This window comes from Chamaea fasciata, unplaced genomic scaffold, assembly GCF_029207755.1.
Source record: "Chamaea fasciata isolate MVZ Bird 193981 ecotype frontalis unplaced genomic scaffold, bChaFas1.0.hap1 SCAF_2, whole genome shotgun sequence".
Taxonomy (NCBI): Eukaryota; Metazoa; Chordata; class Aves; order Passeriformes; family Sylviidae; genus Chamaea; species Chamaea fasciata.
The window spans coordinates 79,869,819-79,930,766 of record NW_027094087.1 but is presented as its reverse complement, the minus strand read 5'-3'; the positions used below and the strand labels follow the sequence as shown (position 1 = coordinate 79,930,766).

General features: G+C 35.4%; 1 long non-coding RNA gene across 1 annotated transcript; it reads right to left on the bottom strand.

The window, feature by feature from the left end:
• Positions 1-1,220: 1,220 nt before the first annotated feature.
• LOC136286031 (uncharacterized) lies at positions 1,221-13,127 on the bottom strand. The gene is made up of 3 exons (XR_010719697.1): positions 13,030-13,127; positions 3,605-3,674; positions 1,221-1,866 (listed from the first exon to the last, which is right to left on the bottom strand). It is a non-coding gene; the product is annotated as an uncharacterized lncRNA (long non-coding RNA).
• Positions 13,128-60,948: the final 47,821 nt, after the last annotated feature.

Below are 60,948 nucleotides of genomic sequence, written 5' to 3'. Positions count from 1 at the left end.
TTATTGTCTAAAAATCCACACAAAGCCAGATAACTCAGTCATGCATAGTGAATATTATTCTTAAAGTGTTTTCCAGGAAGAAACAAATAAATGATAGGTTTTTAAAAACATACTGGTAATGGCTAAAGTAAAACATGAAAAATTAGTGACTCAGTATGGCAGGATAGCATAAAGCATCACGGCTGGCTTCAGTTCCTTTTGGACCTCTTTCTGTGCAGCAAAGCCAGTTATAATCTACTCACTGTTGCCAAAATTACCAGTCTTTTCTAAAGTAACAATAGCAACACAATAATAACTCTTATTGTAGAGATACAGAAAGGCATTAGAGAATAGATTAATTTTCAGCATCTGCCACTTGTAGTTTATTGCACATTTATAAGAGAAGATCCTTGAACTTCAATTAAAAGAATAATGTTAAACAAATCATATAGCAAAATGTGCTCTTCTGAGCTTTGTTTTCATTACTTATTTTGAACTTGTCTACTTGTATCACAGCCCCATTTTTGAAATAGACTCCTTTGATACTTAAGACCTACACCGCTGTGTTTGCACAGCACTTAGCAGAAGTACAACAATATGTGGGGTTTTTTTCTAATATTGTTTGTTTTAAGAAGCAAAAGAAGAAGACATGATAAGACATAGCTTTTATCCTGTGCCATAAAATCTCCCACAAAACTCTGAATTTTGTGATTTGGCCAATCATTCTATGTCAAAATGCTACTATTTTTTTTTATAATGATAATTCCAAGCAAGGGGTCAGTGGGGTCATTCACCCATTTGTCTCCCCAAGACCATGGTTCCAGTGACCATGTCTATTGGATTATCTTTGAATGCAGACAATAGAACTTCTGTGGTGCATTATTTGTTCTAATGCACAGACTGGTTGAAAAACGTGGGACATTCTACTGTTGACAATGGGATCCATCACCTACAGAAAGTTCTGATGTTTGATAGAGACTTCATAGTCAATAGAAAAGGCCCCCATGTTAGACAGAAACAATTTTCTTCTGTCAGTTTTTAAAAGCCACTTTCTACTTACTGTAGAACTTGATTTATTTAGGGGGAGCAGTGCACTAGGCACACGAAATCAGAAAAAAATTAAGATGGCTAGATGAAGTAGACTAGGCCCTAACTCTATCTTAAGAAAACAGTTCTGGAAAACACTTGATCCAAATAATGGATTAATATCTACATATATTTATTAATTCACCAAGGGAGTTTTGTTTTTCTATTTCTTAAGTAGCTTTTCAGAAGACAACAGTTCTATATTGCATATATACAGGTAGAATTCCCATATCACTACCATTTTAAGCAGTAAACTAACAATGCAAAATAAATATTGGTACAGTGAGAAGAACACCACAATAACAAAAGATTAATATATAGAAAATGCTTTTAAATTTATGCTTTGAAAACTGGGAACAACAAGTTTCATTGCATTTGCTGTCTATTGGGAGATCTGAATATAATTTTTCCAAATATTTCAGCTATTAGATTTTATTATTCAGACTACGATTTATTCTTTATTTGTCCTAAAGGGGCATATTCATAGAGCTTGCACAAATTAATCCAATATACATATACAAAAGGAAATAAACAAATACTTATTCTAAAGTTGTGACTGTCACTGTTGCTCTTCCAAAAGAGTTGAAAATACATGCTATTTGTGCTTTTTGTTTTGGTAATAGCTAATATTTGTGAGATTTACAGAACACTACCTAATTCCAGATATCATCTCAACAGTCTGATACTTGCAAGGTGCACTTTATGGTTTTGGCTGCTAAAGAAGTAATGGGCTAAAGATTTCTCTGCAAAGTCTTCAGATGTGTTTTCATCATGGTGTTGAGGTATTATCTCCAAGGAGTACTGTGAGCAACAGAAAGATTAAGGGTCAGAATAGGACAAGTATGGTCTACAAAATAAAATGGCTATTCCTCAACATCAGGTAACATGTCAACTTCTTTGATGTTTATTGTGTTTATTTATTATTTAAAGCATATTACCAAATGTTATGATTTTTTTAGGTAGAATGGCTTAAAAAGTGAGAGGAAACTTGAATATTTGTATTTTTCTGGCTGTTATAAATACATTTGCTGTAAGTTTCTGGATGGAGAGATGGATGGCATGTTCTCCATCACAGCACATGTCTATGATCCTTTGGTGAAGCATCAAGGCATGGGATGGGGAAGAAGCCTCAGGACACACAGTGACAGACTGCAGCTAAATTAGAGAACTGATTCTGGAAAACAGCAAGTTGCATGTAGACAGTCATCTTAAGTGAGAGAAATAAAGAAGCTCTCCTACAGATCGAGACAGAATTGGGCAGAGTCTGCTACAACTCTGGAAGGCATAAGAAATTCCAAGGGTGATAAATTTTCAGACCTTACTTTCGATCTTCCTCACATGGCTTACTCTGAACAGGTTTTTTCTTTTGGTCTAATAAAGTATGAAAGGTGGGTTTTGTTGTTTCTATTTTTTTGTTTGTTCCTTTGCTTTTTGTTGTTGTTGTTGTTTGTTGTTGTTGCTTTGTTTTATTTTTCTTTGCAGTGGTGGTTGGTTGGGAAGTTTTTGCTTTTGTTTTTGCATGTGTAAAAGTAAAAATAACTTAATTTTTAGCAAGATGGGATAACAGAAAAATGACAAAACTTAACAAAGCATGTTTTCAAGACAATGTTTCCTTATAAAGACGTTCATTGTTGCTCATAGAAATTTCTTCTGTGTTTTAGTTATTGTTTTTTTTTATATTGGGAAATGTCTCCATTTCATCCTGTACCACCCTGTATGCTCTTCTTCACTGACTTCTTCAGTCACTGACATCTACTTTCACACTGAGATCATTCAACATCTTCAGCATGCAAACGAAATATTCAAATGGTTTCCTCTTAATACGTGCATTTTCTCTTAAGTTTTAAGTGGAAGATATTGTTGTGCCTTAATTCAGACAAAACTAACATATGATATATGGAGGATTCCTTGTATTATATGTTCCTTATTATAGTTTTGGAATACTTCTGATGTCTTGACCTAGTTGTATAGTACAAATGCTGCAAGATGGGAGTTTGTTTTCAACAATTATCATAAAATTTTGGCCTGAAATTCAGACTTGTGTTCTGATTTTGGTTAGGCTTTCTTACCAATACATCTTATTTGTAGCTTATACAATTGTTTAGCAATCCTATATCAAAGGAAGCATTAACTACAGAAACATCTCAAGATCTCCAAATTTGACAGCTTACCACAACTTATCACTGAGCCAAATACGGTACATCATAAAATGCAAAAGATAAGGAGGTGTTTGGAATAATCACATAGCACATGCTATTGGGTCTAGATCAACTACTCTCTCATTAAGTCTTCTAAAGACCACAGAAAAACGTCATAATTCAAAACTGACTCTGCTCTAAGAAGAAAACTTAGATATTTTGATCATTCCAGGTGTTGAAGAAAGATATCTTGGATATGAGGAGACAAGAGCTGTTAACAGCAGGAATTTAGACTCTAGAAGCTATCTCTGAGGTCATGGAGTGGGGTGAAGGAAGGGGAGAGATTGAGAGGGGAAGATGGGTTAAGAATTTGAGTCTTTCCCAGTGTGCTAAATACCTACCTTTAGAGGCTTGTCCTTTTGCACTCATTGACTGGAGACAGAACCCAGACCTCTTCCTTAAACTTGAAGCCTAAAATTTAAACAGTTGGTTTTAGGTGAGCTACTAAAGAAATGCAGCTATTTCTACCAAAGTAGAATGGCTGATACACAAACAGTTCCGCTCTGCAGAGAGTAAACAAATATTTGTGAATGTCCTCAAATGTGATGTCAACAGTGAAACTGCTGCAGACCACAGGAATGTTGAAGGCATCTCTATCCCCCCTCCTTCTGAAACACTGAGAAACCTCATTACAGGTTATGTGATCTCTTCTTCAAAGCTTTGGGCCTCACTCCTTTTCTTCAAAATGGAAACAAAATACTTATTAAATAGTTAAGACAGATGAAAAATCTGAGTCTTTAAGTTCTACAACTTTTCTTTAACTATGTTAACAAATGGATAGCATTGTTGTGTGATGGAGGAAAAACCATTGAAAAAAACTGGATTTAAAAAAAAAGGGATCTTAAATAGAAGACATTTTAGTCTTGTTTAGTTATGTAGTTATTCCAGTTATATCAAAGAGAAAAAAGTGGTAGTTGAAAGAGACTAATTGCAAAATATGCAATTCATGTATGTCATTCCATTTACATAGATATAGATCATTAACATTTCTCTTCTTTGTTCAGCTTGCATTCAAAGTGTTTTGTATTCTAACTACTCAGGCAGCTAAGGGCCATAAATGCAATGTGTCTATTTTTTTGGTTTTTACTACTTTTTTATTATAAAAATGGCTACAAGGATATTTATTTCCTGAAAACTACAAATTTTAACACTGTCTCTTTGAAAATATTTCATATAGGAAGAATTTATCCATGTCTGATCCCAGCTCCATCTATCTTCTGTTATTTAGTAAAGAGAAATAATACAGAATTTTGACTTCAGCATCTTATAGTGATCAAATTGTGTGTTCTGATAAAGAGGAACTCTCTTGACAAAGATGTCAAGATTTCTACATAGAGTGGTGATTTCTGTCCCTTACAGAGTAAGATAAATTTTACCATGAGCAAAACTGAAGGCGTTCCACTGTTTTTCACTGAAGTATTTTTCCCAATATAATGAAAACAAACAAACAAACACAAAATCCCAAGCCCAGTCCTAAATACATTTGGACCATATATTTCCAAAGTAGCATAGTCTTGGTTTAGTTAAATAATTTCCAACATTTCAGACAGACAAATGGACCTGAGGCACTGATAGCAATTACATCGTAAGCCTCACCTGGATGCCCTTGCATTTCCAAGTCCAGTAACATTGGAAAAATTCTGCTGTGCAATCATTACAATTGATTGGTATATTCATAATGCAGGAACATAATCTAATGTGGTTTTTCCTTTATTATTAGGGAAGAAAATTTTGACCTTCTATAACAATCAGATTTTGTCTATGATTTTTTTTTAATAAATATCAATAACAATAATATAAAGACAGGTATAGAAAGGTGCAAATAATGTTGTAAAGAAAGATTTGTTTTAACAACAGATAGTAATTTCTTTTCTGTAGATTTATGCCCTGTTCACTCGAATAATATGTTTTCATGTACTGTTTGGATATTCATTGAACTTTACATCATGTAAGTGCACCTCTCTAGTGAACAGAGAGAAGCAGGTAATGCTGCAGACCTCCAGAGAAAGATGCTATCTATCAGAATTTAGATCTCTAAAACTGAATGGAATTCTTAATTGACCCACCTCAGACTGACTGACTTGGAACTCATATTATGAAGGCTGTTTCACCAAATAATGAAAAACTAGGTTCATTTAAATAATTTCACTTGACAATCATTTTCTCTCCTTAAAGGAAACAAAAGATAAGATAGCCTCGCATTAGAAATGTACCTCATAATTTTAATTTTTTTAGTTGAAAAAAATGTTACTAATTTTATTTTTAAATTAAGAGCAGAGAAATTAATTGATATACACATAATGCCACAAGAAATCCCACACTCCTGAGGTATTTTCAGGGCTGTAGCCTAGATGACACTATTACTTCAGTTAGGTAGTTCTACTTGTCTTACTGCTGTCTGAATTCAATTTGTGTCTTCTGCCTGTTTATTTTAGGACTAACTATGAATTTTCTTCTTACAAATGTTTATTTCAGTTGCAATCTATTTTAATGTTTATGCAAAAAAATATTTTAGGGCAGGCCACGCTAAGAAAGATATGAGGGGAAAAAATGAGAATGAAAAAAGATTTCAAATCAAGAGAAAAGAAAATAAAGTCATCACAGAATCTGAACTCAAAACATGTATACATGGAGTAAGTGTCAGAGAATAAAATGCATACCTCACTGCTTTGCCGTACCAATTTCTAATAAAATGCTTTCAGTCCAACTGCCACTCTGTAAGCAGGGGTGTTTTTTTGGTTGCTTTTTTTTTCATTGTAACTACTTGGTTTTTTCTTTTTTTAATTGAAGTTTTCGGTCTTTTATTCTTGTAACTAAAGAGGAAAACAAGAGCATATAATTGCTTTTAAACTGTTTGTTATTTTACACAACTCAGTCAGTCATCTGGTGTTCATCTCTTCTTTAAACTTAGTGGCCAACCTTTCAGCTGCTGTAAACTGCACAGTACTCACAAATTCAAAGGTATTACAGAGATTTTAATTGGCTGTTCATCTGGTTTCAGAGTTCTATTTAATATCACCTTACAGTAATATAATAAAATAACTCTGAAGTTTTTTCTTCTTTCCCTGAATTTCATACTTGCTTTACCTATATCAAAGAGAAGCTTCTCAGACACAATATTTTCAGTATTTTAATATATTAATTTTGCTTTACCACTTGCTTTCTTTTACTGAGAGCCAGGAGTACTCAACAGAGGTTTTCCCTGAGGTCTTCAAAATTATCCTTATTTGTCATTTTACTTTTTCTAGGATGGTTACAGTTAGAATCCACCAGTTTATTCAAGTTCAAATTGTTCCTTCAATTGTACATTAGCTTGCATTTCTCTACAATGATGTGAACTTGCTTTCGCTGCCCAGCTACCAGGCATTAACTCAACTTCTGAAGCTCCTCATAACTTTCTCAAAACTGAAAAAGGTATTGTCATCTGAATATTTAACTTACCTTATGATCTAGATTTCTGCTTAAAAATATATATGTATTATGTTAATATCAACCTCAGTACCAAAAGTAACTTTAAACTTTTGTAGGTCTACTTCTAACCTAAATTTACATTGTTTATTCTTTTTCTTTCAGTACTTTTTATTTCATTTGAACAGCTTCAGTTAAGTTCCAGGACTTATTATTCACCAATTCTGCTTTTTCCCCCTATCAATTATAGATCAGTAACTTAAAGGCTTTTATTGCAAATACACATCAGATATCTTGCAATTATTTTGTTGATCACTTTTGCTTCTAGCACTTTAAAGTGGAGTATATTATATGCCTTACATACTTTATTTTGGAAGTAATGAATTGTGAATCAGACTCATTTATTTGTGTAAATTAGATTCTTGATTGGATAATGACTCATGTGAAAGTCTCACATAAGTAGGCAAATATAAAAGTTAAAAGTAAAAAGTAAGTGCTTTACATAAATCCATCTTACAGATGCCATTTAAGTGTCTGTGAATTCCATTTTGAAAACCGTATGCCTAAAACAGGGGACAAGAAACACATAGTGATTTTGAATCATGTCACAGCTTTGTCTGTTTGTGAATTTGAACCCTGAATTTTCTATTTGTATGTTTCTCATCTGTAAAATGGAAAGATATAAATACATGCAGATTATAGTCTGTGAAAGTCCCAGGACCATGTTAACATGGTCCTGTAAAAGCAGACCAGAGGAGAGCAACTAGGATAGTAAGAATTGTCAAAAGAACAGTAAATTAAGAAAGAGTGTGAAAAGTTTTTATAGACTAATGCAAAAACATCCAATCCTGTTTCTGAATCACAGAATATTCTGAGTTGGAAGGAACCCACAAAGATCATTGAAATCCAACTCCTGGCCCTGCACAGGACAGCCCCATTTGTCACACCATGTGCCTGCGAGCAGTGTCCAAACACTTCTTGAACTCTGTCATGCTGGTGCTGTGATCATTTCCCTAGGGAGCCTGTTCCAGTGCCCAACCATCCTCTGGGTGAAAAACCTTTTCTGGATTTCCAACCTAAACCTCCCCTGGCACAACTTCAGGTCATTCCTTCAGGTGTAGTCAATGGGCACCACAGAGAAGAGATCAGTGTCTGCCCCTCTTCTTCTCCACACAAGGAAGTAGCATTTCTTGGCACTGAAACAGTGGTTAAACACTGGAACAGCTTCCTGAACAGGTGGTCAATGCCAAAGGCCATGTGTTTTTAAGAGGCATTTGGAAAATGACCTTAACAACATGTTTTAATTTTTGAGCATCTCTGAATTCATGGGGCAGTTGGACTAGATGATCATTTTAGGTTCCTTTCAACTGAAATACTCTATCCTATCCTATCCTATCCTATCCTATCCTATCCTATCCTATCCTATCCTATCCTACCCTATCCTATCCTATTGTATTCCTATTTCTATCTATTTCTACTTCCATTTCCATTTCCATTTCCATTTCCATTTCCATTTCTATTTCATTATAATCTTTCTCCAAATATTTTGATAGCCTTAAAAAAGTCCAAATCAATTCTTCTAAAGTCCTGTAAGATCATTTAAAATATACTATAAAATCAGCCAAATTACATACTATAGAAAATCACTGTCCACTTGGCAAATCTCAGTCATTTGGGATTGAATTTTTTTTTTTGATGCAATAATAGGAATATAATCTAGTTAATTGTCTGTATCCAGAGTTTTTGTTGATATTGATTTTTAATACAGTAGAACACACAAACCAAAAATGAAACAAACTGGCTATCCTTTCTGTATCTGTTGTAGGAATAACCCAGCCACAAGGTTAGATCGGTTTTTTTGTTTGTTTTCTTATCAACAGGGAGGCTACAGCCAGGCAAGATTCTGGAAAACAGAGCTACTTTTTGCCCTTTTCAACTTGAGTGTGTTACCTCTAAGGAAAAAAAAAAAAAAAAAAAAAAAAAAAAAAAAAAAAAAGAGAGAGAGGCAACAATCAAAAAAATTGCCTTGTACGGGGAGAAGGTATTGTGTTCAGCCTGACCTTGGCCTGCAACTCTTGACATCAGCTCTGGAAAATGTGTCAGTTTTTCTGCCTGGTTTGTTCGGGTGGTGAAGCCTTACTACTACTGTAAGGCATACTTTACATACACACACAAACACAAGTACGCTTATTTCTATGAAGTCAGAGGCAACAAAGCTGCCTTTGTATCTAGCAAATATAATTCTTTCCCCCTTGCATAATTGCTTAGATGTTTTTGTCTGAAATTCTATTCACATTGACACTTCATGTATGTGTGAAACTGGTTTGAATGATGTCTACATTCATTAGTTTTTCCACAATAACTATTTCCCTTACAAGGTACATGATCCCAGAGCAAAGAGAAGTTAACAATTTAAAACACTGAGGGTGTCTTTGTTGGGAACAGTATAATTTTTTAATTCACATTCCTTTCACTTAGTTTCTGTAATCCCTGAAGAGAACAGAGTCAAACTTTGTGTTTTAATTAGGATTTTCAGTATTTATGGCCTGCAGCAATGAAAGGAAAAAAGTAATTCTAGGGTTGTTGTGGGAAAAAAGATTGGGCCAAGTTTGCATTCTTGTGACTGTCATTCACATTTTCTAAGAACAGTTTAAAAACTGAAAATAGTTTTATTTTTCACATCTCAGAACTAAAAGTAACAAACAGAATTTTGCAAAAAATACTGGTAACAAATATCTATCAGAGGTAGTGAATTTAGAAAAGGAATGCTACTCTGCAAGGAAAAGACTGGAATTTTCGAAATTATGGTAATTAAGATATAATTAAGGTTCAGGTATGCAAAATTTCCAAAATTCTGCTGATTTTATAAACACAACAGTTAGAGGTATAGCACTGGTACCGAGGGCTACAGTGGCAAATGAGAAGATCTTGCGTCCGGCAAGAGAAACTTACAAGGATTTAAAATCTGGTATCGCTACAAATGTGCCCAAATTCACTACAGGACTGAAATATTGAAAATGTACATTTTTGCTCTTTTTGCTTTACAATAGAAGTTTATTTAAGTGACAGCTGTAGAGCGTTCCGAAATGCCAGATGAATGAAACACATTTTTTCTTGTTTTGCTTAGTTATACAGCTTCCTGCTCGGTTCTTGTGGGCACCTGATATGTTTGACTGTATATTGACAATTTCTTGACAGCCACTGTAGGCTAAACTGTGAAAGTGGATCAAGATAATCACTCAGTGAACATCATGCAAATCTGTTAAAGCTCTGTGATGGTTTAATGGAACTAGATAATTTCCAGCAAAAACACCATCATAAGTCTCTTTAGTGAAACTTTCCAAACTAAAAAGTTCACAAGGAAAAATAAACCCTTCCAATTTAATAAAAATGTAGTAGCAAAGAGTAAGTATTAAAAGAAGTGGAGCAAAAAATGTTTCTCATGAATGCTCCCAGAGTAAAATCTTTTTCTTTTCTATGGGAATGAGAGAAAATGAACACAACTGGTTTATTGGAGAAGTTGGTGCTGTTTTTAAGAAGTAAAGAGTTGAAAATATCTGAAATGATCCAGTAAAAATAAAAAACAAAAAAGGAGGATAAACATTCTGTGTCTGTTAGAGACTATTTGCTAGGTGCTTTAAAAGTTATGTAAGAATGTGGGAAGATTATTTTGAATAACACACATGAGAAAATAATCAAAATTTAGAGGTACCAGTGAAAGGTAGCAACCAAGGACATACCCACCTTTGTTTTTAGATGCTAATTAGGTGCTTAACTGTTAACCATGTATTTGAAAACCCATGCAATACTTTGATAAAAGAGACTAAATAAATACAATAAAACAAGCAAGTATAATTAACACTTGAAAAGGGAAGGAAAGATCAGCTATATGCATAGATTAGCAGTCCAGTATTATATGAAGAGTGTTTTCTTCCTTAAAAGAAAAGCTGGTGTCTCACTCAAGATAGTCAATTGTCTCTTGAAGCTGCTTTTTAATGTTATAATGGTTTAAAACTAGCAAAAAAATTAAGCTGAGAAAAGTGCAATCATGCCTGTTGTATTCTAATCCTTCTTCCTTTCTTGAAGTACATACAAAATTTTGCATTTTCCATGATCCATTCAGAAAAATGTCAGTTTAGCAAAACTGAACTCCAGCTTTTTAGAAAAAAATGAAAAGTGCAACCGCAAAAGCATCTATAGAGATACTAACAGATCCAAAACTCACAGATGCAAAACTGAAATAGAAACTTTCTCTGCCTCAGTTTTCATACAGTTATCTTAGTATTTGTAGGCTTCTCAGTACCCTTTATGAGCTCTCATAAATATTTTAAAACACTCAATATTTGCACATATTTGGAAAAAAAAGAAAAGAAACCCAAAGCCAAAAAAAACAATAACAGCCAGCCAAACAAATAAAAAAGACCCTACTTTCCACTGATAGGTTAACATTGCATACTAATTATTTCAGAATGGCAGTTTCCAAAAGTTTAATTAGACTTATTTATGACTTTTGATTCCCCTTTGTCCAGTAAACCATGCAAGTCTAAAATTAGTGTTCTCTTCCCATTGTTCACCATTAATTAAACCCAAGTGAGACTTGGAAATTTTTTTCAGCTCTTTCTTAAAATTTCTGGAAAAATTTTTTTGAAGACATCCTGTGAACCAGGAATTGAACTTGTAAGACTATAATAGGGAAAATAATTTCTTCCTAATTCATTTTTGCACCTGGGATGAATCAAATACAAGGGAAGGCAACAGTTTCTTTCAATATCTAACAGATAAATGAGAGATAATTGCTGACTCCTACTGAGAAAAAGATTCCTACAAAATTGTTGGAATACAATAGCACAAAGCATAAATCCTTCTAAAATCTTTCACTGCTTGTATAGATTCCCTTTTTTTTCCCATACAGACGTCTGTGTGCAACCATGAGCATGCTCATGAAGAAACATACACTGATAAGTTCCTCATTTTCTGAAAAATAACTGTCTTTAAATAGCATGACTATTTTTATCATTCACTAATGTGGACACATTTTTCAAAATAAAAAGGCAAAATACATCTTCTCTCTAATCATACTTATGAAAATTGAAGTAAAAAGGAGTCTATGAAAAAAAATCCATGTCAAAAAGTCGTGAAATTGATTTGTCGACTTTCGTGCTCTAATATTGCTCCATCTTCTCTCAAATTTTGATCAGATGACATACATTTAATAGAAACGTATTTTTCTTCCTGTGGAAATCAACATCAACTGTCTTCTCACTGACTGCTGGAAAAATAGTAACAAAAGTTCTTACTGTTTTCCTAATAATTTCAGTTCAATGCATGTCAGTGTAAAATAATGCAAATTATTTTTGAACATCAAATTACAATAAATGTCATAAAAATATTGAATTTTTATTGTGACAAGGAAATCTGAAATGGATAACTAAAGCACTTGATCTAGTTTTACAGTGATGAAAAGATGAAAATAGGCAACTATCTATCAGAAAAATGTTAGAAAAAAATGAGTTATGCTTTTTATTTTATGATTTTTTTCTGTGTGTATATATGTGTAAATCTGAATTTATATGAACAGTGTGCCTGAAATTAATGAGACATCTCACATTAGACATCAGAACATTTCAGGGTATCTATTTGGAATCATTAAACATAGACTTTAGCCACAAAGTTCAAATTAAAACTAGATTTGGTATAAGTCTTGATATCTAGATGTGCTGAGATTCATTATGGCAGTTTCACTAACCATAAAGAAGTAAATTTACTGATTTATTTAACTTCATATATTTGTCTAAGAGGCATGGAATATGACAAGTTCTTTTAGCAATATCTACTTTAGAATCACAGAATCACAAGCTGGTTTGCATTGGAAGAGACCTTTAAAGATCATCCAGTTTCAGATGACCACTAGACCAGGCCCCATCCAAAGCCCCATCCAAACTGACCTTGGACTTTTCCAATTATAAAGTGTCCACAGATTCTCTGGACAGTCTCTTACAGTGTGTCACCATGCTCATGGTAAAAAAAAAAAAAAAAAACAAACAGAAAAAAAAAAAAAAAAAAAAAAAAAAAAAAAACCAGAAAAAAAAAAGAAAAACCAAAAAAAAACCAAAAAACAAACAAACAAACAAAACCAAAAAAACACCAAAAAACAACTTCCTTATATTCCTAAAGAAACTACTTTCAGTTTAAAGCTCTTGCCGCTTGTCCTGTTACTAGAAGCCTTGGTAAAAAAAGTCTCCATCTGTTTTACAAGCTCCCTTTAAGTGCTAGAAACCCTCAGTATGTTTCCTCAGATCCTTCTCTTCTCCAGGATGAACAACCCCAACCCTTTCTTCATAGGAGAATTGTTCTATACCTCTGATTATTTTCACACTCCTCCTCTGGACATGCTCCAACAGGTCCATGTCTCTTCTGCACTGGGGACAGGAGTTTAGGTGAGATCTCATGAGAACAAGGTACAGAAACCAGTACATGGTAGGAAATTCAGGCTCATTCACAGAATATATTTCAGGACCCATCAAGCAGGTCTGTATCTTTCACCTGATGATAACTTGCTAATAGTCATGCTGATTTGATTGTCTGCCAGATCCCTGGGAGAATGCTTGCTTATTTCTGAAGCCTTGATTAGAATGCAGTTGTAAAATACCTGCTTAACTACCTTGCTGAACAAAGTTTGAGGGACTTGACACTCTCTCTAGATCAGATTTTTGTTTATCTTTTGACTTTTGATATTTAAACCTATTTTTGAAATAGCTTCTATATGAAATTTACTTTACTTTATAAATGGAGTAAAGGTAGTTACATAATTTATCAGAGAGTAATGAAAGAAAATGTAAAATTACTCCTTTTATGCACAGCGTATACAATATTTTTTTGTTTTATTAGGTAAAGCCCACAATGATATGGTATACTACAGGATGAAAATTACCAGTCTTTAAGAACACCAGTTGCATGATAAATAGATGGTCTGTATTATTTCGGTGGTAAATAATAGGAAAACAACATGCAAATGGCTTTTGTTGCTGTTGCTGCTCATTAGCAGGTCATCTGTAAAGCCAAATAAAAAAAAAAAAACTAGATGACATTATATTTTCTTGAGACTGAACAACTTTTATCAAAATTCACCTTGTGTTTCCATGTTGTATCATTTTACAGTTGTTTCTTTGGTAACTTCACTAATATTTAGCTATTTTTCGTGTGCAGATGTCACAAAGAAAAGATTTTCAGAACTTTTAGGCAAATGTCAGTGTACATTTTCCGAGGGTGCTAAGCTAAAAAATTGTAATAGATTGATTATATGGTTACCTTTCAATGCTGTTAATTCAATTACTTTCTTGCAACTCTGTTTCTCATTGAGTTGTCATTATAAAATATCATACTTCGCAAAAATGGACTAGAAGTGTCTTCAGTGTAGTGTTCAATATGGAAATCTATTCTTAACCATATGCAATTAAAAAAAACAAAACCCTCAGTGTGCACCAGCTGTGTTTCTTGAATATGTAAGTGAAGACATGGTTTTTAAAGTTCTCATGTATTATGCTGATCAAAATTTACATTTAAACACTTTGTAGATATGCAGTGTACTTACCTGTAGTAATGTTTTTTCTTACATGCTTGCACACAAGTACTCAGAAACTACAATAATGAATATGAGGAATTTCATACCTGGCTCATAGGCCAATACAAGTATATAGATACTTGTGAAAAAATTCTTTACACTATTAATAGATGTATAATTAATAATTTTGCCTGTGCTGTTGAGTTTTGTTTTAGATACTGCACAAAAATTTTTTAAAAATCATGTTTTAGAAACATAATACATCACAGACTGAAAAATAAAACAAATTATACAAAATTCTATTGTCAGAGGCATGAGTTTATTTAAGCATGCGAAATAATTGCTAGGTGAAAGATGGTGCTTTCAGACAACTGAATGAAGAAAGATTCCTAATTATATTGGTTGATAGCTTCACAAAGATGAGGACATAAATGGGTTCATCAACAAATCTCAGAATCACAGCTGCCCCATTCTTAGGCTTAGTAGGAAATGTAGCCAAGCTGTGGAAGCAATAATGGAAATGAGTAATGAATGGCAAATAAGAAGAGATTAAGATGAAGACAAAAATATTCAGTGTGCATTTGACACTGTCCCTTACAACATCCTAGTCTCTAAACTGGAAAGACATGGATTTGATGCATAGACCACTTGGTGAATAAAAATTCGTTTGGACGGTAACACCCAAAGAGTTGTAGTTAACCCCTCAATGTCCAAGTGGAAAATGGTGATGAGTGGTGCTCCTCGGGTTGGTATTGGGTCCAGCACTCTTAACATTTTTGTTGGTTACATGGACAGTAGAACAGCAAGTTTGCTGATGACACTAAGCTGTGTGGTGAGGTTGACAGGCTGGAGGGAAGGGGTGTCATCCAGAGGAATGTTAACAGGCTTGAGAGGCATCTGTGCAAACCTCACAGGGGTTCAACAAGGCAAAGTGCAAGTTCCAGCACCTGGGTCAGGGCAATTCCAACACCAGCACAAGCTGGGAGCAGAATGGATAGAGATGAGCTCTTAAGAGAAAGCCTTGCTGTTTTATAGACAGCTTAATATGATTCGGCAAATGTGCACTTGCAGCCCAGAAAGCCAATTATGTCCTGGGCTGCATCCAGAGAGCTATGACCAGCCGCTAAAGGGAGATGATTCTGCACCCCTATTCAGCTCTTGTGAGACCATGCCTGGAGTACTGTGTCCAAGTCTGGGACCCTCAACAAAAGAAAGTAATTGATCTGTTGGAATAAGTTCAGATGGGAGCCACTGATGTGGTTTATGTGGTTCCATAGGGTTGGAACACGTCTGCTATGAAGACAGGCAGAGAGAGCTGTCACTGTACAACCTGGAGATGAGACAGCTCTGTGGAAACCTCAGCAGCCCTCCAATACCTAAAAAGAGCTACAAGAGAGCTGGAGAGAGCTTTTCACTAAGGCATGTAGTGATAGGACTAGGAAAAATGGCCTTAAACTGGAGGAGTGTGGTTTTTAAATTAGATACTAGGGAGAAATCTTTTTTGAGGGTGGTGAGACACTGAAACAGTTCTCAAAGACGTTACGTAGTCCCCACACCTGGAGGTGTTCAAGACAAGCAGGGATGGGGCTCTGAGTAAAAGGTCCTACAAATGATTCCTTGCCTGTGGCAGGGGTGTTGGGCTGGACAAACTTTAGAGCCCTTTTCAACCTCAACCATTCCATGATTCTCTGATTAGTTCCCAGTACACAAGGTTTACAGGGGATTGCAAATTTCTGCAGGAGGTAAAAGATACAAATAACTAATTTTTCAGGAACTAAGTATAGCTTACTAGTTTTCTTTAGTGACACCTGGAGGTATCCAATTTATTAAGGTGGACATTAACAAAACGTGCATCTTTCTCTTCTTTCATGTGAAGAACTATTGGGAAACTCTGGTAATGAAAATGCTTTTGTGTATCACTACCGCTATATTGTGCTTTTTTTTTTTTTTTTTCTGTAGGCAGTTAGCTCAAACTATCTGAAAGTTAGTATGTTCTTGAACATTTCCTTTCTGTTTGTTTAAGCTATTACACTTATGAGAATCTTAGGAGTGAGGGAGAGAGGAACGGTTTTGTGTCTGGAAAAGGCAATGCCTACATATATTTAGATAGTGACCGCAGAACTACAAGAAGAGGAAACATGAATTAAGATTGCATATTAAAATATATCTTGGCATCACATGTGTTCTTCAATTTTTTAAGGTTTTGGCCAGAGTTAGATGAATTTCACTGTGTATTTCTGGTGCAGCAAAACTTGAGTTACATCTATATTTAATTATACTGCACTTGATGGAAATTTTCTCTCCAGTTTATGCAACATTTCACAATAATTTCATGCTCTGGGGAGAAGGAAAGGAAAAATGAGAAAAGAACCCTTCTCCTATTTTTGCATGGCTTTCAAACCAGGATGTAGATTAATGCACTTGACTTCAGTTTGAAATAAAATCAGCCTACAGAGATTTTACAAGTGTTGTACTTGCCAGTTCTTGTATTTTGAAGTGTTATGTATCTTGGTGATTCTGTAAGATGAGAAAAAGGAATTACCAAGCTCCATCATGTGAAAAGAAGTGGAGAAGGTAAAAATGCAGAGAAAAAGAAAAACATGGAGGAAGAGGGAATGAAGTAAGGGAGGATGGAAGGGAGGAATGAAATTGGCCTGTTGCTGCCTATACTGAAACAACTAAAGTTTAGATTTTAAAAACATGAAGACTTTCCAAATTTCTTCCTCTAAGCAATCTGGCCTTCTTGGCTAAAAATAAAGATCCTGCTTCCATAATAACATATTGCTCTCAATTAAAAATGTTCATTAAACGGAATTGAAATTCTTACTAGTGGCTAAAATTATTCTCTAAAAATAAAATATGGGTTTGGACTAATAGAAAAAATATACAGTCTAATAATAGTTTAGCCAGATAAAGGATTTAATTATTTCGGTGTATAAACACTTCTAATTTGGTAAAACCAGTGTCAGACTAACAATGTGAATTCAGACATGGAAGGAGATTTTCTAACCTGCTTATTTAAGAGCTCTGTCATAGATCAGTGTTTTGAATTTCCTTATTCCATCCTTTCTCTTTTCCTTCCATTGTCTTTATCCATCATTTCATTATTCATCATTGCAGAAGTCAGGCTTGAAGAGTGGAAGGAAATAACAGAACAGAAGAAATGCAACTATGTCCGTTTGGGAACAACTGAACCCTTCTAGCAGAGAATTCATTTATTACACAGTTACCACTACTTTATCCAGATTCATCCTTTTAAGTAAAATCCAAGAGAAGGTCAGACCCATTCTGATTCACTTCAGTTTGAAATAAAGTCCAAATGATCATCTGGGGTTGTGCAGAGAAACTTTATCTTCCTATGCTTCTGGAAATCTACAGGATGTAGGGTTAAATCCCTTCTCTCTTCCACAGATTGAGACAAGCTCTTTCAACTTGTTTTCTGTGACTAACCAGGAGGACCTTGGTTAAAATCACTCTTTTCCCATTCCTTTAATATTCACTGAAATAATGTCTTTCCTCCAATGATCAGTATTTTTTTTATCTTTCTAATATACTGTTTCTGCATAATCACATGCCATCATTTATCTTTGTCCCAGGCAGGGGGAACAGAAAAAATAATTATCTAGAAATGTTATAAATGTGCATTGTAAAGACCATATGCAGACAGTTACTTATTTTAGTCATCTATTGATTCTAAACATCACAAATGGACTGATTTCTTCTGGTCAAGTCTAACTCTGAGGCTGTTGTTAACATAGTCAATGTATGATGAATTGAATAAAATCTGTGATTAACAGTATGAATATCTATGAAACAAGACAGAAATGTCATCTCTCTTTACAGTAGACCGATCTATATTTTACCAAAAAATGGAGCATTTTTACATTCATAATGTTAGACTGGCTAGATTAATAAAGCAATGATTTAATCTAGCTAATCTTCTAACATTTATAATAAGCTCATAATTTAGGATTTTCCAGGCAGCTGACTAAAGCATTATTAATAAAAATGTAAAAGTTTATTAGCATAACCTTTTTATATAAAGTTTCCAGACTGAAGATGTATAAAAAATCAATATACGTAAACTTCAATAAGTGCTAAGCATCATCTATGTAAAATGTCGTTGGTCCTTTTTCTCATATGGCAAACAGAACAAAGTAATTAAAACTAAGAAGAAAAGCGTGTGTGCCAGAGTAGAATAATTTCAAAATATGCCTATGCTGAGGAGGACAGGAGGAAATAAAACACAGATGGCACTGATTTAACAAATACAGAACCTCATTCAGTGCTGTTCAGTAAGCAGAAAAATAAAGCACTTACCTGTACAAGCTCCAAACTGCTTTCACAGACAGGTACAGATGCATCTGAGCTCTTCTCATACAGCAATCAGATTTCAAACTTGGAATGGCCTTATTTTCTTGCTGCAAGACTGTCATGCCTGGCTGGGAGGTCCAGCACTCTTCCTTGGCTGTGTTACAGACCTTCAGAAAAGAGATCAGAAAGACACTTTCTTGTGAGCTTCAGTCTTATGTAAATAATGATACTGCAGGTACCTTCAGAAATACTTCCTTAAGTAATGCTATTTAAAATACTGAAATTGTGATGCAAAGTGCTGAAGGGGTAAAGGTATGATGCCGAAGACTAGTACATTTCTTAGAGTACATATAAAGCACTTTTAATATCTATAACTTGTGGCTACTGTTACAACACATATAACTGCAAAAATTATGATTAAAAGTGCTACTTGTTAGAAAATAGCCTTCTATTATTGGACACCTATTAATATAACATGTAAAATATCTATTTGTTACTCAAACAAAATGTCTGCAATGGAAAACACTGCTGCAGCATACTGGTCCCCAGCTGTTATATAAAGGATTGGGATAGACCCAACAGAAAACAGAAATTAAATCAGATACTCTAATTTATTCTGCTAGAGTACCTACTTCCTAAAGCTATTATTTTTATTTTCCTCTTCCCAAGGGTCCATTTTTGAGCTTTGGTCCTTGTGCATATAAACTTGTGAAGAATGTAGAGTGATATCACTTTGACTAACCAGAGAAAATAAAATGTGTCTCCTGAGTAGTACATACTCAGGAAATCCAAAAGATCTTGGATTCTGGGGAACAATAACCCTATGTGCCAATAAAGACTGAGGGCTGACCTCCTTGAAAGCAGCTTTGAGGAGAAGGACCAGGGGGTTCTGGTGCACAATTTTACATTCCTGTAAAATGTAAAACCTGTCCAGGAGCCAGCAGTGCCCTTGGGGCCCAGAGGGCCAACAGTATCCTGGGGTGCATTAGGAAGAGCATTGACAGAAGGCTGAGGGAGGTGATCCTGCCCCTCTGCTCAGCCCTGGTGAGGCCACATGTGGAGTGTCCAGTGCTGGGCTCCTCAGTACAAGACAGACTTGGAGCTCCTGGACCATGTGCAGCAGATAAGACAAAGATGATTAAGGGACTGGAGCATTTATCTTATGAGGAAAAGCTGAAGGAGCCTGTTCAGGGGACCCATTCGACCTGTAGAAGAGACAGCTGGGAGGCAACCCTATAAATATCTGTCAGTATCTGAAGGGACGGTGCCAAGAAGGTGGAGCCAGGCTCTGCTCCATGGTACTGAGCAATAGGACAAGAGGAAACAGGCAGAAACTGATGACCAGAAATTTCCACCTGAATATGAGGAGTAAATTTTTTACTTTGTAGGTGACTGAGAACTGGAACAGATTGCCCAGATAGGGTGTTGAGTCTCTCTCACTGGAGATGTTCAAGAACCGTCTGAGCACAATCCTGTGCCATGTGATTTGGACTGACCCTGCTGAGTAGGGAGGTTGGTTCAAATGACCTACTGTGGTCCCTTCCAGCCTTACTCATTCTGTGATTCTGTGAGGCAGATTCACTGTATGTACCCATGGATTGGCAAGTGACTTTTTGCGTCTGAAAACATCAACTTGATTTTGCACGGAAATTGACCTGTATTTGGACTAGCCTATGATGCCTAAGAACTGTGTCTGTAAATCTAAATTATTCACTCTACACCTTCTTTAGGACATCAGAAGTAACAGAACCTAGAAAGGGGATTCATCAGACAACTGGAAACATCCATTTTGGGTTGAATTTCTTTTTACAAATATTTAATACAACTTAGATAATCTAAATTTTAAGATGAAGAAAATAATTTTTAAGCAGATTAATTCTTGAATCATATGTCATAGAATAATTTAAATTGCAAAAGCAATCTAAGATATCAAGTCCAAACTACCAAGTCCACCACTAAACTATGTTTCTAAGAGTCCCCCTTACATGTATTTTAAATATCTTCAAGGCTGGAGACTCCTCCACTTCCATTAATAGCCTGTTGCAGTATTTGACAAAATTTAAGGGAATTGTTTTTCCTAATGTCCAATAATAGTGGTCACAATGTCTTATCATCTCTCTTGTTACTGGGGAGAAGAGACTGATCATCATTAATTTTGTTAATTTTGTTAGCTTTGTTTCTTCTTCCTGGTCTTCCTGGTAATCATGTATGCAAAGAAAAACATTTTTTCATGTTACTGAAAATGTAATAATTAATTGATGTGATATACGTATCATCTTTTACAGTACTAGATCTCTAACAGCAGTGTAAATTCTGGATTAAAATGAGAAACAATCTAAGCTTTCTCCCCTCCATTCACACACATAAATACTTAGAATGAGGAATTCATACATTAAAATCTCAAATTATTTATACAAAACTATATTTCCCCTTAATAATAATTTAATTACATGACTCATCATGCACAGAAAGAGTGATCAGGAGAAATGCTCATTTTATTTTAAACAGTGCCCATAAGTCTCAAAATGTAATGCAATGCATGAATATCAGCCTGCTATAAAACCTAGGAGAAGCTGTTGAGCAGAAATTAGCCTTTAAATAAAATTTAAAGGTCTATGGAGAACACTGGTTGTGAACAGAAAAGGTAGTTTTTGCTCCATAATTGGGACTCATAATGTTTTCCCTGTTATATCTTATTAACCTATATATGCAGCACACAACAATGCACAGAAAGTTTTAACCACTTTAGTCTTTGCAAAATCTTGCAATTGCAATCTCCAAAACATGTGAAGCTGTTTTATAATGTTAATTAAGAGTCATGGAATATTGTTTCCTACATGGTGTTACTAAGCTGGTGAACTGTAACAGTTTGCTGGAGTTTTAGTTAGCACTCTATTAACTATACCTAAGTGGCTTGCTTATCTTCTTTGTTTAGCAGGTCATTTGACACCCAATAATTTCATGTTATGAAACAAAATGCATAAAAATATGACAGTTTAGAATATAGCAGGTTTTTTTTTTTTGTTTTTTTTTTTTTTTTTTCCTCAGACTCTCTCTCTTTCTTTCCTTCCCTATCTGTTCATGAAAAAGGAGAAATAGAGTGCATTATTGTTGACAGGAAGATATTGGTAATAATAAACATTGCTCAAATAGCTGTGATGGTTGCTGTTATTATTTTAATAATTTACAGAAGTACTAGGGTTGTGTAGATCTTTAGAATATAAGGTGCTTTAAACATTTAATAGAGAAATTGTATGTTCTTTCATTTAATTTTTTTTTTTATTTTATTTTTTGGGATTTTTTGGTTTGTGTTACAAATCCTTGCAATGAAACAACTAGATAAATGGACAGGATGGAGGTCAGATATATCATAGTTCTTCATTCTGTGGCATCATTTTCAGAAAAGTGAAATAGTTATGAAATAGTAGCACATCAGAGTGGTATTTGGCTAGGACAACAGCTAATGCAGTCCTGGATTTCCAGTTTCCTACTTTTCCCTGTGAAGTTCACCAAATCCATTTGAGTACCCGATTAAGTCACTATTTAGCTGAAACACGGGGTTGTAAAGTTCTTATCAGTAAGTGTCAGACCTTTTCAAAAGTGTCCAAAAAAAAAAATTCAAATGGCATTAAGACAAGTTTTAGATCAATCTCTGCTTATTTCTAGGATATTTGTTAGGCAAGTAAACATCAGATGCAAACGCATGATGGCCTTCTACAGGACTTCCTCACACAACCTCAAAGCATGGTACTATTTGTGTACAAAAACTTGAAATTGATATTCTCTCCTGAGTCAGTTAATATTCTTATCTCACAAAGGTCAATAAAAAGTGCACAAATGACCCTTCATCTAGGTTGACACAGGTTTGCCTTTAGGCAGCTAATGTTTTATTTTTCCAGTAATATAGGTCTTGGTCTAGCAGATGTACAGGAAAATAATTTCTCTATCCTTTCCCATAAAAACCCAGAAACTGAACTGTTATTTTCTTGTGTTGAACATACCTGTTTTCTCTCTTCCTTGTTCTCTGTTCTTGTTCTCAAATATCCATATGAAGAAAAAGAAAAATGTACAGATAATCTCCCCCTTCCCAATTCTTTAATTTAAATATTCAAATTGTCATTTTCTGGTTGCATATCAGTTTTATACTTTAAATAAGCTATAAATACAATTCTTTATATTATGGGGACATTAAAATTAGACTGACAGAACCTTAAATATTTGGTCATCAACACCAAAGCCACAAAATTAGAATGTTGCTAAAAGTTATGTCCCTTCTTGAAACAATTAACAGTGGTGGGTCATACTTAAATCATACCAACAATAAATATCTACAGATCATTATTTTCCTCATTATAATTGGAAGAAGGAAATGACCGCCAAAATGAAAGGAGAGAAAAAGCAGTTATCCTGGTATCCAGCTAGATTAAAGCTCCAGCTACCTATTTTTTAATCCCTAGCATATAAATTATCTAAAGTAAGCAGTTAAGCTTCCCTTTCTAACATTTTTAAAAAAGGAAAGAGTCTATATTTTGTCAAACAAAACTGGTTGAAAATAAAAAAAAATTAGATTAATTAAAACTATGACTCAAAATCAAAATGGTCCCCAGTGCCGATCACTTGATGACTGAAATTTACATCTCCTCTTGCAAATCATATGCTCCACAGGTAAACACCTTTCTGAAGAGCTAATTGAAACACAGGTGGTCTAGACTATTACAACAATTAAAGAAAACAAATCAAGATGCACATTTTGTAACCCAGTCTCTATTTATTTACATTCAATGACTTTGACTGATTAATATTGCAGCATATTTTAGACATTTGAAAGGTAAGGTACTTTTTCTAGAGCTGGATAGTAAAGGAATCCTGTAGTAGTTGTCATCTGGGATATGAACAATGTACTTTAAAAGCTGTTACATTTTAGTGCGGTCAAGACAAAATACACTGCAAAAACTTTGACCAAAGGTATGAACCCTTACCTTTAATGTAAAACACATTCCTTACATCTAATTTTAGGTGTTTATCTGCTTTTTTAAATCAGAGGTTTCTCTGACATGGAATACACCTCTCTACAAGTCACCTATCACTTTTGTGTGTAGAGGAAATCTAAGAAGACTGAGCTCCTAATTTGAAGAACTCTTTATCCATACAACAGCCCAGAATCTCTAATGCAAATGTTTCCTTGTCAACACTCATACGGGAAGAATACTGGGAGGACTTGTAGTCCTCTGTATCTCTTTTATGAAGTTGCATATTTAAATTACATTTCTTTGATTAGGTGTTGATACTGGATATAAGGAAATTTTTTTTTCCTATTGGACATTATACTGACTGCAATTTTTTCCTTTTTCTGATCATTTGTAATGGTACTGCAATCTGCTGAAACATATGGATGTATTTTTCTTTGTAGGGTTTAGTCTTGAAGCATGGAAGCTGGCATAAATTTGTGTTTCAGAAAACATGGAATTTCAGAAGCAGACTGGAGATGTGTGTAGTGGGATGTTCCCACTACCCACCAATTAGATTACAAAAAAAACCCCAAAACAACCAAAACAGTGATAATTTAGTCTGTAACATTAACATCTGATCTATTGCAGTTCTAAAATAAATTAAAAAAAGACATTCATAAACTCAATACTAAATTAAAAAAAAAATGACAAAAACTGTAACTAGTGTACCTTGTTTGTTAGGAAGAGATACTTTATATGCCTGATTTTAGTAAAGAATGTGACTTGTGAAGCACTTTTCTCTTATATCATTGTGTCACTTGTAACAACCCTTCAAATGTTTTCAGCATTTCTTGTTTGTTTTGGGATGAAGAAGTGATATTGTATAATTCTTTTTCCTGCAAACTTCAGAATGATCTTACTGTTTTCAGTTCTAAACTTGACATCTGACTTATGACCTGATTTCATTCCAGTTTATGGCCAGCTTTAGGCATTTAGCTGAAGTTACTACGTGATGACCTAGCTCCTAAAAACATTTTGAAGATGATCGAGTTGCTAAAAACATTCTGCGAGGATACTCAAAACCTCTCACAAGAGTGACTTAGATCCTTACTGCTCTCAATTGCTTTTAGAGACTTCTCTAGGATTATAAGGCTTCCTAACTCTGTGTCAGTTTAGAGCCAGAAGTGAGATAATGTGAGTCCAAACCATTGCTCTTTCTACTTATGTGTTGTAACTAGAAAAAAAAAGATAAAGTATGACAAATTTGGGAGTGGAAAAAGAGGGGGGAGGAGAGGAGAAAAGGTTTATCTTTGTTTGTTCTAGATTTGAACATAAAAAACAAACTGAGAAAAAGGTGTCAGTAGACAATGGTTTGAGAACAGAATATTGTCAACATCACATGCTTTTACACTGTAACCAAAAACATCCAGTGTTTGTAATGATACAGAAAAGATAAAACCTTATCCTGTATATAGAAAATAAAAAAAAATCAATATTTGTCTTCACAATGTAGTAATTTATTCTTGAAGTGACACAAGCCTTCAGACTTGTGTAGCAATGTATCTCTATAACAGGCCATTCTGATGCACCAGCCAAACTGGTTGTGAGTAATATTATCAAACCACCTGCAGTTTTGTTGTTAAAGCTCTCAAAAATTCATCAAGGTTACTGAGAAAACAACAGGATCAAAAATAAGAAAAAAGCCTGAAAAAATATCTACAAAAAATGTAAACCCTAGACTAGAGAAGCACAATGTGAAAATAGACGCTTGACCAATTAAATGTCCTGAAGGATGCGTGCCTGCCTCATGAAGAAGCACCTTAATCAACGCAGAGATGCATGCCCATGTAGACAGTAGACCTAGAATCTATATCTGGCATGTAATGTAAACAATAAAGAGCTTCTGTTAGAATCATATTGATTTGGTTATTCAGTGGCCCATTTCCCCCCTGCAGACTTGAACACGCTGTTATTTTGTTCATAGAGTTGAGCACTGGCCCAGTCCTGAGCTGTTGCTAGTACTTTCTGAACACCGTTATATTTTAGTAACATGAGGCAGACGGCAAAATGAAAATTGTGTTTAGATGTCTTGTCATTCCTTTATTATTATTTTTTTTTAATCTTGACATGTATATGATGCTTTCCATGTTCATTGTTATATTCCTCATTTGTTTGGAATATTGCAAGCATGTTTACGCTTGCAGTTTCAAAGTATTACTTATTTGTCACACACACCTCTGTGGCAGTGCTTCACAACTGCATAAAGAAATCAATCACAAAGGTCAAAATCTCTTCTAGAAAAAGTCATCAGATAAGATAAACTGATTTGCTTGCAGAAAAATTCTTTATTAAAAGCAATACACCTAAATAATTTTCACATATCTGAAACAATTATCTGTCCATACATGGTATCATAACTTGTTCTCTAAGCAATTCTGCTCTGAGGCTTTTTTTCTATAAGCAAAGATGTATTAAAAGGTGTTCAGATCTCTACAGTAGGTCCAAGTACTTTTGGAGCTTTGTAAATCAAATGGATACAATCAAAACAATAAAGCAGAAAAGGAATGAAAAGGTTTCAATGTTTGGCTTAAAGCCAAACTTACCATTAAAGTTGTAAATATCACCACTAAATAGATAACAACATAAAAATATAGGTAAATCAATAGAAGTGTCTATATAAACATATTTTTGAAAACCTATTTTCAGCAACTTGCAGCACTATGAACTCAGTTGTACTGCGCTTTTCTTTTTGAAAAGTATTGGCACAAGAGACTACACTTTATAGAAACAGGCATACATAAATGTTTTCAGATGCAGGAATACTAATATTCAGAGAAAATACTAAAATACTACTATTTTTGTTTAGTGGACTTTATACACATTACAAATGGCTTATATCTATTATATCTCTTACTCAGGGGAAATTATCCATCAATCCTTGAATTAAAGCTTCTCCTTCTAATGACATAATTTTAATGATCCTAGTGTAGTTTTTCAGAAATAAAATACATGGCATGTAATCAGACTTCATTTTCTTCACTTGAATAACCCTTATGTTGCCAAGGAAATATTACAGCACCACATTGCCATTCCCGGTATGTGACAATTTGAGCCCAAGTGACAAGTATTTTTCAAATATATATTCATTTAACTGAATACTGATGAGTTGTATCAAACGTGCCACATAGATGAAATTTCAATTATAGCAACTTAACTAGTAAAAATTTTTATAAAAGGCAATTTTGTAGGAGTATTTATTTATTTCATACATTAAATTTATTGAAATTTCAAATTAAATATTGTCTTAACAAGAAATCTGTTAATATTTTTAAAAGAACCCTAACTATTGCCTCTTACAATTACTAAGACACACAAAATCCTCAGCCTGCAAATCTAGAACAGTCTCATTGTTGCAGAGGCAGTTTTTATTACTCTGATACAATATTGTATTCTTTTATAAACTGACTCGTTTTGTTTTTTCAAATTGTAGTCATTTTGTTCCTCAAAAGGATGAATGAATTAAAAGGTTGAGATCTGCTTAATAATACTCTTGGATTTTGTTTCTGCTTGTGATATTTTTACTTCCTTTTTCTTCTGAAAAAAAAGCATATGGAAAATACTTAGTACATGGCAACCAACTATAAATAAATATTTATTTTTTTTAAAAAGAACCCAGAAGAATATATGAGTTGCAGAAGAAGAGTAGATGTAGTTCCATAAAAGAGACTTTGGTCAGATAGAATTTGTGCTGTGAGTGAGGTTTAGAATGTTGGATTAATTTTGACTTTTGTTCCCCTCTTGTGTTTGGTAGTGTTCATTTTTATTGTGCTGCAACTATGCTTTTAATTGAACATAATATACACAGCAAATTAGACAACTACCCAGTGAGGAAGAAATAGGTGGTCCTGAACATGATTTTTGTTCCATGTGTAATGTACATCAAAGAGAAACATAATTCAGCAATGTAATTTCCCTGATGTGTTACAGCCACAGTTGTGAAACTGCATAGAACTATTTCTTTCATAATTTGATTAAGAAAATGGGAAGGGTGAAAATGGTGGATAGGAGATGACAGCTCTGCATTATTCACAAGAGAAGAATGTAGAGAAACAACACATCCCACACAAAGCAGGATTCACCTCTCACTGAGTTCTGGTTTCTTTTAAGAGGAAAAATGATATGGTGATTCTCTAACACAAGTTGTTGTAGGACATACAAAACATGACCTAAAGAAGAAAGAAAAAAATGGGAATTTATCAGAATCATAGAAAAGATTTACACAAAGAGTTATTTTTTTAAAAAATGCTTGAAAACATAGCAACATTCCACTTGATGAAATTAGCTTTTTAGCAGAAGGAAAAGGAATGTTCCTAAAGTTGCATTTAGCCATGAGAAGCCATAGTATTAATTAAATATATTTTGAAACAGGAAAAAGATGAAAAACAATATTAAAGCTTAAAAGGATACAGCATATATTTGCTACTAGCTAAAATTTAAATCTAACTATAAAATGCAAAATACTAATTTAAATAAAGATTGAAACATATTTTTTAGATTTTATTTTATCTATGGTAATTGTCAAATTTCAAAATGTAACATCATTTTTAGGTAAAATTAAGAAATGCAAAATATGCTGAAATAAATACTTCAATTTTTTAATTTCCAACACAGCACTTATGCGAATAAAACAAAAGCATTGCTCCTTTTTAAATATTCATGCAGTTCTTACTGGTCACATATTCAATTTCCATTGAAAGACTACCATCTTTCTAAAAGATTATAAAATATTAGTATTTTCTCAGCAGCCTTCAATTATTTTGCTATGGATCATAAAATTACTTCCTTAGACAATAAATTTCCTAGATCAATTTATTTTTCAATTATTCATTCAGAAATTAAAAATTTGGATTTTACATCGTGATCACAGGAATCTCTCCTACCTAAATCATGGAGAGAAGTGGCACACATTTTCAGGAGTCAAAGCATATCACTCAGAAGTGATATGTTCATGAATAGTAATTGCTATCATTTAATAAATCACATCCTAGAATCCCTTTAATGAGTTTATCAATACTATTTTTTAATTTATTTTATGCAATTTTCACACAATAGATATTTACACACCTGAAGGAAAATAGCTCTCAAAACATGGAAATTTTTCCACAAAATATATACTTTTCTTCAACAGATTTGTTCACTGTCTTGATAGCTACTGTGTCATGTTTTGCCAGAATGCATGAAATACTGGAAAAAATCATAAATGTGTCAAGATGATTTTTTTTTTTTACAGAGCACAACAATAACAAAAGGATTCTTCCTTCTTAGGCATTCCAAATGCAAATTGTTTTTTCCAACTAAATATAAATTTAATTTTCCACAATACACTGATACAGATTTTATGTTTTCATAAACATAGCAATTTCAGAAATCTGCATTTGTTTTGCTTTTTTTTTTAATAATTTCACAAGTTCAAGCAATGTCTGCTTAGAAAGAATAGATAACCATGTCTAAAGTCTCACAGGATATCTACAATGACAGTTAAACATATGCCTATGCCCATATCTCGGCTTACATTAGCTGTATATTTTTAAACATTGTCTATCCATCTCTAAGAGCACAGCAAAAGCCGGTCAAAGGCCAGTTCTGGACCTCTGCTCAATTTTTACTGTTCCTAAAACTTCCTAGTTTGTAGTTCTTTCCTACAGACTGTCTTTCCATGAGGTGGATTTTATCATCCTCTAATTTTGCTCTGCTTCACTTAAATTATTTTCTGCCTTTATTTCTTTTCAGACTGCTCCAAAATTCTTGTAGCATCCCTCCTGCCCTGAATTGCAATTTTTTCCAGGGCCTTTAGAAGAACGTGGTCAGAAAATCATGGTTTGATATCAATTTGATATCTACTGGGAAGAACCATAATTTTATAACACAGCCAGATCACATTTGAAGCTTAATTTAGATCATATTACAGTCCCGGAAGGACAGCTAGGACAAAGAAATTTCTTTAAAAGAGGAAACTCTCTGATCTAATGGTATGTACTTTTTTTCTTTTCACAAGAAGCATAAAGGAAAACATGCCAATGGTCCAAGTGCCTTGTTTTCATACAACTCTCTCTCATAGGACAAAGATTTTTTTTTTAGCATTTTACAGAGAAAATAAAATGAGAGAGATAATTTTGTGTCATCTCATGCCATGACTTTTCTTAAAATACCTGATACCACAGTGGTTCTATAGGCAGTCAAGCCAGAACATCCCTTCTTCCTTATCGAGCCTGGATGGACTCTTTATTAAAAGAGCCTCTGGCACTGCTGCAAAGTGATGTTGCCTGTTCTAGTGTCCACTATTAGGTCAATTGTCTTCTAAAAAGGGCCAACTGCATCTAGCTTGTATTTTGGGATGAGCCCCGGTCATGGGTTAACACAGCTTGGTTTTTAGTTGAAGAGGAAATAGCTCCCTGTAAGGACCTTGGAGTTTCCTTTGGAGAAGGACAGGGACCTATCAGAGGCCAATTTTTAGATATATTGTGTGACCACTGAGGAAGTTGGTTGCATCTTTGTGAATACACACATATATATAGTGAGTGGAGCCAGGAAGTTTCTCTCTTCCTTCTGGCTTGCCAGCAGGCAACACCGGCCATGCGGCAGCCGGGCAGGCCAGGCCAGGCCCTGCTGCTCTGCTGGGCTGGTGGGGCCAGGCCTGGCCGGGCTCTGGTAACAGCTGCCAGCAGGGGAGGGAAAAGCTACGTTTACTAATATCTCGGCAACTTCAAAGCTTTCCCTGCTGCTGGCCGGCCTGAGGGAGAGGTCTACAAGGCCCCTGATAGCATCTCTGGGGTGGGCTGGGCCCACCCCAGCTGTCACTGAGGGGCGGGCAGGAGGCATCCACCAGCCAGGCCCCTCCGACCTCTCTGTGTGAGTTCTCCCCCCACACCCATCAGCATGGCTCTGAAATCTAACACCCTGAGCCACAGACCAAGAGAGAGAGAGAGAGAGAGAGAGAGGCCTGGAGAGATGGTAACTCCTTCCTTGCACAGATGAAACTTTCCAAACATTGAATCCTCTCTGAGTGAGAGAAAAGGCCAGACTGGGAACATGTAAAGGGACAACATGAGGATATCAAAGTCCGTGAAGGAAGAGTTACCCCTTAGATGAAAGAGGTGAGAAGGTGCCTTTGTTTTAGGCTGAAAGTCTTTTGTGAGCCATGGTAACAGACTGTAATATGCTAGAATATCCCTTTAAATTGTGGAAAATATGAATTAGTAGCTGGGATCCTGTGAACCTACTGAGAAGTTTGAACAGAGAGAGAGATGAGATTAGAAGCCATCTGTCCCAGTGAAGAAGTGAAGAGAGATCTCTGTTCCATAAGATGAAGAAAATCCTTTGCCTTTGAACTGTTCATTTTTAAAATGACACCCCAGTATGCATGAGTCCATGGCCCACATGTAGACACAGGAAAGGCTGTGTGATATGGGAGGTTCACAACTGCAGAAGTTCCTCAGGTGGCTGCTTTTGTGAGATTTAAGAGCCACAAGTGAATTGTTCTTTGTTGTGGAAAGTTACCAAAACAGACCAGAAGAGGCTTCTCTCTCTAAATGGACTGATGAAAGACTATTTTATAAGTGGCACTCACCTAGAGTTCCAAGTTTTGTCTCTTTATGTTGTTAGTGGGAAAGTGAACACTTTGTGGGGAGGGAGAAGTGTTTAGAAAGTTTTCATTTTGATTCTCATTCTCTTTTATTAGTGTTTGTTAATAAATCTATCTTTATACCTTTTAAGATTTGGGCCTGCTTTGCTTTCCTCCTAATCCTATCTCACAGCAGGATTCTGGTAAGCACTCAAACCACTACAGTCCCTGAATTTAGATAAATCTCAGATTCTGTGTAGAAATTGCCTGGCCGAAGTCCAGACAGCCTGATAGGTATCAAAGATGAGTGGTTCAAGCTGCAGATCTTGAACCCATGATTAGGATGGTACAATAGCAGTCTTGGAGAATCTCTTTATCAGAAAATTCTTGAATCTTCTCATACAGTATCTGTTAGACAACGTCTTTGTTATGTGTTTCGCGTAAAGAAAAAAAGGTAGGTAATACATTGTAAGAGATTTTGCTTTCATTGGATTTGATCAGTGGTCATTTAGTGTAGGAATTATGCAGGGATAGTGTGATAATGCTCAGTGATTACTTCTCATCTTCGTTTGTAAATATGTCACTGAAGCAGATGGAAAAATAAGCAAAACCAAGAAGCATGAGGTTAAAAAAAAGTGCCACACTAACCAAAATATACTAGGACTGTCTCAATAGCTATAGTATATCACACTGTCATGCAGGCATTACTCCAAAATCCTTTATATATAAACATTCATGCATGTCAGCGACAAATTAAAGTCTAGATAAGAATTTCAAAGGCCATTGAGGTACTTTAACTCTTGATTCATTGAAAGTGTGAGCAGCCCTTGCTAATTCATCTTGGCAGGAGGGAGATCATCTCCATTTTTGGCTGGATATTTAGGAACAAAATATGTTAAGGTTAAGAGAGGTATGTCCAAGTTATCTATTCCTTTCCTCTCACTCTGAATCTGTGAATGCTGAAACTGGGGCAACTGACAATGCTTTGCTGCTGACAATGCTGCAGCAAAGAGAAGCCAGCTTCCAAGCATAGCTGGTGTAACAGGCAGAACAAGGGTATAGGAGGAGCACCCAGTGACTTGCTGGAGAAAGGTGATATTTGTAAATTATTTCTGTGCTTATTTTTTACACCACTGATAAGCTAAAATAGTCTGTAGAATCACATGAGCATGACCTTATCTTGTTTTAGGTGCCAGTTCAAGTGCGGTCCCCAAATTCATCATTCTAGAACTCCAGCGTTATTCTGTAGAGGAAGCTCTGAATAAGTGGAAGGATGAGAAAACCTTTTTCACTCTTATTTGGTCTTGTATCACACTGGGGTATAGAGGTGAAAAAGGAAAAGAATGAGAAGGGAAAGCAGAAAAACAGGCAAAAAATACTTTAATTATTCCTTTGTGTTTTTACCTCTGTAGTGTTTATACTTTTCTCTCCCTTCTGGTTAGATTAATTTTTACATATTTGGTTATCGTGCACTGTTCTTCATAAGCCCAATTTATCTTTTAGTTTTATAAAGCTCTCTGTTGGAGTTGTTACTCCTACTGGCCTAATTACGGTAAAAGTCTTTCCAGAAAGAATACACTGAAATTCAATAACAGATGAAACCGTTTATATAGACCATTAAATTGGCACTATATTATTCTCAAACAGCAAATACAGGAAGGCTTATTTAAATCAATACATTTTTCGACAGACATATCACTGCTTTTTTCTCTTCACATATCCAATCCATAAATTTCAGAAAGGCAAACTGCCATGAGAGAACTTCATGCAAGCACTCCAGAAAAGTACTTCAACAAGAAAGTTAAGCCCTGCTTTTTTGCACACCGGTATGTTGTCAGATGATTGGTTATTAGTCACATCACTTTTATTTTGAGCATCTCTGGCAGAATTGTGTTCCTTCAGTGGATGATTTTTTTTTTTTTATTTACTAAAAACAATTTGAATATGAATAATGCATTCAGACAATGTGTGTCTGCATATATGCAAATACTTTAGAATTTCAGGGAAATTTGCCTGTACACACAGAGACACAGTGAGGCATCCCAAGATAAACTGCTTTCATCCAGTCTGGTAAGTTTCTATCCACAATATTCTGGCCCTGTTAATACTGAAATTCTTATTCCACATGTTCCCATCCTATCTATATCTGGCTTCATAAATCAATGCTGATGAGGTTTAGCAATGTCCTGGCCACAACATCAAAAGGAAATGAAATCTAATACTACCCAAACACCAAAGCATTAGCAGTTTTCTCTGTGTTCACCTCCTGTACTTCCCCTTGACCAAATAAGATTCTAGTACTGCATTTAGCTAATTTACATTACATTTCTATAATGTAAACTATGGGCGTATAGTTTCCTTAGCACTTCTAGCATCGACTGAAACTTCCATTCCAAAATCAGGTCTGATTTCAGGTGTGTTTGTAATTTCAGTGGTTTTCAAGTGGAGCAATTCTCTAATATCTAAAAGCACTAGCTGTCCAAGAGTTGTTAGATTAGTATTACCACCAAAACAATTTATTCTGGAAATATGATGAACTACCTCCACTGTGTTAGGGGGCATCAAAAGCTTCAGAAAGCTACTGGCACTGATTGTCACCACTTTGTAGAACTTTGGAAGCCATGACAGATTGGTTCAAAGTGGCAGAATAACCTAATTTCACTAGCTGACTAAATTGACTAGTGTATGTCAATTCTCCTCTAAGAGTGCTACTGTACTCAGGACACCAGAATGGCTCAAGAGTGTTTCAGAAAAGTATGTTGGCTACCTCTGCTGCATGTGCTTCTGGATGGTTCACTGTTTCCTATGCCCTTTGAACTTAAAAATTCCCTCTGAAGGCATGTGTTCTGTCTTTATGTATCTGTCCCAGGGTAAAATAATTTGTATTGCAGTTATGAGGAGATTCTGGCCCCTCTTCAAGTTTGTTTGCTGCAAATTCAAGTAGTCTTATCAAATATCATTATGTTGTTCAAGGCTGCAAGCACTGAGGATCACAAATTCTTCCCTTTAAGGCCAAGTTGTCAAGGCAAAAGTTTCAGAAGACCTCCTATTTACTAACATAATTTACTAACATAGGTGGTGCTCCATAAAACACCACCTGCCAGAGAGGTTCACTTGGTTAATGTTTCAATAAAAAACAGTAAAGGTGAGCCACAGAGGAAGGGTCTGTGCTACATTTGGTGTCACAAATTGTGACCTGTCATTACAGATGTCACCATCACATTGATATCTCTATAGAATGTGATGAAATGTTAGCTACTTGGAATGCTCAATCTCTTGTCAACCTATCTGCTTCATGGAGCTTCCATATTTTCTCAGGGACTCCTGGTCAACACAAAACATGTGTAAGGTCTCAGTCAACAGTGTAGCAATATTTTTGACGCTGAGAAAATGTGAATTAACACTTTCTTTTAAAGAATAACTGGATGCTACTTATTGACAAGTGGATGCACATTCATTATGTGATGCCTCTATAAAAGTAAATGATTACTCCAATACATTTGTAGAAAGAAAAGGATGAGGAGATTAGAAAATATATAATCTAAAGAATCATGAGAATAAGGCAGATCAGACTTGACATTGTGCTTTACAAGATCCTTCACTGCGACAATAATCCCAACTTCTGATAACCCTGTTTTATCAAATCTGATTCTTCAGAAATGATATCATGAAGAAGCAGGAAGGCCTGTATGATAGTAGATATTAGCATCAGTATATTAGGAAGAGATATTTAGGAGTGTTAGTGGATCAGATACAAAGTGATGGGAGCTACATTTTTATTTAGAGCTTGCTAAATCTAAAGCTACATTATGAATAAGAGCATGTCTCCTTCCTTCGAAACAGGATCTAATTCCAAACATGAATAACAGCATGATATCTTCATTTCAGCTGTTGGCTGCTGTGGCTGTTGGGACTGAAGGTCTGATTAAATCGGCATTATAAGAAATTCTCTCCCATTTTCTTTCATGTGCTCCACAGCCCTGGATCACTTATTTTGTCTGTTCTCACTGTTTCATATTTTCAGACACATTCATTTATCACAAAGCAAGGCACTTTCCTGTTTGTGTTTCCACTTTATTCTAAAGGACACACAGAGAAACATTATAGGAATGCAGGGTTGCAGCAAATAAATTGTCTGCACTTAGTCTGCAATATGTCTCTGCAGCCATTCAGCCTTGTATTATTTCTTGTTGCAGAGATAGAGTTAAAAGGCTTCTTGTAAACAACCATTTAATACAGCATTTTCTGATGACGTGACTCTTTGATCTGTTTTTCTGCTGAGAACTGTAATATATACTACAGAAATTTTATGTTCTTTGTAATGAAATGTCTTAAAGTCTCACTTAATAATACAGTTGTCTGTATATCTCAAAGATATATGGCGTACACTAATTTAAATGGAATCAGATTGCTATGCAGCTCCCACAAATCTGAAAGTTTCATACCAAAGAAATTAAAAAATCAACAGTTTCCAGAAGGATTAAAGGAAGTGTCACAACTTGGGGTGTTGATGAGCTACACTAGACAAAGTGATAGTCATCACTACATTTACATTACATGTTTGCTACTGGAACAAAACCATGATAGGACAGAATCTCCTCAGTAGCATTCCTATTCCTATACACATATATAGTGCATTTCCTTCTCTCAAGAAAAAAGTTAGATACATACTGTTCAAACTAAAAAAAACCCACCCCAAACTAATAAGGATTTCTACAGTACTATAGATCAATCTTTAATTATTATATGAAGTGAATGTCTTTCACAGCAGAAATAGTCTCTTAATAGAAAGCAAAAAAACTCAATTCCTTACTACTTACTTCTTATTTATGACATTGCAACCTGCAGGCATGCTTTCTAAACTAAATAAATGATTTGTGATTTGCATGGAATGAACAGGTTCAGTATGATATATATAGACACCTAGTGCTTTTTACTTCCACTTTTTTTTTTTTAATCTTAACATATTCTACAATCTTTTTACAGTTTAGATGAAATTCAACTTTGAAAATATAAGATTGCATTGAAATATAAATATTTGGAAAACTACTTGTTGAAGAGTTATCAGAAAACAGCAGAGTCTCTGGTCTAACATAACTAAAACATGCCTTTCAAAGTAATTTTGGAAATTAGTATTTTCCCTCTTAAAGTCTCTTAGACTGTTGTTGTTTACTTTTTATTGTTTGCTTAAACTACATGTGTTCAAAACCCAAACACTATGTGTATGGAGTTTTTTTCATAATGATTCTACTGTAGACTAGAATTAAAAATTAACAGTGCAGAAAAAATTCAGGTGTCTTTAAGCTCCACAGTCTCAACAAATTGCAGTATTCTTGTGCCTATTTTTTATTTCATTCTTCTGCTGAGAAAGAAAGATGTCACTGTAATTGTCTATTTTTCTATGGATGGCCTCATTCACAAGACACTAAAGTTTCTGTTTTTCAGGTTGGTTTTTATTTGTTTCTATAATGCGCACAATTGAAACAGCAATGGCTTGAAAATGAAAATATTTGACATGAAGCAAGCATGAAGGTAAGTCAGTATTTTTGTATTGTAATAATATTTATATTGAAGTTATTTTTGTATAGTGTGGTTTTGGGTTTATACACACACACACACACACACACACACATATATATATATATATATATATTTACAGTTTGTCTTCAGAAATTATCATATCTGATGAGAAAATTTCTTAAGGAGTTGGCAGGGGAAGGCATCCCATCATGCTTCAAAGGGGTTTAAAATACTTTTTTTTCTTTTTCTTCTTTGAATATCCAAGGTAACATTCAGACCACCTAAGTTAGAAAAAACAGCATTTAAGTATTGAAGTTCCCTAATCATCAGTGCAAATACACCATATTAAGTCAATGTGGTTTTTGTTCAGTTAACAAGAGAGGCAGAGACTTCTGAAAAATGGCTAATAAATTCTCTACACTATCAAGAAAACTGTTTGGAGTTCCCTGTATGGAAGTCAATAGATTATGGGTCCCATTCAACTCAGATTAGGTAAAATTCTGAGCCCACAGATTTGGGACATCAGTATTCTGAAATTCAGATGGGAATCCATGCAGAACTTCACTGAGCTCCTGAAATGTCAGTGTTTAGGTCAGGAGCTCTAAGACAAGGTATCTACTGAGGAATTGATTGCCCTAGACCAAGGGAATATAATACAACAATTCCCACATCCCAAGAAGAAGGTCTCAATCACATCTCCTGATAAGGAACATTATCTTATCTATCTGTGTAAAGAAAAAAAAAAAAAAAAAAAGAAAAAAAAAAAAGGAAAAAAAAACTTGTGCTTGCAAGCACCAAAGATAGAATATGGCTAAAAAGGAGAGTAGGCAACAAGATTAGGGCACTTAGTGTCAGGGAGAAGGACCTTGAGTGGATTAGATTGGTGAAAATAAAAAAATAAATTGCTATGGTGGTTTTGTCCCTGAGCCTGTTTACTATAATGTCAGTAATCATCTTCAATTGCCTTGCTTGCCCTCAGTAAATGTAAGACCTGCTCATGCCTTGCAGGGCAATGTCTTAGTTGTTTAACTAGAAATGAATTAAGGGTTCCACTCCATAGACATCTTCAGTGTTTTTTGAGTCAAGGCTTAAACTAAAACCATGAACTCTCCATACTAAGCCTTCTTTTTTCTTTTGCATTCTTTTATTCTTTCATTTTTTAGTTTTGATACTCAAAAATCAATGTAACATTGAAGAATATTGACATCAGGTTTTTGAGAGTTAATAATTTAAATACATGTAGGTATTTCTCTTGTTCATTTGGAGAAGGAAGGATGAAGATGAAGTGAGACTCAAATGAGTTCAAAACCTGGGTTTTGTGCCTCTGGAAAATGAATATAGAGGTGGGGAAATAGAAAAACAAATTAAGAATCCCCAAGGATTATGGGAAATTGCTGTTGTGAGGGCTAACCATAAGTTCTGCTTCCAGGGGTTTGAATGGAAGTGTACTTCACAACCAGATGCACAGTATTTTCTGATGAAGACTGAACAACAGAATGTTATTCTCAACTCTTCATCACTGCATTCCCCAGGGTATTTTATTCTTCTGTAGTTAAAAGCAGAATCAAAATATTGCCAAATTCTGACATTGTGTGAAATTCATCTCTTTCTGCACAAATAATTGAGCTGTGGAGTTGGAATGGCACTTCTTTAGCACATTTTATTTAGAAATAGAAGAAAGGGAAGCAATTCAAAATCATACCAAAGTAGTGAGATATGATGAATGTAAGTGAAATGAAAAAGCTGACTAGTAAGTTGATTTCTGACATTTCTAAAATTATACTTGTAAAAGTCAAGAGAATGGATTGAAAAATCCTTTTTAAGATTTAAACTATTCATATAGAGAGAGTCAACATCACTATATAACATAAAGATGTCTTCTAAAACACTTTTTTTTTCTTTCTTTCTTTTTTTTTGCCTTTTTTTTTTTTTTTTTTTTTTTTTTTTTTTTTTTTTTTTTTTTTTCTTTTCTAGTGACTAAAATAGAAGCAGCAGAAAGTTTCTGGAGTATGTGGAAGAGAACTCCCTGACACACCTGGTAAGGGAGCCAGCTAGGGAAGGCACCCCACTGGAGCTGTAGCTTGTGCACAGAGAAAGACTGGTGTGTCTTGTGATAATTGAAGAATGTTATGGGCACAAAATGATTGGCTTCCAATTCTCAGAGAACTTCAACTTCCAGAGAGCACGTTGGTCTCTTTAGGGGACTGTTTGAGAGAGTCCCTTGGGGTGCAGTTCTGAAGGGCAAAAGAGTCTCAGAAGGTTGGACATTCTTCAAGATGGAGATCCTAAAGGCACAGGAGCAGGCCATCTTTATATGCCAAAAGACGAGTCAGAGGGGTGGGAGATCAACCTGGCTGAACAGAGAGGTAGCTTTCTTTTGAACTCAAGATAAAAAAGGGAGAATTTATAACCTTTGGGAAAAGAGGGAGGAAACTCAGGAGGACTACAAAGTTTTCATAAGGTTATGCAGAGAGAAAATTAGAAGAACTACAGCAAACTTAAACTTACATTGGCAACTGCTGTAAAAGATGATAGAAGATCTTTCTATAAATGCATTGGCAACAAAAGAAAGCCTAAGGAGAATCTCCATCCTTTATTGGCTGTGAGGGAACATAGCAACAAAGAACAAGGAAAAGGCTGAAATACTTAATGCCTTCTTTGCCTCAGTCTGCAACAGTAAGAACAATTGTTCTCAGGGTATCTAGTCCACTGAGCTGGATGGAATTCAGGGACAGGGAGCAGAATGAAGCCTCCATAATCCAGGCGAAAGTGTTAAGTGCTGATGTGCTGGGGTGTATCCAGGGAAGGCCAACAGAGATGGTGAAGGGTCTGGAGCACAAGTGCTATAAGGAGCAGCTGAGGGAACTTGTGTTGTTCATCCTGAAGCACAGGAGATTTAAGGGGAGCCTATCATTCCCTGAAAATACCTGAAAGGAGGTTTTAGTCAGGTGGGAATTGGTCTATTCCCAAGTAATAAACCATGAGAGGAAATAGTCTCAGGTTGCTGCAGGGAAGGTTTAGATTGAATTGTAGAAAATTTTCTTCCCTGCATAGTTTGTCAAGCCCTGGAACGGCCTTCCCAGAGAAGTGGAGGAATCCTCATCATTAGAGGCATTTAAAAGGTGTATAGATATGGTTTAGTGGTGAACTTGGCCATACTGGGTTAAAGGCTGGGACAGATGATCTCAAATACCTATTCCAACTTAAATTATTTGATGTTTCTAACCCCCTTGATTCCCACTTTTCCAGCCAAGAGAATGAGATGTCATGTGATCCTTAAAACTTTTATATTTTTATCATAAATTTATAGCATCCTAAAATGCCATGCTACAAAGATCTGATTTTTATTGATGTTTTATGCCTCACTATGTATTGCTTGCTAACGTGGTATTCCTCCCTCCTTACCTTTTGATTGAAGTATTTGGCATGTTTCAAGTCCATCATGGTGTAGGCATCGAGCTTCAATTTTGACTGAGAGAATAATGCATATGAAAATCTATTGACTTGTGATTTGAGAGCTCTCAGACCTGAATATGATTCAAATACTCGGGAAATTACAAGTGCTGTTTCTGCCATTAGAGAGAAGTAAGACTGTAAACTTTAGCAGACTGATTTTGTCCCTTTGAATTTTCTTTCAGACAATTTTTCTGAGGTAGAAATTAATGCATAAACTTATGTATATATAAAAATTATGTATAAACATAATTTTTGAAGATTATGTAAGAAGGATCCAACCTGGATTTATTGATTAAATAGAAGGAAGCCTTTAGACTCTCTTGGGAATCCAGTGTTGCCCGTGGTATTGGAGTGAGGGCAGGATGAAAACAGCTGGTTAGCCTTAGTAAACTTTTGACCTGCCATTTCTGTATGTGGGAATGAAGCTTGAAGAATGTTATTTGCATGTCATTGCTCCTGAGTACACACCAAAGTGTTAAATTTATTTCCTTGATAATCAGATTGCTAATTTTACCTTTTTTTGTATGCTGTAATTGTTCGATAAAAATAGAAGATACAACAAATAGTTTATCTGTACATTTCTCCTTGTGCTCGGTGGTTGCAGCAAGAAATGAAACACTATTAAACCATGACTTTGGTGGAATATGGCCTATTTCCTGTGAATAATTGACAGAAATATAGCAAAATGTTAGTGGTAAATTTGAAGTGGCATGCACAGTATGTGTTTAGAATGTTTATACAGTCTCCAATTGATTCTGAGGGAGCTCAGACTAATTGGAAATCAGGTTTATGTGCAGCGAAGCAGTGAACCAGTGATATGGTGATACTGCAGAAGTGATTCCCGCCTCTGGCAATATTTTTATACGTATCTGCAAAGCTCAGGAAGCTTTATAATTCTGAATTACTTAAATAATAGAAATACATAATTTAGTAAGTGTATCTAGGTTTACAGTATTTCAAATACGCAGGTCTCCTATAAGAGAGAGAAGGAAGGATTAGCACTTTGCCCTTTCTCCCTTCAGCACTGTAAGAAGGAACTGTAAAACTTGTTTTCGCAAGCAGAGCTAATGATAGGTGGGATTTGAATGCAGGGATATTGAATGCTGGTTATTCAGCCCCTTCTTTGTCAGGGATAAGGAGTGATCAACAGATACCTGCACATTTTGCAGGGGTAAACATGTTCAAAACTATTCAAACTAATAACCTCGAGTTGTTATTCAACAGCTTTCAAACAGTGAAACTGTCCTGACTTGTAAATTGAACTTAGTAGAATAAACTGTGGCTGTGACGGCCAGAACTTGGGACACTAAGACCTTTGTTGGGGATGTGCACTGATTAATCCAAGCTGGCAACCAAGCACCACAGAGCGCTCTGCTCACTCCCTGTTTACCTGATAGGCTGTGGGAGAGAACTGAAAGGTAAAAGTAAGAAGACTTACTTTCGTTGAGATGGCCATAACTTAATGACTAAAACATAGTATTATTATTACTATTATTATTATTAATAATAATAATGGAAGTTACAAAAGGAAAGAGAAGTAAAACACAGGAGAAACAATTGATGCAAATGAAACAATTGCTCATCACCATCAGACTGATGCCCAGGCAGTTCCCAAGCACTGGCCCCAAGGCCAGCTTTCTGCCTAGTTCATATGCTGTGCATAGTGCATAAAGCATTGGATATCTTTTTGGTCAGTTGGGGTTGGTTGTTCTGTCTCTTTCCCCTCCTAGCTTCTTCTGCAACCCGAGCCTGCTTGCTGGCAGGGCATGAGAAGCTGAAAAGTCCTTGACCTAGCATAAGCGCTGCTCAGCAACAACTGAAACATCAGTGTGTTAACAACATTATTCTCATCCTCAATCCAAGACACACCACTGTACCGACTATTAGGAAGAACATTAACTCTGTATCAGCCAAAACCAGGAGAGTATATTGGGGCCAGAGATGTTAGTACTGGTAGGAAACCTGTACCCTAATTACAGGAATTACTTCAGGATTGAAATATTAAGGGTAGAGCTATAAAAGGCATCTGGAATAATTTGTTTTAAAGAAGAAAGTCCTGAAAAGGCTGCATTTTTTCGTGTTAATTTTCATTTTTAGAACTCCTCTTCCTCTTCTCTTCCTGTTCTCTTCCTGTTCTCTTCCTCTTCTCTTTTCTAACTTTTCCTATGGATATGTAGTTTTTCCTCACACCATGCACTCATTTTACATCCTTGACTGCTCACTCTAATGCATGCACTATGGCTTCACTTTTTTTTCATCCCTCCCATTTATTACTGCTTTTTCTCTCTTTTCCAGGAAGAAATTGCTTTTCCTGTGTTACTGAAATTAAAGCTGATTATTTTTTCCAGTACATGGGGGTGGGTACACAGGCAGATATCTAGGTCTGTTTTGCTTTCTCACTCATATCCACAGAAGGTACGCTGGTGTTTCTAAGACAGTTGTCAACTGTACCTGAAAGAATGGTACAATTTTCTTTTCCACGGCTAAGAGGAACAATGAAAAAAGAGGCAATTTTTTTTTCTGCCTTCAGAAGTTTACTTACCGAGACTAGGAATCATTTTTACTCTCCTCTTCATTTTCTCTATTTCTTGCAAAGATAGAAATAAGAAGCCAGACTTTCATAATTTCAGATGGAGAAGACTAGAAGACAATATTGTAATGAGGCATCTAGTTCCATGAGTTCTATTTAGCTAAGTATCCCTTCACTGCATTGGAGAGGGAATAACACAAGGAAATGAGAAGAGGAAAAGAAACATGAAAGATCAGGAAGCTGGTCTAAGCTGTTGAAAAGAAAAGATCAAGAAGCTGGCATAAGCTGTTGAAAAGAAGAACATTTAAAACTTGTTTCTATTTTTTTAATGCTGAAAATAAACATAGATATTCCAACATTAAGTTCTCCAAAGATTTAAATAAACACTTTGACAAATGGGGTAACCTCTCTTCAAGTGTCTTGTGTTTTGATATTATTTGTTGCTTAGGTGAGAAGGTAGCAGTGACATGATGATTTTAAGCAGCATGACAGATCATAAATTCACAGAACAGTTTAGGTTGGAGGGAACCTTAATGATCATCTAGTTCCAACCCCCCTGCTGTTGAAAGGGATACCTTCCACTAGATCAGGTTGCTCAGAACTCCATCCAACCTGGCCTTGAATGCTGTTGCACAAAAATAAACCCAAACAAAACCCCAAAATCAACAAAACAAAACAAAACAAAAAAAACAAAATCAAACAAACAAACAAAACCCAAAAAAAAACAAAAAAACAAAACACCACACACCCAAAAAACAAAAAAAAACCTCAAACCAAAAATGCCCTAAAAAGTTAAAAAAGGGAAAAAAAAGAAAAAATAAACCCAAACAAAAAACAACCCTAAAAAAGCACAGAAGTTATAATCTGATTTTAAACCTATGTATCCATATTTTTGACATTTTTTTAATAAAGCAATTGATGTTTAGTGCAGAGATGAAAAAAAATCAACTCCCGTTACACTGATCTGTTCTTCTCAAGTGTTTTTAGTTCTAATAAAATTTTAAGCTATCTTAACTGGGCTCTGTATTTTGTATCTTGATACAAATTAAGCTTTTGGTCCCTGTTCTGGGTTTATGATTCAGATATGAAATCAAAATATGAAATCAATTTCTGAATTAAGGCAATTGGGGCAAGGATTTTATAATATATATCCTTTTGTGGGAAAAAATATGGAAAAAAAGAACTCTTAAAAAGAATTTGATGGTCCTGGTCCTTTTTTTGTGTTTTCAAACACAGCTTTCAGAGGAAAGGCATAGAAATTAATTTTATATGACAGAAACAGAAATTTTTTCTTTCCCTTGATGCATATAGAGCTCTTACAGTAAATGAAAGGCTTCCACTTTCATGTCTAACTACCAAAATTCAAAATGAACTTTTTTTTTTACTTTAAAGTTATTGATTTAATCAGAAATACAAATTTGAATGAAAGTATTAGTTTTGCTGAATGTGGAGAATTGTTCTAAGCAGCAAATGCTCACTTCTTGACTAAAAATGTGTTAATAAATTAAGAGAAATATTTCTCTCATTTAGAAATAAAATTGTGCAGGACAGCTGGCCTTCAACTGAAAAACAGTTAGTCTTACAATACTAATTGTAAGACGGTGCTTTAACTACCACCATCAACAAAAATATGGAGTGTTTTTGCTCTCTGGAGGTACCTATTTCTCTTTATGCTCTACAGGGAGAATCTAGGTGATTTGGGAATGACATCTAACCCCTTAGATGGCTCAGAGGGACAGGATGAATGCCTGTTCGGCTGTCTAGGCTGTTGCTGAGAATGTATTGGATCTGTTTCTTTAAATATTCATTAGTTCTCAAAATGGTTTCCTCTGGGAGACATTAATTTGCTTTTTTTCTGGACATATACAATTAATTTAGAATAACCTTTGGTAAAAGGTTGTTTCTGGGGTATATTCTGACCAAAAGCAGAAAAGTAAATTTATTTGTCTACAGTCCTGAGTATAAAAAGGGAAAGAAGACAGATTGTGTACAAGCTTCCCAAGAATCTAAATTATTAACTGGCTCACCAGCATCTGCCTGTGCTGACTGCTATGCAATGAGTCTTGCTGTTTAACTGCTGTTTCTCAGGTTCCCAAAGAAAGCTGGCACTGGCCATGGACCACACCAAGACAAGCCAAGTAGAAAATTGTGAAAAGACAGATGCAGTTAAAATCAGGCTTGCAAAAAGTAAAAGCTAAGTAGCCTAAACTAGGTATGCCAGTAGGTCTTCAACTGATACATGTGTATGGATATAGTAGATGAACTCTCAGACAGACAGACAGACAGATGGGTAATTTCCTTATCCATCATGCAAATATAATAAAGTGATCAGCCTTCTTTCAAAATCCATACAGGATGATGTGATCCGTGAAAGCGCATTGGGCTTTACCAAGAAAACTAATGATTGAGGGTGGTTATAGTAAAAAAAGGAAGATCAGCAGCACATTTCTGAGGAATTTGAGATAGTTCTTGAGAGGATTTTTCAGTTGTGAAATGCAAAGGAAAATAAGAAAAAAAGTTGCAGTCTATTTCCGTAAGGTTCTTGACAGAATTACTTCCTTTTTATGTACGCAATGACCTGAGACAAGTAGTCATGCTTTCTGCTCACTAGTGATTATAGCTGCACAGTGTAAATATCTGATCATAAATAGTGTGTTATTTCATACTAATGCTTTATAGATTGTCTCATGTGATTAGTACTCAGAAAGCTCGTTACCTGCTTGATATCTTTTTCTGCAGCCATTCTATAATCAAATCCGTAGTGAACTGTAAACGGAGTAACAGTAGTGATTTTGCTTTTTTACTCAAGTTGTGTATTTTTCTCATTCCTGATTCCTCAGCTGGCAAAAGGATTGAATTCTGCTACAATGTAGAGGTAATTTTATCACATAATTGACTGCCAACTTCTCTATTAACCTGATAAAGACACTGCTATGCTGAAATGCAGTTCAAATGAACCTTTGCAGATTTGATTTTTCTATGAGACACCCACATTTTCTACAGGTTCTCCTATATCAAACTATTTGTTAAAATTACAAGAATCTTAACCCTGGATAACAGTCAGCTGCTATCAAATTAAATAAAAGCGATTTCAAAGTTTTGAGGAAGAGGAGGAGAAGTCCTGACTTCAAATCCTGGTAAATTCCAAAATTAGGATAATTACAGGATGAATTATTGTAAATGTACTATTCCAATTATTTCCTCCACTGTTCCTTTTTCTTTTGTTTTGGTTTTGGTTTCTCTTTTCTCCGTTGGCAGACTTAAAACATATCCTTGAGTATATATCAGTGCAGCTCCAGGTGAAAGATGCAAGTTGAAAATATTTATTTAGAAGCATCTCTACAGAAGTGTAGTTTTTTTAGTAACTTGTGCAAATACCCAGGTGAGACAGCCTCCATATCCTTCAATAGTCATGATATAATCTGCTAATCATCTTGGAATAGATTTCGGGAAGTGAAATTTCAGGAATGAGAGAAATTTCATTAAGGGAATGAAGACACTATTTCTCAATATTTAAGGCTCTGTTTCTGTGGCTAAATGCCAAGATTAAAATATTAATTCTAGACTTAATTAAATGACTTTGCCCTCATGGTACCTATGAGAAGGGAGTATCTCTTTTTTTCTGGAGACACTTAAAATGTGTGTTCACTATACAAAGACATACATGCTAGTCACCATGTTTTCAGGCTCTTGTCTATAGAAACAGGCTAAAAGGGAGACCTAAGTTCAGTTCTGAAAGCAGTACAATGCTTTGTGCTTGTGTCATAAGGTCTTGCCTATTAAAAGTTCTATTAAGGTCTTTTTTGTATCATATTACAGCTCATACTCTATTACTGTATGTTGAGGTGAAAGTGGATCAAGCATCTTTCTGTGCCACAAGTGGCTCAAAAGTTCCATCCTGCCTAGTTGACGGGTGTCTGTTGTGGCTTAGACTGGCACAGAGGGATTTTCTTCCCAATAGCTGGTACAGTTCTCTGTTTTGGATTCAGTGTGAGAATAGTATTGATAACACTCTGATGTTTTGGTGCTAAGTAGTGTTTATCCTTTGTCAAGAACGTTTTTTTTGTACTCATGCCCTGCCAGTCAAGAGGCACAAAAAAGAAAAAGAAAAAACAAACAAAAAGAGAGCACTGGGAGACCCCACAGCGGGGACAGATGACCCGAACTCACTAAAGGGATATTCCACACCATGGAACAGCATGTCCATTATACAAACTGGGAAGCTGCCTGAAAGAGGAACAGAATAGGGTTCAGGGATGAAATCTGGTATTGGCCAGCAGGTGGTGATCAATTGTATCATGCACCACTTGCTGATTTGTGTATTTTTTTTCTTTTTACTATAATTATTATTCTTTATTATTAAATATTAATATTATTATTAAATTTTACTTTGTTTAGATTATTAAACTGTTCATATCTCCACCTACAGGTTTTAACTTTTGATTCTCCTCCCCATTCCACTGGGGAGGATGGGTAGAAGAGCAGTGACTGGAGGGGCTGCATGGTGCTTAGTTGCCAACTGAGCTTATACTGCAACAGCATCAAAGTCATAAATCAGCCTTTGGTTGTTTTTAAATTAATGGCTGTTTCTAAAGAGACTGCAGCAGAGAGGTTTTTTACCACACATACGCGGCTGTTGGAGTGTTGGGGGTGGCAGGACAGGCAACTGCAGAGAACTGCGCTCAACCAGCACAATCCCTATTTGGACAAGCTAGCTTCCAGAGTGTTTTTGTCCCTATTTTCTATTATTTCGGGCTAAAGGTGGGAATATAAAGCTGCAGGAGCTCTTCTCACATTATTGGCTTTGTTTGCTGAATATCTTGTGGCACAGGTGCTATCTTTGGGAAGATTTTTTTTTTCTCAGTGATGAATACCTTTTTGTGGGTAAAACACCTTCCCTTTTGTATACTCTTGCTATTATTATTGCTTTGTTACTGTGCTTTTAGGAAATTATTTCAACTAATAATATCTCATTTATTGTTTCTGCCTTACCAATAAGTGTGGATGAAGTGGAGTGGCTTATTTGAGATTTAATTTTCCTGCTAGGGTTAAACCTAGCATACAAAAGTAGAAAAAAAACCCTGTGGATCTTGAGAATGGTCTTCTGTGTGTTTTGTGTGTTATGTCTAGTGGATAACAGAAGATATATAGGAATTACCAGATATTTGAGTAAGCACTTGTGTGCTCTTCACTTCAATAGACAAGGCACCCAGAGAGCTGTCAGCCCTGTGGCTTCCACAGGGGATTCATAGAGCCAGAGGACTACCTCAGGCCTCTGACTGTAGCTCCACCAATGGCATCAATACCTGGCTGGGATCTCATCACCTTTGCCTGCCCTGTCTTTGCCTGTTGAGTCTCATGCCTTTCCATGCTGATATTTTCCCTTCTGCTAATCTTTGAGCCACAGACGCTCTCACTTAGGCACTCTCATCTCTAATTCTCACTCTCATCTCTAATTCTGTCCTTTCTTATGTCTGTACAGCCATAGCACTCTGAGCACAGTTTATACAGTTAGTCCAGACCAGGGCTGCTCTCAGTGTTTTGGTACATGGGTAGCTAAATCCCTTGGAGAGGGGAGCTTAAGAGCATTAGAAAGAGATGATTGCAATGAGAAAATGGTTGGTAAAATGGAAAGTTGTCCTTACCCACACTTCGACTTACTTTTCATGGGTAAACAGATTAATTATGGATGTCTTTTCTCAGGAGGTGATTCCTAGTTTCACTTTTGGAGTGGACAGAAACTTGTAACTAGTTCGATAGGAGTTGTAGTCCTGGTTCAGTTGACTCAGCTTGGAGAGGGTGTTGCATTCCTCTGATCTCTGATTTTTTCCTCTTGGCAGGATCTATGCTCAGAGAAGAGTTTTTTGATTGCTCTTCAGAGATGCATGGCTTTCCCTCTGGATTACTGAGGAAATTTAGACCCTTAATTCCAGGAGTTACAGCATGATGCCATACAAAATTGTTCTCTCAATTTCATATTGGACATATTCCTGTTTCCTTCAAGAGAGCTTCAGAAGCCTCAGAACTCCTATGTGAGTTGACAGAAAGAGTCAGAGTGAAAAGTCATACAGATTTCCAATGAAATGTATTGTGGCACTTCCAGGAGGGAAGAAGAATTTCAACAAAGTTACCCTAACACTGTCTGTCACTATTTTTTTTTTTTTCACAGTGAGATCTTTCTAAATTCTCAGGCACTAGGGCTGTATTTTCAACAGGTGGAGGTGAGAAGTGTCCCTGATCCTGGCTAAGGCACTTGACCCAGATAAAACAGGTTTCAGCCATTTAAGAAAACTGTTGTGGAGAGACAAGAAAAATATCAAAAAAAACCCCACAGAAAATCTCACACCTTAATGAAATTGCTTCAAAACTAAACTGGGATTTTGCAACTCCTTTCTAATTCAGGAAAGTGTATAAAGTGTGAGTAGAAAGTAAACATTGTTAATAACTGCGTGCAATTCCTTTAACTGCTGTTGCAACCCTCATGACACTTATTCTTGCTAGCCTGTTCTTACCAATACATTACTGAGTCAGGCTGCAGTGTGAGATATCCAGGGCTGGGAACAGGGCCCAGTCACACAGCTGACAGGCTGCCTGCTGTAAAACAGCTGCATTTTATTTTGAAAGTTGTGGTTATTGTTTGTCTGTGTGGACTGAGAGAGTGTAGTACACTAATTTTCTAGACTTTCTGCACCTCTGTAACACTAAATAAGCACATAATTTTGAATTTTTGCTTGTACAGAGAGAAAAGGATTCCCAAGATTTTTTTGTCCTTTTTTTTTTAAGGTGATTGATTGGTTGTAAATGACAGCTTCTACTTTTTGAAGAAACAGAGATTAGAAATAAATAAAAAGACATAACATGAACAGATACTGACATGGAAATAATATAGTAATGGATTTAAGAAAATTTGTATTCTAATATCTGGAGATAATTACAGAATAAATTGCTTTAAAATATTTTTTGTCATATAAATTGTTATACATTTTCCTTGTGAAATTTTGCTGAACAATGAGGGCTTAATGCTTTTCAAGGAGTGTATTTTTCATAGTTATTAGTGAATTTCTGTTATGTATTATTTTAATATTTTCCATTATGATCATCAATAAGCTTCATTATGAACTGTGGACTTTAGGCCTGAGAACCTACAGACAATCTATCAGTTAATACAATAATAATGTCCATAAGTTTGATGAATGATGAAAAAATATATAATTAGTAAAATGGTGTTTTAAATTTTTCAAGCTTTCTGAAAAGTCATACTACTTTCCAAGAAGGTTCATAAGAAATAAATAAACTTACAAGATGTAGATAGTTTAGACCCATTGTTTTGCACTTCTTTTTTTTTAAATCCTTCATATTTTGTTCTCAGAAGTAGCCTTTTAAGCCATTAGTTACTTTTAACATCTTCATTTTCATTTAAGTGCTCAACAATCAAGATAATTAGAGTTAATTCGGCATTGTCATATTATGGTAATGGCAAATATGCCTCTTATCACTAGTATCCTGCAGGCACAGTGTTATCAGAGAAATATGACTGGTCCACTTTATCACTTTAACCAAAGACTTCAAATGGATATAAACCAGTAGGATTCCCAATACAAATTTATGCAATTTCTGATGAAGAATTGTTTCTTAATTGCTGGTATCTCTGTGCTTCAATTGAGTTTTTGAGTTCCTTCACAATTCATAAAAAGACTGCCTTTGAACAATTAATTTTGTTCATATTAATTTGTTGGGAAGATCTGCTTAGTTCTATTTCACATAAATAGAATAGTTGCATACAGAATCTGATTGAGATCAAGCACTGTTTGCCTGACAGTGTAAAGTGACTATTTTTTTTCCCCTGTATTTCTTAAGTGCAAATGGTAAAAGAAGCTGAAGTATATTTTCAGGAGGGAAGTCTCTTGGTCAGCTAAAAAGAAGTGGCATCTTCTCTGCAGATCTTCATTACAAATGTATACCACATGTAAGTCACTCTTGGAAACCAGGATGTACCGAATGCCCTAAGGTGGATGCAACAGCTGCTCTCCAGAAACATATATTACTTGCCCAGTGGCCAGAGAAGGAAAAAAAAAAAAAAAGCTTATTTATCCATTTAGACTGATGTTCTTATTAGCAGCATAGTGATATCATAGATATTAAACAGCCTTTACTTTGTGTTTGACTTTTGGTTAAAGCCAAGTCTGTAAATCACAGCTAGCTGTTTCTGATGCTTGTTCCTGCAGTTTCCATTCATTAGGGTGATCATGACCTTGTCTCTTTAACTTCTGTGATTACTTCCCTGCAATTACTTAATTCGGATTTTTCAGTGCAATACATTCTTGTGGCAAGATTGGCTTTGTCAAGGAAGCACAAGAAAAATTCAAAAGTTATTCAAAATTATTCAAAATTATTTCTGGTTTAGAAATCCAGGATAGAAACCCCTGTTTTCCACAGGTGCTGTCATAAATACAGTGTGTTTGGAGCATGTTAGTCTTGCTGCATGTGCACAGACCCACAATGTCACATGTGCGTTGTGTACTAAAGTTTCCCAGGAGCAGCAAGCTCAGTATGCCTATGCTGCAAAGTTAATCTTCACATGCATAGTGAATATGTCTGGAAATTTTGGACATTCCAGCTGGGGGCACAAACTTCTTCAGTTCCCAGACAGAGAAAATTTCTTGACAGAAAAAGGAGGACATGTCTGAGGAAATCCAGATGTACTCTGGCTCTAGTGAAGATTGAAATGAAAACTAAAAATACCCCAAACTGCCAGAGTCAGTGTTTAGCTACTTTCTCCATCTTTGCAAAAACAGAGTAAACTCAGTGCATTTAAAAAAAAAATAACATGTTAAATTTTCTTACGTACTATTTCTCTTCTTCTGACAAAAATTTTCTGAGTGGTCTTACACTTCTCTGCCTCTGCTATATCCCAGGCACACTTTTTTCTTATCTCATGCCTTTTAATAGTGCTTATCAAAACTCTGTCATAGTATTCCTGAAATTGTTTCAATTTGTTCTTATTAAATTATTATTTCAATGAGTTCTTAAAATAATTCTATTTTACATTCTTTTGCTAAATATTTTTACTCATTTCTTGTTTTGTTACTTTCAAACAAGTGTAAGGGAGATTTTTAGATGATTTCAGAATGATTAGTTGATCTAGCCTACCTTTAAGAATTGTGCAACTGTTGATTTATCATAGTCTGAACACACTGAAGCATTTGGAGAAACTCTCATTAACCTCAGTGGAACAGGCCCTAAAGGTGATGATTTGGAAAGATGTCCTCCTTGTCCACTGTTTGTCACCAGAGAGGATTTCGTGAGCAATGTGAAAATTGGCAGCCACCTTGGTCACAATGACCACAAAGAAATAGAGTTTATAATCTCTGTTGACAGAAGGAAAAGTGCCAGAAAAGCCTCAGCTCTGGACATGAGAAGAGCAGACTTTGGGCTGCTCAGGGAATTACTAAATAAGGTCTCCTGGGAAAATATTTTTGGAGATGCTGGGATCCATCTGTTCTGGTCACTTTTTAAACATCATCTCCTAAGGGCACAGGACCAGGCAATTCTCAAATGTCAGAAATAAAGCAGGTGAAGCAGAAGGACATGTTGGCTAAACAGGAATCTCCTCTTGGAAACAAGGCAAAAAGGGAGGTATAAGCCCAGTGGAAGCAAGGTTGGGTGACATGGAAAGAACACAGAGATGCTGCTTGCCAATCTAACGAAAAATTTGTGAGTCACAGCTCAGTTGCAGTTGACACTGGCCACCTGTCCCCTCTGGGGGACAATTAAAAGAGGGTTTTTTTTGAAATATATTTATGGCAATAGTCAGAGTAAAAATATTATAAGCCAGCTACATGATGGTCAACTCACAAATAGGGACACGGACTAGGCAGAGGTATTTAATGCATTCTTTGCCTGCATCTTCAGCATGCATGACAGACAGATCAAGGGGGTCTCAGTGCCCTGAGCTGGAGGACCATGACTGTGAGAATGATCAACTCCCAGATGACCTTGAACTTGTGAGGGATCTGCTGCTCCAGCTGGATGCCAAAAGTGGGGCACTCCTCACTTTACACACTGAGCATGATGTCACATGGTCTGGAATATCCCTTTGGTCAGTTTGTCCCAGCTGTGTCTCCTCCCAACCTCCCATTCACCCCCACCCTTCTTCCCAGCACAGCAGCCGGAAAAGCAGAAAAGGCCTTAACTCTGTGTAAGCCCTGCTCAGCAATAACAAAAACATCTCTATATTATCAACACTGTGTTCAGCAAAAATCCAAAACATAGTCCTATACCAGCTAATGTGAAAAAAAAAAAAAGCAACAACTATATCCCAGTAGAAAACCAGCACATTTGTTTGAAAACAGAAACACAAAATCTAAATTCCTTAGTCCTTTGGGAGAATCTAAGGAGAAAATCTGGAATTTCATATATATGCCACACAATATATATATATATTATATACACTACACATATTTTCTTAGAAAATTGCATTATTCATATTATTTGGATTCCTAGGTGGTAAGGCACTAGAAGATTCTGTCCAGAGAAAAGCTGTGAATGCCTCATCCCTGGAAGTGTTAAAGGACATGTTGAATGGAGCCTCAAGTAACCTAGTCTAGTGAAAGATGTCCTTTCCCACAGCAGAGGCTTGGGACCAGATGACCTGGTAAGGTGCTTTTCAATCCAGGCCATTCTACTATTCTATAGTTATCATATCTCTAGCCAACAACAAATATTTTCATATTCCTGACTTCAGACATCTTGATACCAACAATAAGTTTCCATTGTTTAAATATCCATTTAATTGTATTTTGTTTTACTTTTCTAGCTTAACACCTGCAATACATATACAGATTTTTTCTGTATGGTATTTTAAAAAGATTTGTGTTAGAAAATGTTAGACATATCAACTGAAGTCTCTCTTGCACAAATCTCTTAACTGAGTGTATATCTTTCTATTCATATACAATACCTAAAGTCTACAGGCACATCTCAGTACATATTATGCAGATGACTGTTATTTATGGAATGGGATCACTTATTCCCCAGGTGGTTGTAAAACTGCAATCTCAGTTTGACAAGAGACAAATTGGTTTAGAGAAAACAAATTATTCTGAAGTCTTTAGAAACCTAAGTGGTTTTGGAGCATGGTAACATGGTAAGTAAATCCAGGAGAGGATGATTTAATCATTCAAGACCCGTGTATTCACATCAGCCCCAAAACTGGTGGCCTCTGAAGACCTCACTGAAATTTGTCCTTTCCTTCCAAAATTAGGACACAGCACTCTAGGTGTGGTCTATCACTGCCTTGAAACTATGTGGAAGAGCTCACCACTGGATTATGTCCAGCTCTGAAGTCTAACAGGACCACCAGCCTCTTTCCCCAGAGCTGTTCCTCAATCTGTTCATCCCTGTCTGTAATATTGCAGGAAATTATTCATTCTTGGGTTCAAACTTTGCATTTGTCATGGAGTAAGAAGTGTATGACCCTTATATGAGAAGTAACAGTGGCAATATACAGTGGTGTTGGTGTGGTTTGAATCAGCCAATCATCCTTTTACCAATTTTGAAATCAACATGCAATGTAAGGAATAAATACCATGTTTAGCAATACCGAAGACTCAGATTTTCTTCCCCTTGACACCATCACTTTGATGCTAAGCCATTCAAAAATAATAAAATCCACTGTCCTTCCTACCGCTGAAAGTTCTTAATGAATTTATTCTAGTATAAAATCCCTGCAATAAGAATCTAATAGAGGTCATTTCACACAAAATTTCTTCCTCGTCCTCTTGTTTTGTAGCTCATAAAAATTATTACAGCCACAGAAGAGTAAGAGAAGAAAAATAGGTCTGTCATTAATGTTCTTTTGAAGATAACATTTTTACATGTAAATTTGCTGGATTTTTAAATTATTTTGAATACTGTTAGTATTAGAAATTAGCTGTATGTCAGATCATGTAGAGTGCATTCATCCAAACATGAAAACTGAATATCAATCAGGAGATTTGTTTATATTTGGTAACACTTAAATTCTTCATTGAAATCTTTTAAATAGAGATGATATCCAATGAGCTTTATGTAACATTAGACCACCCAAGAGTTTTCTACAATATATCCTATTGATTCAGTCCAATATGGTAAAAGTCAAGTTTTAGAACTTGATCAGAATGCAGAGTAGGTCAGGCAATATTATAAAATTAAGAACACTGTAACATTTATAAGGAATATTCTCCCTTTGTCTACAAAAGTAATTTAGGCATTGATGGATCCCAGTTGCCGTGTTTCCTATCACATTAACCTCAGTTATACAGTTGAAAATTTATGGCTAGAATTTAAGCTATTTATTTTGAGCAGCTAAGTAACCACTATCACTTTTTGGCTTCATTTCAATGATAATGATGTATAAATACAGAGTGGAAACTTGTGTTTTGTTAGCAAATTAGTCAGGCTAGGTTAGTTTTATAGGAACAGTGTTTTGCAATCTTCCCAAACTATCATTTAAAATAATTCAAGAGTTGAAGAAGAGCTTACAGCCTCAGGGAAAAGAAATCTGGAAGGAAGAAAATGGATATTCTTGTAGTATATTTTATTTTGCTTTTTAGTAACAGATCTAATGACTATAACCCACTTCCAAAAAGAGGTTGAAGTAGGAAGGAAATGGGATTTATTTGAATCTTCTGTCTCATACACAACAAGACTGGGAGAATTAGAAAGAATATCCAAAGTTATCAGATGACAACCATATCCTAATAGTCTGTTCAGCAGTTCCCTTGAAGTTAACAGGCACCACTGTCATCCAGCAGGGATGAATGTCTGTATACTTGCTGATCATGAATTGAGCCAACTGAAATGCAAGAGCAGATAATATAAATATGTGCTGGAATTATAGCTGGATGCATGAAAGCAGCTGATTCTGATAGGGATAGAAAATTTTGAGACTCTATGGCACAGTATGGGTTCTTGCACAATTTCTTATCTGAGCATGAGCTAAGGAAAAAATGCATCTGGAAACTGAGAACATGAGCATTGCTAGCAAGACTCAACTGGGTTTTGGTTTTCTGATAAGAGAAAAGCATCTGTATTTTTTGCTTTAAAAATATGATTTTTTTTCTTTGCATGGTTTAAAGAGTGTCCGGAGAGACACGATACACTATGGACCATGTAACCAGTTAAGTACTGAAAGATCAAAGGAGAAAGTCTGGTCCTACATATATGCACTGAGATAAAGAAGTATACATACTGTGTCAAGCTATATTTAAAAAGCTCAAATTATTGGTAAAATTTTATTTTCATTATGTTAGGCAGTAATAACACTGTATTCCAAAATTCCTGGTTAGGGAGGAAGAAGTAGAAAAAGAAAAAATATAACCTTTTAGAAAATTATTTATTAGCTTTAGCATTTCTTTTGGGTTATTTCAAGACACTTCATAGGTACTCCACATTAATATTAAATTTTATTTTTGGCAAATATGTCTATGTAATGATGGTCAGAATGTATTGCTTATATTACTGTTTCATGATAAGTTTTGAAGCCTGTAACAACCATTACTTAGAATTTTTTTTGAGAGTGGAATTTTGTCCTTTTCTAACTCACTTTAAAGGACTATAAAAAGTAGAATAGTTTCATAATACTATGATTACCAATAATCTTATGAGGATGTTAAAAGAAAACAAAATCTGCTTAGGGACATAAAAGGACATATGCAGTAAAATTTGTTCCAATACTAGAAATGGAATTTTGACTAATATCAGGTCCTGACTTTGAATCTCCTGAGTCTGAGCTCTGATCTCAAGTCAGGGCCATGTCTTTGTAAAAAAAATATTGTCTAGACCACAAACAGTGGAAAATTCTTCAATCTTACATTTAATTATATTGAGAAGAAATGAACCCTGAGAAATACTTAAAGTGCTGCAACTGTCAGACAAATTAATTTATACTTTATAAGGTTTGCATGTCTCTTAGTGAAATAAATCTCATCAGTAATTTTAGTTGAAATATTCTTTTGGGTTACAGGCTTTCCCTGTTTGTCTGTGTCCCATGTAATATCTGAGGAATAAGTGAACATTATATTGTGAAGACTTCAGTTTTAGGGATAAAAGGAGCTTTATATGCTCAAGAAAACTTGTAGACCCAAGAAGAGAAATCAGAAAGCAGTCATTTAACTGGAAAAAAAGTGTAAATGTTCAATGAAATTCAGAGAAGCATTCTTATTTAAGGTTTTTACAAACAAGATGACCGAATTCCTGCCTGAAGACAGAAGTCAGTGTATTTAATTTTTTTAAATGTTCAGTACTTCCACCTCTAATGATAGAATATTCTTTTTTTTTTTTTTTGTCAAGCTATTAAGGTTTTTTCCTATTTTTTTGCAAAATGTCATGTAAGAAATTTTATGTAAGAAATCATGCAACATCAATTGAATCGACATAGTTGAGATCAATTTCAAGTAAACTGTACATTGAAAAAACAAGACAGAACAAAACAAAAAACCCTGGAAAAGTTTGTGGACGACAGAGAAATAAGATAAAGATGTGTCTGTGCTGGAGCTTGTCAAGAAGGCAGATTGTAGGGGATTTTGTTTGTTTTATAAAGGAGCAGTAAGAAGAGGGGATGACAAAAGGTAGTGAATACTGTTGGGATGAAAATGTCCTAAATTTGCTTTAGATCTTTCAAAAATTTAGTTGCCTTCTTAGAATTAACTCTGTTAAATCTGCCTTTATTATTCAGAATGAAGACATTGAATAACATTCAAAACCTTTAGGTCAAGTTAGGAATACGTTACTTTTATTCTTTTCAGACTTTTTATTGAAATATCATAATAACTGCTGAATTAATTGCCATTAAAAATGCATACATGGAGAGAAGGTCTTGATTGGGTCCTATTTAAAAATATATATTTGTTCATTCTTAGCCTTTTAACTATTACCCCAGCCAGAAAGTTGACATTGCTGCCTGCACAATAAAGACATATCTCGTCCTTTGTAATTTTGTAAGAGCATATGATCTGCAATTAACTTAGCTGATTCTAAAAAATCAAGAGTCATTCTTTCATTTCAATCATGAAACTTTCTACCATGACTTAGAGCTGAAAGAATACCCACTGTGAGAGAATTATATTAGCTGACTATCCAGAACAGCTGGAATTGCTTAATTGGTTGCAATTCCATTTTGAATACTCTTCTTCATATCTATCTCTTTGAGACACACTCACATTAGGGAAACTTCCCAGTCTGATGATTCGTGACATTCTCTCGTAGTCACACTCCCAAGGTACGTGACTTCTGCTGCTGGGATTGAAGCCGCTTCAGAACGGGTAGATCCAGGGAGTGATGGGAGCCCTCCCACATATCACACTCTCACATAGTCAAACCAGGTTTCCTCACCAGTTTGAGCCCAGGTTTGCCATAGAGGAATCTCAGATGTCTCATTCCATAAAGACATTTATTCATGGTGCATAAACACAAAGAGCCTGAGTTGGTGCCCCCAAGGAGTACAAAAGAACCCCTGGGATTTTAAACCCTCACAGCTTGCCTTTATACCCACACAGCCTTGCTCATCCCCCCATGTCTTCCACTCTGGAGGTGTCTCTTTGTCCATATATCTGAGTGGTGCCACTGGTCCTCATGACCTTTATTAACCAAAGGATTTTCAGTTCATGGCCTCTTGTCTATCTGTGCTCCCACCCAGAGCTCAATCTGCATCTCAGTCTGCATCTCTAGCTTGCAAACCAAGCAACCTTCATCAGATGTATTCTTCAACACCAGATCTCAGAGAAATTAAAATAAACAGTCACACTTTCAGCTGAAAGAAAAATTAATCTTTAATTTGTATTGTGAGAATTATAATTTACTGTTTGTTAAGTTACTGTCGAAATTGTTCATAATTGTGCTACTAAATTATAACAATTCAGGGTGGTGGAAGGTATACTCTTTTGTTAAAATTTATTTCTTGTTTTCTTCCAATTGCTCAAATACACAAGGAGAAAGATGTTTCCACCCCTCTGTGGTTTACAATTTTATTGCAAACATAAAACCATTTGTTTAGGAAAATAGAGGGAGACAACCGGATAATGCAGAAAAGAACATGGTGTAGATGCTTGATGAAAACAATGTTCTTCTGAGAGGTGGTAAATGTGAATTTTGAATTGTCTGGGCTTTATGATACTTTAAATATAGGACTGGTGTTTTAAAATAAACTGCTCCTTTTCTTTAATTTCAAAAGAACGTAACTAAGTTTTGTGTTATCTGAGAATCCCAGGCTAGTCCTTGTGAATTAAGTTTTCTAGAATTTTTTTCATAGGGGCAAGACTCCTCTGTCATCCCTCCTTAAGTCAAGAACACTAATAAGGAATTAACATGCTTGAATTGTCTCACTTGGTGTCAGTTTAGGTGGCCCAGGATGACAGGAATTGCCAATTTGACACAATACTCATCCTCTTCTGAAGCAGCCATTAGAATGCCAACATGATACAGCATAACCTTAGAAATATCATCAGATGGCAATACTCAGGCATATGACTCCTATGTCTGGGCTGAAACAGTTGTAATAAACCATAATAAACTTGCTTAGCCAAGTTTAAGACTGCATGATTAAAAAATATCTGATAAGGTAGTATTTTGTCTTGGCTAAATTGAAAGAAGCAATATGTTAAATTAATAGTTAAAAATAATTTTTGGATCCCCAGTAACAAAAGTCTATTGGGTAGTACATTCCCAAAATTGCCTATTTCTTAATATGTCAGAGCTGATCTGGTGTCAGACGCATCTACATCATGGACTATTACCGCATTTAAAAGGAAGGACCACAATTCATTTTTGTACAGCTCTTTGCGGTTCTTGGAGTACACGTCCATATTGTGTTTTCACAGTTAAGTTAATGACAGCTGTGGGTTCTAGGCATAAATTGCACATATATAGAGTGCTAACTGCTGGCGGATCTTGCTTTCAATTTGCAAGGAGAGATCTACAGATGGCTCCCTGTTGGATGTCTTTGCTTCTGCTTCACCAGGAGGGAAACTGCTTTGAGAAAACCAGCAGCACAGCTCAAGTGTGTATTGTAAGATTTCAAGTGCAAACTAAATTTGCACTGAAAAGAAACCCTTCAAAGAAACCCTGCAACACACTAAGAAAATAATGCATCCACTGTTTGAGTTCACAAATGAGCAAGTAAATGTGGCCTCTTACCCTCTGTACTTTGTATATCCCGGCACTTAGACACTCACTTTGGAACATCGTGTCTGCTTTTGCTATTTATTCAGACAGATCTTGAATGGTGAAACATACTAAGCTTCTAGTTCCTAAGTGAGACAGGTTATTAGTTCAGGTAAGCTAGATTCCTCTTTCCATTTTATGGATTTTTAGTCCAGTGTTATTTGTATTCCATTTCAACAGAAGGAATAGAGATTGCCCATCGTCTTCCATAGAAAAATACTATTTATTTTTCAAATGTGCACACGCTGCCACACCTGAAAAGGAAAAACAAGCCTTTTGCAATGTTCAAAAACAGTGTTTGATTCTTTCTTCCATCAGGGATGGGTTTGTTCCAAATCCTTTATGGATATAATAAAATGTCCTGTAGGCTTCCATGCTTCAGCTCCGTACATATACTGCATTCCATTTGCACCTTGAAGACAGTATTGCTTGCTGGCTATCTGTTTGCTGGTTGTTGCGCATCCTAAAATTTTCTTGCTTTAGTATTTGGACACACCTAAGTCTCCTTATTAATTCCAGAAACAGATCTAACAGATTGGAAAGCATGAGAAAAATAATCACCATTTCTTTTATAGGTTATGGTTCTTCATATTTATTTTGGATCTGTAGCTAGATGATTCCCTCTGTTATTTAAAATCCAATGACCTTTAGATCTTGTGATAACATCACTCAAAACAAGAGTAAGAGAAGAAGGATCTATATTTAAAACGGATCTTATTCCTAGCAGTCAGTTTATTATCTTAACAGAAAATAACTGTTTTCTAGCTTGTCAGAGGTGTTAATTGCAAACTGGATATTTGAATTATTATTGGCATGCATTAGTGTGGTACATCTGGTAGAAAAAAGATGATATCATTCTTAGCCATTTCTGTAGAACAATTTTTTCCTAATTACTCTCTCATTAATCTGAATAGCTAAATAGTTGGTATTAATACCAGTAAAAAAGAATCCTGGTTGCTACCCTGGGGAAGTTGTTTTTTCCTTTACATGATCTTTTTTTACTTAATATCAACACTAGCACCAAAGTTAGTTGCATGCCACTTAAATACGTGTAACCAGCTGTGAATGTATTTTTTTAGTATGCAGCATGAAAAAGTTTTTCCTTTTCTTGAGCTATAGGTGTTAAT